The 70783-nt window shown below is 38.3% G+C and overlaps 6 protein-coding genes and 3 long non-coding RNA genes across 12 annotated transcripts in view; 4 read left to right on the top strand and 5 right to left on the bottom strand.

The window, feature by feature from the left end:
* Nucleotides 1–3891, bottom strand: part of LOC103402407 (thioredoxin X, chloroplastic-like) — a 7048-nt gene extending 3157 nt beyond the window's left edge. Inside the window, exon 1 of the mRNA XM_029094971.2 lies at nt 3376–3891. Within this exon, the coding sequence (XP_028950804.1) occupies nt 3376–3717 (342 nt within the window). The 5' untranslated portion in view covers nt 3718–3891. The remainder of the gene's footprint in view (nt 1–3375) is intronic.
* A 10013-nt stretch (nt 3892–13904) lies between these two features.
* LOC139192422 (uncharacterized) lies at nt 13905–15741 on the top strand. Its single transcript, XR_011576587.1, has 2 exons — nt 13905–14016; nt 15434–15741. It is a non-coding gene; the product is annotated as an uncharacterized lncRNA (long non-coding RNA).
* LOC114821767 (uncharacterized) lies at nt 15635–17596 on the bottom strand. 2 transcript variants are annotated; one of them, XR_003769551.2, is made up of 5 exons: nt 17169–17594; nt 16982–17050; nt 16793–16889; nt 16160–16222; nt 15635–15860 (listed from the first exon to the last, which is right to left on the bottom strand). It is a non-coding gene; the product is annotated as an uncharacterized lncRNA (long non-coding RNA). The 2 variants fall into 2 exon arrangements; XR_003769550.2 differs by lacking the exon at nt 15635–15860 and having other exon boundaries at nt 15961–16222; nt 17169–17596.
* A 6848-nt stretch (nt 17597–24444) lies between these two features.
* Nucleotides 24445–30921, top strand: LOC103402405 (probable magnesium transporter NIPA4). The gene is made up of 9 exons (XM_008341150.4): nt 24445–25057; nt 26815–26871; nt 27670–27760; nt 27833–27993; nt 28136–28263; nt 28390–28527; nt 29664–29756; nt 30235–30340; nt 30514–30921. Exons 1-9 carry the CDS (start codon nt 24883–24885, stop codon nt 30618–30620), a joined length of 1056 nt encoding a protein of 351 aa, XP_008339372.1. The 5' UTR covers nt 24445–24882; the 3' UTR covers nt 30621–30921.
* Nucleotides 30922–31995: 1074 nt separating this feature from the next.
* On the bottom strand, nt 31996–34632 carry LOC103402403 (uncharacterized). The gene is made up of 2 exons (XM_008341149.4): nt 34446–34632; nt 31996–32392 (listed from the first exon to the last, which is right to left on the bottom strand). The coding sequence occupies exons 1-2, from the start codon at nt 34532–34534 to the stop codon at nt 32287–32289; spliced, it is 195 nt and encodes a 64-aa protein (XP_008339371.1). The 5' UTR covers nt 34535–34632; the 3' UTR covers nt 31996–32286.
* Nucleotides 34633–37443: 2811 nt separating this feature from the next.
* On the bottom strand, nt 37444–40770 carry LOC103416390 (disease resistance protein RPV1-like). The gene is made up of 3 exons (XM_029093617.2): nt 40081–40770; nt 37854–38187; nt 37444–37762 (listed from the first exon to the last, which is right to left on the bottom strand). Exons 1-3 carry the CDS (start codon nt 40584–40586, stop codon nt 37619–37621), a joined length of 984 nt encoding a protein of 327 aa, XP_028949450.1. The 5' UTR covers nt 40587–40770; the 3' UTR covers nt 37444–37618.
* On the top strand, nt 37986–41085 carry LOC139192421 (uncharacterized). Its single transcript, XR_011576586.1, has 3 exons — nt 37986–38124; nt 40050–40122; nt 40272–41085. It is a non-coding gene; the product is annotated as an uncharacterized lncRNA (long non-coding RNA).
* Nucleotides 41086–49139: 8054 nt separating this feature from the next.
* Nucleotides 49140–56821, bottom strand: LOC108170411 (uncharacterized). 3 transcript variants are annotated; one of them, XR_011576585.1, is made up of 3 exons: nt 56180–56821; nt 54717–55175; nt 49140–49360 (listed from the first exon to the last, which is right to left on the bottom strand). XR_011576585.1 is itself a non-coding variant. In XM_070814523.1 (3 exons), the coding sequence occupies exons 1-3, from the start codon at nt 56254–56256 to the stop codon at nt 49238–49240; spliced, it is 567 nt and encodes a 188-aa protein (XP_070670624.1). In that variant the 5' UTR covers nt 56257–56821; the 3' UTR covers nt 49140–49237. The 3 variants fall into 3 exon arrangements, 2 of the variants coding, with proteins under 2 accessions (XP_070670624.1, XP_028949454.1); XM_070814523.1 differs by having other exon boundaries at nt 54809–55175; XM_029093621.2 differs by lacking the exon at nt 49140–49360 and adding an exon at nt 53660–54716 and having other exon boundaries at nt 54809–55175; nt 56180–56805.
* A 10084-nt stretch (nt 56822–66905) lies between these two features.
* Nucleotides 66906–68809, top strand: LOC139192012 (uncharacterized). The gene is made up of 2 exons (XM_070813065.1): nt 66906–67218; nt 68733–68809. Exons 1-2 carry the CDS (start codon nt 66906–66908, stop codon nt 68807–68809), a joined length of 390 nt encoding a protein of 129 aa, XP_070669166.1.
* The last annotated feature ends 1974 nt before the right edge of the window (nt 68810–70783 follow it).

The following is a 70783-nucleotide window of genomic DNA, read 5'->3' as shown; positions in this document are numbered from 1 at the left end:
GCGGAAATAGGATTTGAAGTATCAGAGGCAACTTTCTCAAGCTCCACCTGTTGGACATCTTTCACATTCTTCTCAGAGACTTTGTACATACTTTCTTCATCAAATGTCACATCTCTACTAATTACCAGTTTCTTCATCTCTGGACACCACAACCTGTAACCTTTGACACCACTACTAAAACCAAGAAAGATAGCCTTTTTGGCTCTAGGATCAAGTTTATTTTCAGTTACATGAAAATAAGCAGGTGAACCAAAAATACAAATATGATCATAATCAGAATAAGGTTTTCCAGTCCATACCTCCATTGGTGTCTTACCCTGAATAGCAGCTGAGGGTAACCGGTTGATGATATGACATGCATAATTAACTGCCTCTGCCCAAAATGACTTGCTTAAACCCGACTGAGACAACATACATCTAACCTTCTCAAGCAAGGTTCGATTCAATCTTTCTGCAACTCCATTTTGTTGTGGAGTTCCCCGAACACTAAAATGTCTCACAATTCCTTCTTCTTTGCAAACTTTAAAGAAATGGTCGGATGTGTATTCACCACCATTATCCGATCTCAAAATCTTAATCTTTCTCCCAGTCTTGTTCTCAACCATTTTCTTCCATCCCAAGAAAATGCTTAACACCTCACTCTTGTGCTTCATAGTGTAAACCCAAGACCTTCTTGAATAATCATCAACAAAGGTCACGAACCAATGTCTACCACTCAAAGAGAGAGTCTTTGTAGGACCCCAAACATCCGAATGCACATAATCAAGAATGCCCTTCGTCTGATGTACAGCAGTACCAAACTTCACTCTAGTTTGCTTCCCCAAGACACAATGCTCGCAGAAATCAAGCTTACAAGTCGTGGCACCTTTTAGAATACCTTTTTTCACAAGCCCTTGTAGAGCTTTCTCACCGGCATGGCCTAATCTCATATGCCACAGTCTAGTAGTATCTGAATCAGATGTGCCCATATTTTCAGAAACTACAGATGCTTCACCTGTCACAGTGCTTCCCTGCAATAAATACAAATGGCCACATCTAGGAGCTTTCATCACAACAAGTGCACCATAAGTAACTTTTAATGTCTGCCCATCTGAATGAAACCTGAAACCCTTGGATTCCAAAGTACCCAAAGAAATAAGATTTTTCTTCAAATTCGGTACATACCGAACACCTGTCAACTCTTTAACCATGCCATCATGCAACTTCAACCGAACTGTACCAATCCCTTTTGTTGTGCAAGGATTGTCATCTCCCATGAACACAACGCCATCATCAAACTCTTTCAAGCTTGAAAACCAATCCTTGTGAGGAGTCATATGATGAGTACAACCCGTATCCAACACCCACTTAGTAGCACAATCAAATGATGAGGAAGTGGTTAAAGCAAAATCAGAAAAATCTGTTTCAACCTCAGCAACATTAGCTTCAGAACTTTCTTTTCCTTTGGTCTTCAACTTAGGACAATCTTTCTTCCAATGGCCCTTATTATAACAAAAGGCACATTCATCCCTTTCTAAAGGTTTTCTACCTTTAGAGTTTCCTCTAGGTCGAGACTGTGATTTTTTCCTACTAGTAGAGGACCTCCTTTCCGATGATCTACCTCTAACAAATAAAGCTTCAGAGGTACTATCATGATTTTTATCTCTATGCCTCATTTCATAATTCATCAAGGCATTTGACACATCTTCAAATTTCACAGTTTATTTACCATGCATAATAGTGGTAACAAAATGCTCATAAGAGTCCGGCAATGAATTCAACAATATTAAGGCCTTATCTTCATCCTTAATATCCTCATCTAAATTTAACAAGTCGGCAATCAACTTATTAAAAGCATCAAGGTGTCTAATCATTTTTGTACCTTCTTTGTATTGGAAGCGGTAGAGCTTTTTCTTCAAGTGTAGCCGGTTCTCTGCACTCTTTGTCATATACTTGTCTTCCAATTTTTGCCACAACACACTTGCTAATGTCTCCCGCATCACAAAATACTTCTGAGTTTTTGCAAGGCACAACCGAATTGAAGAACAAGCCCACAAATTTAATTTTTCCCATTCCGGCTTTGACATAGTTTCCGGCTTCTCTCCCAACGCGGCAAGTAGATCTTGTTGAGCCAACACATCTTTGACCTCACATTGCCACATCCCGAAGTTGTTTGTGCCATCAAACTTTTCCACTTCGAACTTTGCATTTTGCACCGTAGTTCTTGCAAACCCGGAGCTGCTTCCAAAAGGATTTTCATCTTGCCCGTCTGACATCTTTGGTAACTAGACAGTACCCAAGAGCAACCAGTGCTCTGATACCAATTGTTGTGCTAAGATAGTACCAAACCCGTTGGAACCAACTCAAGCTAACCCACAGGAAATTTATCAAATGAAATGCAAGAACAAAATATTAAAGACACCAAGATTTTAACGAGGTTCCTCAACAGTCAGTGTAACTGGAGTACGTCCTCGGAGCAGTAGGAGCTCACCCAATAATCCACTATCAACCAAATGGGAGTTTACAAAGTGTTGACAATCTCACAACCCAAAAGCCCAATACACCCAATAGCTCTCACACACCAAAGAAACAAATAGAGAGGGAAATATAGTGAATAATTTCCTTTCTATACAAAGCTCAAAGCTAATACACAAATACAACTTTGATTGAGTGAGTACCAACAAAGAAAGAAAATCACCTTTCTTTCTTCTCTTCAAAATGGGGCTGCATCACCTCTGTTTTTGCTCTCATTTTCTGCTACGTTTTTTCCTCTCTTATGGCTTCATTACTACACTTCATCAAAAATAGCAATTATTTCTCTTTCAAAGAACTCATCCGTGACTTCCCATGGACCAAGACAACTTTAGACCAATTCCCTTTTCTTTTCCCCAAAACAAGGAAGAGACATAATTATTTTATCTTTTTTTTCTTTTTGATTTGTTTAATTAAAAGGTGGCCACTTGGCCACATACTCCAACAACTATTAGGGTCTTATTGGTCAAAGACTTACCAAAAGTGCTTTTAGCAGGGTTTGGCACAGAATAACTTTAAGTGCTTCTAGCAGTGTTTAGCATAGAATAACTATAACTGCTTCTAGATTCTAAAAGCACTCTCCGTGCTTTCTGGAGTCTTCACAAATCACTTCCAATTGCTTTTTCAGGAAGCACTTGGATTTTTAATGAAAGTTTGTTGTGCTTGTAGTAGAAAAAGCGCATACAAGCAGAAGTGTTTCCTCCGATAAGTTTCTGCTCACTCTTGACAGTGCAGAGGACCGACCTCTAGCCTCCCGTTTAAACATTATTTCAGACAGTAGTCAAGTTGTCAAACTTCAAGTTCAAGTCTAAATCCTAAAAAACTAATGGGAAATCGAAAGGCTCCCAGGGGAGAGAGAGGAACCTGAGCGAGCCATTCCATAGCAGGCGAGATTAAGCGGCAAGGGCCGCACCAACTGGCAACGAACTCGACAAGAACCGGACGGTCCGAGTTAAGAACCGAATCCCGGAACTGGGTCTCATTAATTTCCTGAATACCAGCACTCGAAGCAATTGAAAACTTGGGAACCGTACGAGAAGAAGAAGAAGAAGAAGAAGAATTGCCAAGGCCCGCTTGTCTTATTTGGCTTCTAGAACCGCAGGAGAATGAGGAGAAGAGCTTTGGAGCGGTGGGCGAAGAGTAAGAGCTTGAAGTAGCTGTACGGACCGGAGGAAGTACGAGCTTGGAGACGACGTTGGCTTCCATGTTTTTTCTCTTCAAATGAGGAGAAAGGAGGAGGGCAGAGAGGAAAGAAAGGAGTGGGTTTTGAGTGAAGGGGGAAAGCAGTGTTTGTATCGCACTTGGCGTGGGAGGTTATTGGCCACGAAACGATGACCAAATGCTGTCGTGCCATCCACCGTGCAAGTGGAAGGGAGGGGAGGCAGTTTATATGCTGGATTTTATCATCTACCTCCCATTTCACTTTCATATCTTTTCAATTTAAAAGGAGTTTTAGTTTTTAAGGCCTCTCTCCTTGGTGAGGACAATTTTAAATTTTGCTAGTCGGATCATGTGGTTGTCTAGTCACACATATAGAATTAACGCTCTTCAATCGGCTCTACTTTGTGACAAAAAGATCGCACATGACTACACGTTCTAAAAAACTTCTTGTTTGGTGGACATCAAACTAGCCACACACAAATTGTAATGAGTTGTTGTTGCTTCCATTTTTACAATTAAAAAGTGATATGGTTTAGAAATCAAACCAAACTTTCAGTTGTGGTTTTGGTTAAGGATGGGCGTGGTTCAGCTTGATTCGGTTTGACACCAAAAATATTATCAAACTAACTACCATTTAACATTTCAGTTTGGCTTTTGACCAATACCACTATTGAAACTAAACCAAACCAAATCATTGTTAATTAATTTGAGTTGGTTGGTTTAAGCCCCAGTCCAACACATCAATAAAAGAAAAGTCCAACATTTCAAAAGTTTTATTCTTTTAAACATCCACACATCCTTCACATTCCAACTTGATCAAAACGTTTTTCGAACTGAATTATTAAGTTTTTCGGAACTAATTAGAAAATTTATGAAATCAAATAAAACTATGTTTCAATTAAAAAAAAGGGTGTTTTAACGAAAAGCCCACGGTACTGTTCACTTTAACGAAAAACTACATTTTTACACTAAAAAGTCAAGCGTGGTACTAGTCACTTTACCCTTTATTTTGTCCTTATCATTAAAACTCAAAGTTTTCAAGTCATTTTCATTAGTTTTCCTTTAAAAAAAACACATCTCATACTACCAAACAATTTATTAGTTACAAGCTAACAATCACATAAGCATAAAATACATACAAATCTCCAACTGTTGTATCCATTAATCTTATATTGTTTTGAGACTTAAAATACATATACTTGAATGCATTGTCGGTTTAATTCGATTATATAATTTTTAAAAATATCAAAAGTAAATCGGTTCAGTTTGATTTTTGAATTGTTTGACTTCTTTTCGTCAAAATCAAACCAAACTGACTAATACGGTTCAGATCAATATGTTTGGACGGTTTGATGGCCATGCCAAGTATTGGTCCTCCACCGCTCGTTAAGAATGTTAAAGATTTATAAAATGATATGGTTTTGCACTAACTTATTTGGGAAGTGACTTGTGCAAAGCTTTTGTCTTCATATAACACTCATAATAATTACTTGGGGTGTGCTATCCACACACCATTTTTTACTTCTCACACATCCCTTGTTAATTTCCGTCCATTGATCTGCTTCAATTCATCCAATCCGACTGCCGAAAACCAAAAAGGTGTGAGAGAAGTAAAAAGAGATGTGTGGATATTACATCCCTAATTACTTTATGTCATTTGAATCGAATAAGTCAAAATGATTCATTCAAGTGGAAGACGAAAACAAACCACAACAAAAGGATTACATTAATAATAATAGGCCAAGACAAACAAAAAGAGGCAACTCCTTCCAGAATCCAGACCAGCCCAGCCCATCCCAGATAATGCTGGGTGGGCTCATCAAAATATCAGCAACCCAAATACAACAACAACAACAACAACAACAACAAAGCCTTTTCCCACTAAGTGGGGTCGGCTATATGAATCCTAGAACGCCATTGCGCTCGGTTTTGTGTCATGTCCTCCGTTAGATCCAAGTACTCTAAGTCTTTTCTTAGAGTCTCTTCCAAAGTTTTCCTAGGTCTTCCTCTACCCCTTTGGCCCTGAACCTCTGTCCCGTAGTCACATCTTCGAACCGGAGCGTCAGTCGGCCTTCTTTGCACATGTCCAAATCATCGGAGCCGATTTTCTCTCATCTTTCCTACAATTTCGGCTACTCCTACTTTACCTCGGATATCCTCATTCCCAATCTTATCATTTCTCGTGTGCCCACACATCCCACGAAGCATCCTCATCTCCGCTACACCCATTTTGTGTACGTGTTGATGCTTCACCGCCCAACATTCTGTGCCATACAACATCGCTGGCCTTATTGCCGTCCTATAAAATTTTCCCTTGAGCTTCAGTGGCCTACGACGGTCACACAACACGCCGGATGCACTCTTACACTTCATCCATCCAGCTCGTATTCTATGGTTGAGATCTCCATCTAATTCTCCGTTCTCTTGCAAGATAGATCCTAGGTAGCGAAAACGGTCGCTTTTTGTGATCTTCGCTAGATTGCTCCGGTCATTAGTGTGGATAAGTATATAAATGGATAGAGATAGGAAAGCAAACACAAGATGTACGTGGTTCACCCAGATTGGCTACGTCCACGGAATAGAAGAGTTCTCATTAATTGTGAAGGGTTTACACAAGTACATAGGTTCAAGCTCTCCTTTAGTGAGTACAAGTGAATGATTTAGTACAAATGACATTAGGAAATATTGTGGGAGAATGATCTCGTAATCACGAAACTTCTAAGTATCGGAGTGTGGTGTCGTCTTGACTTGCCTTATCTGTCTCATAGGTAGATGTGGCATCTTCTCTGGAAGTACTCTTCCTCCATCCAGGGGTGGTATCTTTAACTGGTGGAGATGCACAAGGTAATGTATCAATTTCACTTGAAGCTTACTTGTAGTCTCAGGCTTGGTCAAGCGCGATACAAACCATGTAGTAGGAGTCCCCCAAGTCGCCGAGCTAGGGGGTCTGCTGAAAGAGGTGACAGACAAGGTAAGCAATCAGAGCTCCGACTGATTGTTCACCTTCTCCCCATCTTGCAGCAGCATGAAGGATAAAGAGAAGAAAAATGAGAAGAGATGATATGAGATACTTTTGCTTTTGAAGAAGTAACTTTCCACAGGCTTATTCTTGAACTGAGCTGGAGGGTTTTCTGGTTTCCTCCAGAGTATAAGGCCGACTGAAGAATTTGAGGGTCAAAACAAGTCCATCAAATCTAGAGTACGTTCCACCCTGCTGATATGGGATACTTTTGCTTTTGACAGAGTAATGGGTGTATCGGCACGTGTGCTGTTACGCTTGTCTCCACATGCTTCCTTGTATCCTTCGCACTTGCCCTATCTGTTCCTCAAGCAGATGCGGAATCTTCCCTGGAAACATAAGATGTTGAAGATGAGTACTCGAGAGCAATGCCAGGTAAGTAATCAGGTAAGGGGTTCCAGGCAGTCAGTTCCTGGCTGGAAGCTTGATCCAAGTGCTGACTGATTGCTCTCTTTCTCCTTGTCTTGCAGGTAAAAACAAGGCCAAAGGAAAAGACAGGGAAAAAGCATGATATGGGATACTCTTGCTTTTAACCCTGATGATATGAGATATTCTTGCTCTAGTATAGCTTGTTTGCAGAGGTATTATCGGGGGGAAAGAAAGCTGAATATTTCGAAAGGCTTCGTTGGGAGTGCCCTCTCAGATATGATGAAAGGTTGAGCATTTTTGCAGGTCTGCCTGTCCGTTGGGGATGGAGGTCGACATATATAGGAGTCTCCCTAACAACAAGTAGTAATGCTATTCCTTTACCCTGCTTGGTCATAGCACGGTAGTGGGAGCTGCCAGTTTCACATGTTTTAACTCTGTCAGAGCACTTTGAAAAAGTGGTCTGTGGTATCTGGCTCTCGAGATTCGGAGAACGATGCCTTTTCGATTTTTGAGAAAGCAATCATGCTGGGGGTCTGGCTCTCGAGATTCGTAGAGCAGTGTCTCTTCGATTTTTGAGGAAGTAATCATGTTGGGAGTCTGGCTCTCGAGATTCGGAGGGCGGTGCCTCTTCGATTTTGGAGCAAGCAATCCTGTTGGGAGTGTTGTCTCGAATGTGAGTAAAGGTTGGGCATGTTTGCTAGTCTACCTTGCCACGAAGCACAAAGGTTGACACACAGAGACTTTCCAATTATCCAGCAATGGTACTGTTCCTTTACCCTCTCTTCGCTTTTGAGAAAGTAGTCATGTTGGGAGTCTGGCTCTCGAGATTCGGAGGACGGTGCCTCTTCGATTTTGGAGCAAGCAATCTTGTTGGGAGTGTTTTCTCGAAAGTGAGTAAAGGTTGGGCATGTTTGCTAGTCTACCTTGCCACGAAGCACAGAGGTTGACACACAGGGACTTTCCAATTATCCAGCAGTGGTACTGTTCCTTTACCCTTGTGGGTAATAATATGGTAGCTAGACCTTCAAAATTTATGTGTCTAAACTTTGTTAGTGCTGTTTCTTTGCTATTCTTTTACCTTTCTTGGTCAGAGCGATGTAGTGGGAGCTGCAAGCTTCACGTGCTCAACTTTGGCAGAGAACTTTGGCAAAGTTATCTGTGGTACCCATGAGCTATTGTTGCGTGTGGGAAGTGGGTGATTGAACAGTAAGATTCATGTGCTTTCTACTTCACCAGAAGTCTTCGACAGAATGCCCATAATTTCTGCAAAGCTGAGTGTGCGTGTGACAGGTGCTGACAAGGCTAGAAAAGTAGGTGCCTCTTCGATTTCTGAGATCGGCCCTCGTGGTCTCTGAGCAGCCCAGCTTTTGAGAAAGCGAGCGCCTCTTCGATTGATTCGGAGAACGATGCCTCATCGATTTTTGAGAAAGCAATCATGCTGGGGGTCTGGCTCTCGAGGATTCGGGGAGCAGTGTCTCTTCGATTTTTGAGAAAGTAATCACGTTGGGAGTCTGGCTCTCGAGATTCGGAGGGCGGTGCCTCTTCGATTTTGGAGCAAGCAATCTTGTTGGAAGTGTTTTCTCGAATGTGAGTAAAGGTTGGGCATGTTTGCTAGTCTACCTTGCCACGAAGCACAGAGGTTGACACACAGGGACTTTCCAATTATCCAGCAATGGTACTGTTCCTTTACCCTCTCTTCGATTTTTAAGAAAGTAGTCATGTTGGGAGTCTGGCTCTCGAGATTCGGAGGACGGTGCCTCTTCGATTTTGGAGCAAGCAATCTTATTGGGAGTGTTTTCTCGAATGTGAGTAAAGGTTGGGCATGTTTGCTAGTCTACCTTGCCACGAAGCACAGAGGTTGACACACAGGGACTTTCCAATTATCCAGCAATAGTACTGTTCCTTTACCCTTGTGGGTAATAATATGGTAGCTAGACCTTCAAAATTTATGGGTCTAAACTTTGTTAGTGCTGTTTCTTTGCTATTCTTTTACCCTTCTTGGTCAGAGCGATGTAGTGGGAGCTGCAAGCTTCACGTGCTCAACTTTGGCAGAGAACTTTGGCAAAGTTATCTGTGGTACCCATGAGCTATTGTTGCGTGTGGGAAGTGGGTGATTGAACAGTAAGATTCATGTGTTTTCTACTTCCCCAGAAGTCTTCGACAGAATGCCCATAATTTCTGCAAAGCTGAGTGTGCGTGTGACGGGTGCTGACAAGGCTGGAAAAGTAGGTGCCTCTTCGATTTCTGAGATCGGCCCTCGTGGTCTCTGGGGAGCCCAGCTTTTGAGAAAGCGAGCGCCTCTTCGATTTCTGAGATCGGCCTTCGTGGTCTTTGAGAAGCCCAACTTTTGAGAAAGCAAACGCCTCTTCGATTTCTGAGATCAACCCTCGTGATCTCTAAGCAGCCCAGCTTTTGAGAAAGCAAACGCCTCTTCGATTTCTGAGCAGGCGCCTCTTCGATTTCCGAAGCTCCGTCGAGTGCAGATTTTTATAGAGGCTGACATTAAGTTCCAAAGCACACTTGAATCTCCACCAGTAGAAGCTTCATTCTTGCACTTCTAAGATCTTGATTTGTCCGACCTCTTCTCTCTTCAACACCTTTGAAAATGTCTGGCCCCTCCGACCGTCGTTTTGACTTGAACCTTGTTGAAGAGGCAGCCCCGCCTTCTCCAGACAACATATGGCGCCCATCCTTCGTCTCCCCTACTGGTCCTCTTACCGTTGGGGATTCCGTGATGAAGAATGATATGACCGCTGCGGTGGTGGCCAGGAACCTTCTCACTCCCAAAGATAACAGACTACTTTCCAAACGGTCTGATGAGTTAGCTGTTAAGGATTCGTTGGCTCTCAGTGTTCAGTGTGCAGGTTCTGTGTCTAATATGGCCCAACGCCTATTTGCTCGAACCCGCCAAGTTGAATCCTTGGCGGCTGAAGTGATGAGTCTCAAACAGGAGATTAGAGGGCTCAAGCATGAGAATAAACAGTTGCACCGGCTCGCACATGACTATGCTACAAACATGAAGAGGAAGCTTGACCAGATGAAGGAAACTGATGGTCAGGTTTTACTTGATCATCAGAGATTTGTGGGTTTGTTCCAAAGGCATTTATTGCCTTCGTCTTCTGGGGCTGTACCGCGTAATGAAGCTCCGAATGATCAACCTCTGATGCCTCCTCCTTCTAGGGTTCTGTCCAGTACTGAGGCTCCAAATGATCCCCCTTCGGTGCCTTCTCTTTCTGGGGCTCTACCGACTGCTGAGACTTCTCCTAAGCAACCTTTGTGAAGGCTCCGTCTTGTGTGTTTATTTTGACTCATGTATATGTACATATTTGTAGCTGATCGGGGATATCAATAAATAAGCTTTCCTTCATTTCAACGTATTGTGTTAAATACACCAAAGCCTTCTTCGCTAAATTCTTTGAATTTTCTTTTGTTGAAGCTTGTATGTTGAAGCTTTCTGAGTGGAGCATGTAGGTTGGGGTAGTGTTCCCTTAATTTCCCGAGTGAGGAAAACTTCTCGATTGGAGACTTGGAAAATCCAAGTCACTGAGTGGGATCGGCTATATGAATCTTAGAACGCCATTGTGCTCGATCCTGTGTCATGTCCTCCGTTAGATCCAAGTACTCTAAGTCTTTTCTTAGAGTCTCTTCCAAAGTTTTCCTAGGTCTTCCTCTACCCCTTCGGCCCTGAACCTCTGTCCCATAGTCGCATCTTCTAATCGGAGCGTCAGTAGGCCTTCTTTGCACATGTCCAAACCACCGTAACCGATTTTCTCTCATCTTTCCTTCAATTTCGGCTACTCCTACTTTACCCCGGATATCCTCATTCCTAATCTGATCCTTTCTCGTGTGCCCACACATCCAACGAAGCATCCTCATCTCCGCTACACCCATTTTGTGTACGTGTTGATGTTTCACCGCCCAACATTCTGTGCCATACAGCATCGCCGGCCTTATTGCCGTCCTATAAAATTTTCCCTTGAGCTTCAATGGCATACGGCGGTCACACAACACACCGGATGCACTCTTCCACTTCATCCATCCAGCTTGTATTCTATGGTTGAGATCTCCATCTAATTCTCCGTTCTTTTGCAAGATAGATCCTAGGTAACGAAAACGGTCGCTTTTTGGTATTTCTTGATCTCCGATCCTCACCCCTAACTCGTTTTGGCCTCCATTTGCACTGAACTTGCACTCCATATATTCTGTCTTTGATCGGCTTAGGCGAAGACCTTTAGATTCCAACACTTCTCTCCAAAGGTTAAGCTTTGCATTTACCCCTTCCTGAGTTTCATCTATCAACACTATATCGTCTGCGAAAAGCATACACCAAGGAATATCATCTTGAATATGTCCTGTTAACTCATCCATTACCAACGCAAAAAGGTAAGGACTTAAGGATGAGCCTTGATGTAATCCTACAGTTATGGGGAAGCTTTCGGTTTGTCCTTCATGAGTTCTTACGGCAGTCTTTGCTCCTTCATACATATCCTTTATAGCTTGGATATATGCTACTCGTACTCCTTTCTTCTCTAAAATCCTCCAAAGAATGTCTCTTGGGACCCTATCATACGCTTTTTCCAAATCTATAAAGACCATGTGTAAATCCTTTTTCCCATCTCTATATCTTTCCATCAATCTTCGTAAGAGATAGATTGCCTCCATGGTTGAGCGCCCTGACATGAACCCGAATTGGTTGTCCGAAACCCGTGTCTCTTGCCTCAATCTATGCTCAATGACTCTCTCCCAGAGCTTCATTGTATGACTCATTAGCTTAATACCCCTATAGTTCATGCAATTTTGTACGTCGCCCTTGTTCTTGTAGATAGGCACCAAAGTGCTCGTTCGCCACTCATTTGGCATCTTCTTCGTTTTCAAAATCCTATTGAAAAGGTCAGTGAGCCATGTTATACCTGTCTTTCCCAAAAGTTTCCACACTTCGATTGGTATATTGTCTGGGCCTATTGCTTTTTTATGCTTCATCTTCTTCAAAGCTACAACCACTTCTTCCTTCCGGATTCGACGATAAAAAGAGTAGTTTCTACACTCTTCTGAGTTACTCAACTCCCCTAAAGAATCGCTCATTTCATGTCCTTCATTGAAAAGATTATGAAAATAACCTCTCCATCTGTCTTTAACCGCGTTCTCTGTAGCAAGAACCTTTCCATCCTCATCCTTGATGCACCTCACTTGGTTTAGATCCCTTGTCTTCTTTTCCCTTGCTCTAGATAGTTTATAGATATCCAACTCTCCTTCTTTGGTATCTAGTCGTTTATACATATCGTCGTAGGCCGCTAACTTAGCTTCTCTGACAGCTTTTTTCGCCTCTTGCTTCGCTTTTCTATACTTTTCACCATTTTCATCGGTCCTCTCCTTGTATAAGGCTTTACAACATTCCTTCTTAGCCTTCACCTTTGTTTGTACCTCCTCATTCCACCACCAAGATTCCTTTTGGTGTGGGGCAAAGCCCTTGGACTCTCCTAATACCTCTTTTGCTACTTTTCGGATACAACTAGCCATGGAATCCCACATTTGGCTAGCTTCCCCCTCTCTATCCCACACACATTGGGTGATTACCTTCTCTTTGAAAATGACTTGTTTTTCTTCTTTTAGATTCCACCATCTAGTCCTTGGGCACTTCCAAGTCTTGTTCTTTTGTCTTACTCTTTTGATATGTACATCCATCACCAACAAGCGATGTTGATTAGCCACGCTCTCTCCTGGTATAACTTTGCAATCCTTACAAGTTATACGATCCCCTTTCCTCATTAGAAGAAAATCTATTTGTGTTTTTGACGACCCACTCTTGTAGGTGATCACATGTTCTTCTCTCTTCTTAAAGAAGGTGTTGGCTAAGAAGAGATCATATGCCATTGCAAAATCCAAGATAGCTTCCCCATCCTCGTTTCTCTCCCCAAAACCATGGCCACCATGAAAACCTCCATAGTTGCCTGTCTCCCTGCCCACGTGTCCATTTAAATCTCCTCCTATAAATAACTTCTCCGTCTGAGCAATTCCTTGCACCAAGTCTCCAAGATCTTCCCAAAATTTCTCCTTCGAACTCGTATCCAACCCTACTTGAGGTGCGTACGCACTAATCACATTGATAAGTTCTTGTCCTATTACAATCTTGATTGCCATGATTCTATCTCCTACCCTCTTGACATCTACAACATCTTGTACCAAGGTCTTGTCCACGATGATGCCAACACCGTTTCTCGTTCTATTTGTGCCCGAATACCAAAGTTTAAACCCTGAGTTTTCTAGATCCTTTGCCTTACTACCAACCCACTTAGTTTCTTGTAGGCACATAATATTTATCCTTCTCCTCACCATAACTTCCACTATTTCCATAGATTTTCCCGTTAAGGTTCCTATATTCCACGTTCCTAAACGCATTTTGCTCTCTTGAACTCTACCCTTCTGTCCTAGTTTCTTCACCCTCCCCCGTCTAATAGGATCAAAGTACTTCTTTTGTGTGTCCCGGGTAAAATTGATAGGAGCATATGCTCCCAAACAACTTTGAGTGGAGTCGTTCGAAAAGAAGTTTCTATGGCCCCCTTGCTCATTTAACACTGCATCCGGGTGCCGATGGAGATGCAGCGACCCTTGCTCACTTATCACTGTGCTCAGGCCACACAGCGCGCCACTTACGGGTGACGCCCTAGCTTTAGCGCGATTTTGTTCTGGATTCATTTTCATAAGGATTCGACGTGATCATGGAGTGCCGGCTGTCGACTACCTGACGCCCTCCCCCTCCTCCTTTATCCGGGCTTGGGACCGGCCATGTAAGACATAGGCGGAGTTCAGCAACCCAAATACAACCGCCAAAAATAAAACTAAACAAATTAAAACAAAGGATAGGGGAAAGAGGCGAGACAGAGTCTTAAACCCTGGAGAGATGGAGATGGACAAGATGACAGACGACATGGCCTCTCCATCCAATTCTCAGAAAACTGGTATTTTTCTCCTCCTAACTGCTTGCTTTTCCAGACCCAGAAATTTTTTTCTTTCAATTTTCTTGGTTTTTTTTTATTTATTTTTTAATTTGGGTTATTATTTCATGATTTGCATATTCTTTTGATTGAGGATTGTCATGTGATTTTTTTCTGTTAAAATTTAGTAAGATTTTTTTGTTAGTGCGAAGGTAGATTTTTTTGTTAATGATGTGTTGTGATAAGCTCGAAAACTTCCCAAATGGGTTTGTAATCTTGCAATTCAAATCATTCTTTTAGTTTAGTTGTGCATTGCTTTTAACCTCAGCTAACTGCTGTTTTATAGAATTGGAATCAGTGTAAGTGTAATAAATCAAACTTTTAATGTTATTCATTTAACTGATGTTGATATGTTGTATATTTTCAGTTTCTGATGTTGATATGAAATCGACTACTCCGTCAAACCACATTTTTACACTAAAAAGTCAAACCTAGTACAATTCACTCAATTGCTCTATCTATTTCACACTTTAAATCCCTTTGTGTGGGTCTGAGTTTAGCATTGGTTGGAGCTCGGAGTTTTCTTTTTACAGCAGCATTCTCAATCTTGTTTGGGTGTTTTCGGCTATAAAAGCACTTGACATACGCAATATTAGGATCCCAGGCAAATTATGATTTAGGTCGAGACATTTGAAAAAGTGGACACTAAGAGTGGGAAAGTATTAGGGATATAATTTGCACTCTTTTTAGATTACCAAAGGAGAAGGGAAAGAAAAAGAAACTTGAACTCTCTCCCGCACTTCTGATTAGTTTGAACTTTGATCATGGGAAGGAACTTTCATGGTCAATTGTATTGCCAGTCAGCAGAAACCATGAAGACGGTGTAGTTTCACAGTTTCATTGGCTGTATTCTGTCCAGTCTAGCCGCATTTTCGTAACCTGTCCAGTCAAGGTTTTGTTATTTGGATTTGAACTATTTAGATAAATTGCTGTAGTCTCACGGTTTAAAGGATGGAATTTCAACGGAAGCTAAGTTCTCCAATCTCTTTGAGAAAATTTGACACCTTTTACATTGTCAGACATAAATTGTTCTTGATTCCATTGTTAGTAGCCCTCCTGCTTTCAAGGGATTAGAAAAGTTCCAAGTCTTATGAAGATTAGTGACAAATTGCAAGTATTACATTGTTTTACACTGTTATTAGGATGATTGAGGTTTGCTGCTTTAAAAGAATTATTATTTGTCGAATTGTTCTTTCTACCATTGAAGAATAAACTAGAATAACCTAATAAGAAGATAGCAGAGAAACGAAACCGAGGTTTGAACAAAGGAAGTCTTTTAAGAGTACTAGATTGTAGTGGTTTTGGCTGGCAGTGGTTATATTACTTTGGTGGATTTGGCAGTACTTCTTGAGGTGGCTTATCCGAGCTCGATTTCTTGCAGGCATGAAAAATATGTGACCCAGTACAGAGCAATTTTTGTTGAGAACTGCAAGATTGGAAGTGATCAAATAGTGCATCAAAAAGAAGCAAGACCTAGAAAGGGCAAAAGAGGGAGAGAATCTTCGGAGCATGAAGCAACTCCTACAGGTAACCAGACCGTCAAGCAAGTTTGCTGCTTAGTTTGCTCAACTGAGGTAGGTGTAATCAACGCAGATGAAGTTTATCATTTCTTCAATGTTCTTCCAAGCGAGTCTTGACCTGCCAAGTTTCATTAATCCTGTAATGTAAGCTTTGATCTTCTTTTCCGGTTACATTGGAGCTTAGAAGGGATTGAATGCTTGACCTATACCCATCTTAATGTGTTCCCCACCGCTCTCGAACTTGAGCTAACCCTGCGAGCTTATGCTGTGTATGTTTTCAACCAAACTCTGGATCCAAAGCGAATGTAAACGGTGCATGTGAACTACACGTAAAGCTGATCCTTGACCCATGACAATATAAAAATCTAAGAGACACCGTGCAACCATGTAATAATGAGCAGGTAAAATACAAGGATGTAATGCCACAAGTTTATGTTCACAAATATTATTTAACACATAATGTATGAAAAGGCTATTTGTGAAGCTAAACATGACATGTCACTTCGTAATAAATATATACGTAATTATTGGGAAAATCACATATACAATTATATACATGTATACGTAAAAACAAAAAATCCACTCACAGTTACTTGCGATGCTACATCCTTTCGAGCTAAGAAAGTCGAAGTCTTCAATAGTAATTACACCTAAGCATAATATTGAGTCCCATTAGTAAAACTCAACTAAAAAGATTTAATTTGGAAAAACGGACGGCGGATTCAGAATCAGCACATCGAAATATGCTAAAGATGGTCCTGGGCAAAATTTGAAAAAAAAAAAGTTCAACAAAAAGTCAACCGAGCTGTCCCGGTGGTCAACTATGTTAAAACTTCAGAATTTTCCAAAATGTATGTCAAAAATACTCTCGGAAAGTCGAAATTAGCCTATGAAAGTTTCCGAGAAAATTTCAAAAAAGTCAACTAACAATTACCAGTTAAACTCAACGGAACATTCTCTCCTAAGATGAAATATTCTTTTAAAGTTAACTAGAAGTTAACAGAATATTCCAATAAAATATTCCCTCCAATTTCAGAAATGAATCCGATTGGATCCGGGTTTGGTTTTTTATTTTTTATTTTTATTTTTTCATTTTTTTCTTCTTCTACGGCCAGATTTTCTGGGTAATATTTAACCAAAGATTTCTCATTCGTTTCTCAACCAAAATTGTCACATAATATATCAAAACGAAGCTAGGAAAGTATAGAACAAGACTATACCATTTGGAAGCCGAATGGTTGCTGTAGATGACCGGAAAAAAGCCTTAAAAGGGACTGGTCCGTCGGAAACTGGTAACACGCCGGAAAACTGGACAAACTTTAACCGTGCATAACTTTATTAATACTCAATTTCGTTGAGTGATTCAAAAACGAAAATTGTACTTCTTAATGAGACAAAGAAAATGGTACCTTTCTTAATGGCTAACTTGTCCTGATTTGATCGAAAAATGGCTCGAAAGCCACGAAGGTCGCCAGATTCTGGAAATTTTGGCCGGATTTTGTCAAAAATTTTAAAATTTCATATCTTCTTCATTTTTCAACCTTTTTTGACGTACTTTATATGGAAATGAAGCTTAGAAAGAGAACAAGTTTATACCTTTGGAAAGTCCAAAAATTGGACGGATATTGTCTGAAAATAGCTCAAAAGGCACGGCTCAAATTCCGACATCTCGAATCCGTGTGTTTTCACGTTGGCTTTGGTTCAAAATTAGAGAAGGGACCTCGGAGAGTTGTGTAGTAGCTTCTAGATCTTCCAAAACTTTGTAACTCGATCAGAAAATCGTCAGGAAAATTTGATTTGAGTCGGAGCTTCCAAGTTCGATGTTCGAAACTCAGTTGTTTTCGATTCTGTTTATATGGATGAACTCGTGAGGGCGTGAGGATTACGATGGTGGTAATTTTCAGTTCGATGTAATACGTTTTGGATGATGTGTTTGGTTGCAGAGAAGAAGAGAGGGTACGGTTTGTAGAGAGAGAGTGAGAAGATGAGAGAGAGAGGAAGAGGGATTTGTCTGATATGATTGAGGGAGAGACACGGGTTAACAGAATGATTGTGGAGCAAGATAAAGAAAATAATTGTTCAGTTAGTGTGGTAGGCACCGATTGGAAAAGAAAATATTGATTATGTTTTAATGGAGACGGCCTAACTCACATTAACCATTAACACGGTTCAATAATACTGCAACATTTGTACATAAGTGTACAATTTTACCCGTTATTAACGTACCTATTTATATATATTATTTATATTATCTATCTATCTATATTATTAAGAGAACCTTCATTGTCAACTTTTTGACACACGTCAATTTTGCCCCTCACTTTTGAATGCACAATGATGAAATGAGGAGGGCAAGATGGTAATTTTCTACCTTTTGACAAAATGATAATCATATTCTCATTTTTCCTATTTTACCCTTACTTTTGATACACAATATTTACATAAGAGGGCAAAATGGTAATTATGTAATATTAAAACAAATATGCCCTTATTAATAGATCCCATTATCATTGTCTCATACTCTTTTTAAAAATTTTAAAAACTAATCACACTCTTTAATAAAAAACAAAAAAGAAAATGAAATTGTTCACACACAAAGTGTGTGCTTATACCCTAGTTTTAATTAGGCACAACCTCTTCGTTACAAAACCCGATTCGAGTCTAATTTGCGCCCATGCGTCCGTAATAACGAGTACTATTTTAATTACGATAATATGAAAATAAATTAAAAATCGAATAACAACGTCCATGTTATACTCCACTTTACTAATAAGGGTATAATCGACATTTTACATAGGAAATTAGGGACGGGTCGTCACGCGTACTAAATATTGTTGTATGTTTAAAACCTAAATGTACTACAAACTAAATATTGTTGTAAGTCCAGCGGGGACAAAATGTCCCAGCCCTCAGTCCAAAAAACGTGTCGGGCCTCTGTCAATCAAGTCCAGCGGGTGAAATGAACTGGTACCCAGCCCGAGCTGGGCAATGGACCATCCCAAAATAGACTGAGCAAGAAGCCGGCCTATTGGCCTGGCGCGTGCGATTCACGCTGGTTTGGCGCGAGTGCCCGACACGGTTTCAGAGCCCGGGCCCGCGTGACAGGCGCACTGACTCCCCCCCCCGAGTTGGCGACGTGGCTTTCTTTCGGCCGTTGGATTTCCAACGGCTAGTTTTCTAGACCGTTGGATTTCCAACGGTAAAAAAAATTTAAATTTTACTTTTAACATAGACCGTCGGATCAAAGATCAACGGTCCACGTTTTTTTACAAAAAAGTAAATAAAAAAAAAGGCCCCAACGGTCAGAAATATGACCGTTGGCCACGTGGCAAGTCCCTGACTCTTGGATTTGAATATTTTTCAAATCTAACGGTCCAGATTAATTAACTATATTAAAATTCATTAAAAATTATTAAAAAATACAGAAAAATTATTAAAAAATATAGAAAATTTTAAAAAAATTACAGAAATATTTGAAAAATGTTATTTTTTTTCCTATAAATACCTAACCCTCATCTTCCACCTTTACACCACATTTCAATATTTTCTACACTTTCTATACTATCTACATTTCAATATTTTCTACACTTTAAGAGAAAAAAATGTCTTCGTGGAAGCTCATTGAAGATATTACGTTGTGTGAATGTTGGGTTCACACTACTCATGACCCGATTACGGGTAATGAGATGGATAAGCGAGAAATGTGGAGTAAAATTACGAAAGCGTTTTGCGATGTACATGGAGAAAACGACAGAACTAGTCAAGGTCTTCAAGGTCGTTGGAAAAAACTCAACGCATCATTTACTTGTTGGAAAAACGCCATCTCTCATGCTTCCGGTAACCTCCGTAGTGGGACAAGTTTAGCAGATCAGGTAACAATATTTTTATTTATTTATATGCATTCCACCCACATCAATATTTTGATTTATTTAATTTCGTATGTAATTTTTATGTTATTTCTTATGTAATTTTTATATGCATTCCACCCGCATCAAAATTTTAATTTCTTATGTAATTTTTATTTAATTTCTTATGTCATTTTTATGTAATTTATATGCATTCCACCCGTATCAATATTTTGAATTTATTTATTTGTGTTACACCCGCATTTTTTAACACTATGTTAACCCACTTTTTTATAGACACTACAAGCTCAGGCATTCTACAATTCAAAGAACGGGAACAAATCATTCACTAAATGGGAATGTTGGCAAATTGTCAAAGATTGCCCTAAATACAAAATTGTGGCAACTGGTCCAGAAGTTGTCATGCACAGTATGGGTCTACATAGTTCTCTAGAACCAGACATGACCGAACAAGAAGCCGACACATTTCAAGACACGGAAGGGACGCCTGAACAAGTGCCCGAGACCCAACCGACTCGTCAGTCCCTAAGGCCTCTAGGTAAAAAGGCGTCAAAGAAAAAAGGTAGTTCTTCAAAAAATGACTACACTAAATATATGGAGGAACTTGCTCGCCAAGGTGAACTAAACTTGGCACGAGAAAAGGCTAGAGATGAGGAAAAAGTTGTTGCTATGGCAGCAATATTAGCAGCTACTGAGACCCGTGATGCGGCGGCTGAGAGACAAAGAGAAGTAATTAATCGAGAGAACGAGCTGGTTAGAGAAGCACTTCATCGAGAAAATGAATTGCTTCGAGAAGAAAGGATGGCTCAAGCAGATTGTGACACTATGAGCAAGTCTCTAGTAGGACTGTCTCCGAATTCTAAATATTTTTGGACATCGGAAAAAAGAGATGTCATGCGTAGGAGGCGTGCAAGAGATGCGGAAACAAGTCAAGGGGGTTCTAGCTACACAAATCATGGCAACCAAGATCCTAGCACCACATATCCTAACTCGAGAGACTTTATTTAATTTCTTATGTATTTTTATGTATTTTATTTCTTTTTTCTAGTAGAACTTTATTTAATTTCTTATGTTTTTTCTTTTTTTAGGTTTGAACTTTATTTAATTTCTTATGTATTTTTATGTATTTTCTTTCTTTTTTCTTTTGAACTTTATTTAATTTCTTATGTTTTTTCTTTTTTTAGGTTTGAACTTTATTTAATTTCTTATGCAATTTTAATGTAATTATTTATTTATTTATTTATTTTTAAAATTTTATTTCTTTTGTACTTTATTTAAACACATGAAATAAGATTACATAAACTCACCAAATAAATTTAAAAACAAAACACATTACATAGAATTACATAAACTCACCAAATAAACTTAAAAACAAAACACACTACATAGAATTACTTAAACTTAAAAAAAAAATATAATTTATTCTTCAACCACAAGCCTCATTCTAATTATCTTCGCCTCCATGCAATCCCCATTGGTGCTCAATAAAGTCATTATGGCGGGTTACGTGCCAGTATGGCTCTTGCACATTAGTGTACCGCTGAACGATCAATTCATTGTAACGTCCATCGCGTTCCAACGGCTCATGTTGCACTGGATCTTCGGTCCGGTCATGAGCACAATAGATACGTGTTCTTGAGTTGTTCATCGGATCCGACTCATATTCATCGACGACATCATAATCATACTCATCTTCAACAATCATGTTGTGGAGAATAATACACGTCATCATGATGGATCGAAGAGCCTTGACATCAAACATTCTAGTTGCAGCCCTGACAATCGCCCAACGAGCTTGCAGGATACCAAAACAACGCTCGACATCCTTCCTACACCCTTCTTGACATTTTGCAAAGTGTTTTTCCTTTTCAGTCTGTGGATGTGGCACTGTTTTGACAAATGTTGACCACCTTGGGTAAATGCCATCTGCAAGGTAGTATGATCCCTCGTATTGGGTACCGTTAACCCAATATGTGCATCTCGGCGAGTTTCCTTGCAGCAGTTCGTCGAACACTGGGGATTGGGCAAGGACATTTAGGTCATTCTGAGCTCCTGGAACACCAAAAAAAGCATGCCAAATCCATGTATCAAATGAAGCCACCGCTTCCAAAATGATGCTTTTGGCTCATTTTCTGTCGCCATATGCTCCTTGCCACGCACTTGGACAGTTTTTCCAAGTCTATTGCATGCAGTCGATGCTTCCAATCATGCCAGGGAAGCCTCGCATCTCACCTTTCCTCAGAAGCCTTCGCATGTCCCTTGACGTGGGTGTCCGGAGGTACTCTTTGGTGTAGAGGGCTTCAATTGCAGAGCAAAACCGCATCAGGGACTCCAGAACAGTTGTTTTTCCCATCCTCACGATCTCATCCACTTGATCTGCAGATGCTCCATATGCAAGCATTCGCAAGGATGCCGTAATTTTTTGCTCGGGAATAAGACCTAGAACATGAAAAACATCCTATTTTTGCACAAAGTATGAATCATGGTTGCAAATATCACTCATGATTTTGTTGAACAAATGTCGTTGCATTCTAAAACGCCGTCTAAAAATATGATCAGGGAATATGCTATTGGGAATAAAATAATCTTCCAATAGATTTTTACCTCGTTTTTCCCTTTTTCTATCGAGGTTTGCAACACGTCCTGTTTTGGCTATCTGACCCACAACTTCCATGACACGGCGGGAATGTGAGGCTTTCTGCCTTCTATGGTGATCATCCTCATCCTCCTCCATGAAGAAAGCCTCATCTCCACCTCCACCTTCCTCGAGATTGGCCAATTATGCCTGTTGTGCCAACAACCTTTGTTGTTGCTCTTGCAACTGCTTATACACCCTTATTGAAGAAGACATTGTAATAAGAACTCAAGATTTGAAAACGATGAACAAGGATTATGAGCTAAAAAAAAGGATTGAGCTTGGTGTGAGGATGGATGTAGGGATGTAGGGTTTATATGGACAAAAAAAGAAAGGATGAGGTTCTGGACAATGCCACGTGGCACTACGTGATTGGTTGAAAATCTTATCGAAATCTTGGCTAAATTATTGTAAACCGGAAGTGACACGTGGCGTGTCAGGATTGGTCGAAAATATTATCGGAAATCTATCCACAAAATAGTACGTTCGGATAATGACACGTGGTATGACGTGATTGGTTGAAAATCTTATCGAAATCTTGGCTAAATTATTGTACCACGGATGTGACACGTGGCGTGTCGGGATTTGTTGAAAATATTATCGAAAATCTATTCACAAAATAGTACGTTCAGATAATGACACGTGGCGTGACGAGATTGGTTAAAAATCATATCCGAAATTAAAACTATTTTATTTTTTTTATTCTTTATTTTAAATGGGTTAAAAATCTTATCCGAAATAAACTTAAAAAAAAAAAACACACCAAATAAATGCGCTGGGTGCCAGTGCATTGTTTTAGGGGTGGAGAAGCCTTGGCCTATTATTGTTCACTCCAGTCTATTACTGTTCATTTGAGTGGATAAATGCGCTGGGTGCTGACGCAAAGTCCTTAGGGGTAGAGTTGCTCTTAGTGTGGTAGGCACCGATTGGAAAAGAAAATATTGATTATGTTTTAATGGAGGCGGCCTAACTCACATTAACCATTAACACGGTTCAATAATACTGCAACATTTGTACATCGGTGTACAATTTTACCCGTTATTAACGTACCTATTTATATATATTATTTATATTATCTATCTATCTATATTATTAAGAGAACCTTCATTGTCAACTTTTTGACACACGTCAATTTTGCCCCTCACTTTTGAATGCACAATGTTGAAATGAGGAGGGCAAGATGGTAATTTTCTACCTTTTGACAAAATGATAATCATATTCTCATTTTCCCTATTTTACCCTCACTTTTGATACACAATATTTACATAAGAGGGCAAAATGGTAATTATGTAGTATTAAAACAAATATGCCCTTATTAAGAGATCCCATTATCATTGTCTCATACTCTTTTTAAAAATTTTAAAAACTAATCACACTCCTTAATCAAAAACAAAAAAGAAAATGAAATTGTTCAAACACAAAGTGTGTGCTTATACCCTAGTTTTAATTAAGCACAACCTCTTCGTTACAAAACCCGATTCGAGTCTAATTCGCGCCCATGCGTCCGTAATAACGAGTACTATTTTAATTACGATAATATGAAAATAAATTAAAAATCGAATAACAACGTCCATGTTATACTCCACTTTACTAATAAGGGTATAATCGACATTTTACATAGGAAATTAGGGACGGGTCGTCACGCGTACTAAATATTGTTGTATGTTTAAAACCTAAATGTACTACAAACTAAAAATACTGTGTCAAAAACTAATTCTACCCAAAGTAATAAAAAAAAATTTTAAATCAAAGATTTATTTTTGAAAAAAAAAATAACTTTTGAATAAAAAAAATTTATATTACAAAAAAAAGATTAACAAGTAGTAACTGATATGTCACCAAAATAGAAAAGGAATTCCTCCAACAACTAAAGAGACAAATTTAAAAATAAATATATGACATTTTGGTGTATATAAAGCATAAATGACATGTAAGTAAATAACATTTGAAAATACTATGATAGTCTCTAAAAGATATATCAAATTCTAAGTGGAATGTCACGCAATCAAATTTGAAGGTATAACGAAACTTCAATCGATATGTCAATCAATCCATGACATCCTATGTGGATTGACATATGAGTCTTTTGGTGTCAAATTTGACATATGAAAAATATGATGTCAAATAATTTTAATTATTTTTTTTTATATTTTTTTGACATTGCTTCATCAATGATCAAATTAACATTTGACATTTATCTTTCAACATGTTCATTGAAAATGCTCTAACGTGGCTATCAAAGCGTCTTAAACAAATTCGGAAAAAAAAAACATATATTTAGTAAAAAAATTGTTGAAAAGAGGTAGGGATTCTAATTTGTATTTTTTTTTTGTTTGAAAATTTACACAATAAAGAAGAAAAGAAAGAAGATGGAGTACAACCATAATCAACCTTGGTCCGAGTGAAGTCGCTGCGATGGGTAAACCAGCTTTAAAAATATTAATTAAAACCCAAAACTTCGATTCCCGTTAACACACACGACACACCACCTCTCCCTCTCCTTCTCTCCTCTGCCTTCCGATCTACTCCAGCTGTATATTGGTTGAGTACCCACCGCCAACTCACCTGTGCCGACATTATCTTCAATCACTTCTCCATCTACATCTCTGTATTCTGTGAACGACGATCCAGCGAGCGAGCGTGGTTGCTTTCCCAACTCACTCCGAGTCCCGGCCGAGTCAAAAATCGGCCTCTCTTTTGGGGGCTATTTTTCACTTTTGCGACGGTAATGATACAGTCGAAGCGTGTGAGCTGAGAAGAAGAAGAAGGAGGTTGCTAGGGTTTTTGAATTTTGGGGGTTTTCTCGGCCATGGCGTCCGAGGGTCAGAGCCCCCCGATGAGCTGGAGAGACTCGTACAAGGGGATGTCCTCTGACAACATCAAGGGTTTGATTCTTGCTTTGTCTTCAAGTTTGTTTATCGGTGCTAGTTTCATTGTGAAGAAGAAGGGATTGAAAAAGGCTGGGGCTTCTGGCATCAGAGCAGGTTTGTAATTCTAAATGCTTATCTGGGTTCTTCACTTTTGATCATTCTGATGTGAGATTCTTGTCAATGGAGCAATTGGGTTTTTGAGGTTATGTTCAAATTGTTGCAATTTTCAAAATGTACTGCGAATTTATCGAAAATGGAATATGAGTTAGAATGTGAATCAGTCCAGATTGGTGGGCAAAGCTGTTCTATTTAGTTGATTGAAGTTGACTCTAAATTCTTGCTGATATGTGCTGTTTTGTTTTTAAAACCCCAATTTCACTCAATATTAATTGGGCAGCTTTGTAAACTTAAATCTCACTTTGTCAAGATATGATGCGATTCGTGTGTCTGTAAGTGTGCATTCATTTCTAACCATATGCAGGATTTGATAATATTGAATAATTGGATTTGATTCTAGACTTTGTTGTTTTAACTTTCTATCTCTTTCATGTAACGCGGAAATGGAAATGGGATGTATGAAGATTGATTCATAAAGTTGTTGATTTTAGAGATTTTTCTTCAGTTGTAAATTGCTTTTGTTCGACTGATTAGTGCAGTTCTGACCTACAGAATATTACTCCGTGTGAAAAAAAAAAAAAAAACTTAATTTAAACCAAGTCCTAAGTATCAGTTGACATTAACCGCATGTCACTGCAAATGTTTTTTTGCCAATGTATGATTGTCATATGTTAACTTATATTAGCTGTCACACGCATGGTGCGTTTCAGACACCTGAGATGAAAGAAGCTCAGAAGTGAAAGGTTCTACATTCAAGGGATAAGTTTGTGAAGTTTCTTATATTTTTTATTTTAATCAGTGACTATTTAGATTTCTTTATTTTCCATATGGCATTGACGTCCGTCCAAAGAGTTTCTCATTTCTGTGTCATAATTAGTCCTCTAGACTTCTTTGCAAGGTTTCTTATAGTTCCATCTATCAGTGTTACATCTTGTCTTTCATAATAATTGATAGTTCTTATTAACAGTTTTAATAAATTCATGTTTCTCAAAGAAAAGACGGCTTTCTTTCCAAGGTTGAAAACCCTGCCATAGATGCATTATATCAAGGCAGCTAATTATTTGTGGGTTTGGTTTCTTATGTGAAATTTATTTTATGCATTTATTTTATTATATCAAGGCAGCCTCTCCATAAAATGGGGGTAAGGCTAGCCGACATTCACCTCTCCCAGACCCTGCGTAAAGCGGGAGCCTTGTGCACTGGGTATGACCTTTTATTGATTTTGTTTTGCCAGATTAAGTATCACTTGAAATTAGATCATTCTGGTTTTACATTTTTTGTGTTACACATCTATGATTCAGTTGATTTGAATTGAAAATTTTAGATATTTTTCATCCTGAAACCATTGACCAAATCAAGTATTGCAATATGGTCTCTAAGTGATTGGTAGCAGTTTGATCTTGTGTAGAAGAATGTAATGATAGAACATTGTCTGGATATTGGACACTTTTAATTCAAGTCCAGTGATCATTAGTTTATGGGTTTTTCTTTTATTTATGGCATATTACTGATCATCTAATATTTTTCTTGTTAACTTCTGTGGTATTTTAATACATCACCTTACTTTTGTCATAAAAAAAACCAGTATCTCAACAACATATAGACAGCACTTGGTTTTGGAATACGCTAGATAATTTCAGCTTTTCTTTCATGCCTTTGGTTCTTTTCTATTCTTTTGTGCTTTATATGTTTCTGTATTCTGTTCTTGTGTGACAGTGGATAATAGGTATTGAATCATTTTATATGTTTGACAGGAGTCGGAGGATATTCTTACCTATACGAGCCACTTTGGTGGGTAGGCATGATAACGAGTGAGTTATATATTTCTCTTTTTCAGTTACGTGATCAATGAAAATCAATTATTTGTTTCTCTGGCAGACTATTCTTTCTATTTATGTTACTGAAAGGTACTGAAGGTGGTTATTTTGAATATTATAGGAAAACAAATGACATTTTCTGACCTGTGTGTACACTGAACATACAAACATATGGATCCTAGTGGACAAATGTTTGATACAGTAAAACTGGTACACTTGTAGACAAGCTTCAAACTTCAGGGAAAGAATGGGTGTTAGGGAAAATTTACTTTACAAGATCAAAATTCAGGAAAATTTACTTTACAAGATCAAAATTCAGGGAAAGCCTTTTGCACCGTTAGACATGAATAAGATGGCATACGTGTCATTGAAAATTACTTCACGATGTATAACTCTAAGGATACTTCTATTTTTGGCTAATCTTGGTGAACGAAATTCAAGCATTTCAGAGAGCCTTGACAGTAAAATCATTGCTTCCTCGTCAGAAACAATAGACTAAAGATGGATGCAAATTGTAGACTAATGTCCGCACACTCATTAACCTCATGTTTCAAAGCTTCAGGGTGGCTTAGCATGGTTTTCCATTTGTCTTGTTGCAATAAAGTTGTTTCTTTCTCAGAAAAAGTAAATAGGAATGACTGATCGTTCTCTGGTATCTACATGCTAATGTATACCTGATCATAGAAACAAGCATTTTATAGTCTAAGGAACCAAATAGTTATTTGTGTGTCTTATGGTCATGGCCTTATTTTTGAAAAGGAAGATTCTGACAGACAATTGCCATTTTGACAGTGATTGTTGGGGAAATTGCTAATTTTGCGGCTTATGCGTTTGCGCCAGCTATACTAGTAACTCCTCTTGGTGCTCTCAGCATAATTATCAGGCATGATAAAAATTCACACATCCATATGGTTGCTTCTTATTGTTTAGTGCTGATTGTAATATTGTCCTGCAGTGCTGTACTTGCACATATAATTTTACGTGAGAGGCTTCATATTTTTGGGGTTCTTGGTTGTGCTCTGTGTGTTGTGGGTTCTACAACAATTGTTTTACATGCTCCTCAAGAACGTATGATTGAATCTGTTACAGAAGTTTGGGATCTTGCCATGGAACCAGGTAATTGGTTCATTTTCTCCATCTAATTGTTCTTTTATTGTATTTTATTCTTAATTTCATGTTTTAGTCTATGGTTTATGCTCCTTTGGCTACATTACGAGGAAAAAGGATATTTTTCGATAATCATACTGGTTTGTTGTAGGTTTTCTCATGTATGCAGCTTTGGTCATAACTGCTGTGTTTATACTTATATTCCACTTTATCCCGCAATATGGCCAGACACACATAATGGTCTACATTGGAGTTTGTTCCCTCGTTGGCTCCTTATCGGTATGTATTGCCGTATATTTTCATTAATTTGAAGTCTGCTTGCCCTATCTATGTGATGTTGTCTTCTTTTCAAATGTGTTTTTTTTTTAAAAAAAAAAAAAAAACTCTAAAGGTGTCCTTTGACAGGTCATGAGTGTTAAAGCACTTGGAATTGCTTTGAAGTTGACATTATCGGGCATGAATCAACTAGTTTATCCCCAGACTTGGGTCTTCACTCTAGTTGTCATTTCTTGTGTGCTTACCCAAATGAATTATTTGAATAAGGTAAGTATTAGTCGTTTTTCTGTCCTTGCGTCGTTCTTTATTTTAATTTTTCGTTTGTTATTATTTTGATCTTTCAAATAAACACTCGGACTTGCTTTGAAGTTGATATTGTCGAGCAAAAACCAACTAGTTTATTCCTAAACTCAGGTCTACACTTTAGTTATCATTACTTTTGTGCATACCCAAATAAATTAGTTATAATTACCATCACTTCTTTGACCAAACCCAAGTCTTAGTCTTACAATAATGCTTTTAGTTGACTCTTTTTCTTCTCACGTAATAAAAATTTTAGGACAGAGAAAAATGGAAGAGAAAAAAACATAGTGATAATGCCAACAATCTGAAAAGGAACTAACGATTGTATTGAGGAAGGCCTGAGATTGGGAAAAAGTCCAATCATGAATTTTGTCCCTATCTTGGTTCTTCCGCATTTGCTTTCATTTATGTTCAAAGCCAGCATAGAGATGCAGTATGTCCCAGGTTTTCACCTACGATATGCGTATATGCTTTATTGTGGCAAACCTGCAATAGTTCACATTGTGTGGTTGTGGGTATTGTTTTCTTTGTAAGCAAGTGATTTTGTAATTTCATACTCAACAAGTATTGCTCCTTGATATCTGTTCCGTTTCTTTTGGATAGGAAACTGATGTTTCAATCCAACATTACAAAGTGAATTCACAGAATTGGTAAAATGACCAGCAAACTAGATAACTATCATAGATGGTAGGTAACCCAGCCCAAAAAATTTATACAAGAACGTAGGTATACCAAGAGAATAATAATTCGAACATTGGTTGGAGGAGAAACTGGATATTGGACGCTAAATTGCACGTAGACAATTAAAAATTTGGTGTTGATCATTTGACGTCTCCATTTAAGATGCCCTTAAATCTTTAGTAAAGCGGTTGATCATTCCTATTACCCATTATAGAAGCTAGTTGACTCATTTAATAAAGAGTTCTTAAGTTTTCACGTGTTACATATTTCCTCCTGAAATTGTAGTCACCTTCTGATTCCTTATTTTTTCTTTTTAGGTTTATGGAGAGGCTGGAATCTTTTTTACATGATTGCTTGATTATTATTGTTTTCTGATTGTTCTAATTATTATTTTGATAAGTGTTTTCCTTCCATCGCAGGCACTTGATACTTTCAACACAGCTGTGGTATCTCCTATATACTATGTTATGTTCACATCACTAACTATTCTGGCTAGCATTATCATGTTTAAGGTATGTTCTTCTTCACAGTTTGTATTGGTATGTTGCATCGTAATAGTTTTCTGATTATTTTGATTTAGAATCTGTCTGTCCATGAAACGCTTCAGTTACATAGAGGTGTACATTGCTGCTGTCCTCTCTATAATTAAAATTATAAGCTAGAACGCCAATTCTTTTTTTAGTCTGTGTGCGTGCTAAAGTCAGATTACACAGATAAATAATGGTCCATTTAATAATTGTCTTAGTTCTCAATTTTTTAAATTTATGTATTCTAATTGGTTTACTTTCTCACGTATTTTGGCTTCTTCGGTTTCCAATTCTCTCCCCCAATCTCTTTAATAAAAACAAAAACCTTATCAAATGAGCCCAAGTGGTTTCTGTGTTTTTGTTTCTTATAATCCGGTTCTCTTTTTCTTTCACCTGAGGTGCAATATTTCACACTGGTAAATTTCCATTTGCACCTTATCATGGTGTCTTATTGTGCTTTCAGGATTGGGACAGACAGAGTCCAACTCAGGTTGTGACAGAAATGTGTGGGTTTGTGACCATCCTTGGAGGAACTTTTCTTCTTCACAGAACGAAGGATATGGTTGATGGTATGCTTCCTTAAATATTTTTATCACGGATTATCATCAATCTTAGATTGTTAACAACGGACCTGTGGTTGGGTGTCTGGTATTTGTCTGCCTGGTTTTTGGACTGCATGAAAACAATTAAATTCTTTTTACGATTCTGAACCTTGGATGGGTTATTTTATCAAATTGTATAGGTTTGCCAACATCAATGTCCTCCGTGCGACTATCTAAGCATGCAGATGAAGATGGAATCGATGGTTCTGAAGGCATCCCTCTCAGACGGCAAGATAACTCCTTATAGCTCACATCTGCCGTCCCACAAGCTTGGTTGCTTATTTTCCGGGACCTTGCTAAGCGAAACTGTATTTTATGGAGCATCGTATCTAGGCCACCTATCGAATCATATATTTTTGCATAGTTTCAGAGATTGGTAAGAGTTTCCTCCTTTTTTGTTTCTCAGATTGGCTTTACAGTTACAGCCCACTTGAGAAAGACATTCGCCGGTTGTAATTTTACGCAAATTGGTTCTGCAGTATATCCTGGCTAACATTTGCCATTCATTGAATTTCTAAAGAAAAGCACAACCCCCTTTCCTTCTTGAACTTTGTGTTTATTGTCTTTGTACTACTTGTTACTGCGTCCCAGTAGATGTTGGATATCCTGGATGATAACCGTGTTCGCGGTTGTGTAGTGCCTTTATTGGGATTAGAGGTCACTGCGTGAACCTTTTGTTTTGGTTGGTCGAAACCGCGTGATCTTGCTCGGACAGCGCTTGTTTTTCAACTTGGATCACTGACCAAAAGAAAAGACAACAAAAAGCCAAGAGATACTTGCACCATCTCAAGAGGTCAACCATGGGTTTTTTTTTTTGGATTCATTTTAGGGCTTCTGAAAAACCCGTTGCAAGCACGGCCTGAAACAAGGCAGAAACGTAATGCTTGCATAACGAATTTGTAATGGGAATAGGATCCTCTTCGGATTCTCTTTGTGGGGATCTGGATGATCAATAAATCGTGTCCGTTCATCGTACATCGTACAGTCAGTTTTCATTAGATACTATTTATATTCAATTTAAAATTTAAAATTTAAAATGATTTATAACCGTACGATGTACAATAAATGATATTCGAAGAGGATCCTTGTCCTCTAATGGTATTGCTAAACGAAAACTTTCTGAGAAAAAGTGGAACACGGGAAATGAAAATACCGAGTTGCATTTCGTAGACAACTCCAACTTGCGACCTGCTTTTCGTGCATTAAGGTTTTGGGGTTGGATGTAAACTTATTAGGGTTTACTTCGTACGCCTAAACCCTAGAATTGCCTTCTCACACCACAGTTTTTTTCTTTTCAAAAAGCACATTTACCAAACGCCCTAGCAACTCAAAACTTTTAGAAAAAGCAGAAGCAGATTTAAATGAGCAACCCAAAGGAGTGCTAAATCACATACAAACAAATCCACATTTTGACAGAAGTAAAAAAGTTAGTCCGTGACAAATCAGAGAAGTGAAAACGTAGTTTTTGCATTCTTTTCGTGATGTGGCGAACCAAAACCACAAGTGTTCATGTCAATCGGTAACCTGTGGTCGCTTGAAACCGCAGAATTCCGAGTATAATTCATGATGTAAAAGTATACCATGTATAGTGTGTATGCACATTGGTAGTCCTGTATCAAGACTTTTCAATCCAAATCATACGCATGCGTATAAAACTATATGCACATTAGTATTTCTGAATCATGACATCAACATAGAACATTTCTAGCATCATTTATCGGGTGACATTATTGTGTAAATCATTTTGCTTTACCTCTCCCACCTTTTATTGCATTTAATGTACTGTAAGCTTTAGCATCTTGTAAGTCATAACCACATCAAGCATTTGGCCTCAGCGGTATCTTCCTGGAAGATGAAGATGATGCAGGGAGAGCTACACTTGATCAATTTGGGTGTGAATTCGACGGTGGTTGTCACTTGGGCTTTTGCTTCAAAAGACCAGAGACTGAAGCACAGTGTGTTGAGTTGTAAGTGCATTTCTCGCAGCACGCCTGCAGCTGTTCAATGACTTTCCAGCACCTGCCAAGTATAAGCACTAGTTACAAAGTAAACATTAACATGTATAAAAGAACATAGTGCATTAGAAGCATCATAAATGCATAACATTCGACGTTACGCTAGCACATCCCAGCTTCCAGAATGCAACTGCTACGAGGACAGCTTACATACTCCAAATGTGGAAAGTTCAGCTTGATAACTGGGAGGCCTTAAAACCATATACTCTTCTGTGTCGGTTCGACACTGAAATAGTGACACGTGTTGCATCAATTACAGAACTTTTGGCTATAAACAACCACAGGTGTTCACTTTCATGGATAAGGCATATAGGAGGAAATATGTATGAAGAACAAAAAAGGGCAGCTGGAAGAGAATGCTCTGAGTAAGGTCATGACTAGTGAATGTGACCTCAGATTATGCATCGTACCACACCCAGTTCCCATGACAACAATTCAAAAGTGGATTCAATATACCGGTCAGGTTCATCACCTAGCTATTACGATGCACATCATCATAGCCCAAATTCAAATTTATAGTAACATGGCAAGCCTCTGATAACAAAAGTACAATTGAAAGCTTGATCGGGAACTGGTAAATAAGCACCAGGAGCAATTCATTGAAAAATCCACAAACTGAAAATAACATTCAACCTCCTTGATCATCATCCAAAGTTTCACTTCAAAATAAGTAGATATAACTCGCAAGTCTTTGAAACTAATCAAAAGAAGTGGATGTAATTTGTGCTAAGTAGAGACACAAGATGGAATCATAGTAATCGATTTTATTACAAAGAATGGTTTTGTAAGGAGAGAAATAAAGACAGAGACAAATAATATACCTCCTATGCAACTGTTTCTAAAGACCACCTAAGATAGCTGAAAGTGCTAAGATCTTTTTTCATTACCTGTGTTTAAAAAGAAAAAAAAGACAGCAATTTCTGTTTTCGGTCATGTTTCCTTGTTTAACGAATCTCATATGTGTAAGCTAATGGAACAACAAGATGTGAGGCTAAGATAGGGACGCAACTCCTTGATTGTCATCCACAGTTTCACCTCAAAAGATATAATTCGCGACTTATAGTTTGATTTTAAATATAAAGAATGATTTTATGTGGAGAAAAATACAGAGACAAATATTATACCTCTTAAGCCACTGTTTCTAAGACGACCTAATATAGAGACAAATCAATTTCCTTTAATTAGTTTTGTGACAGAAAAAGATGGAAACTTCTTTTTTCGGTCATATTTCCTTGTTTCAAAAACCTAACTCAAACAATCTCATATCCATAAGCTAAGGAAACATACAAAATGTGAAGTTAAGATAGAACTCCTAATCACTATAGCTGGATTGTATATACAAGTATCAGTACAATTCCCCCTCGCCGGAGATCACAGATTTACCTTCACGGTGCTAAAAGAACGTATTGTCAAGAAAACCGCTTGTGGAAACCGTTAGGGTGCATTTTTAGGGAGGATTAGCTTGGGTAGCATAACTCACTAGATCAAGGCACATTGAAGGAAAAAATGGATCATAACTTCCAAATTTGTCCAAGTTAATCAGAAAGGAAAGTCATCCCTTCTAATCCTACCTTTTTGTGGGCATTCGAACGGACAACTTTCTGTCATGAGTAACCCATCCTCTACCTTCAACTTCGATATGCCTTGAATCTAGCAATTACCCTATACAACCCAATCACCCCAAACAAACACACCCTTACCGTCTTCTTATATAAATAGAAAAGCGCCAGATTTATATATTTTTTGAAAAGCTCAGGGAAGAGTAAAGCAAGCGGCCAATCACAATGGTAAATCCCTAACCAGCTACAAATCAAATCACAGTGGATTTTATATAAATTACAATACGATGGAGAAATAAACAAAAATTCTTCTTGAATGAAAAGATATTCGATTCGACCCATGAATTTTATAGCTTCACTCTTGGGAAAGAAAATGGAGACGGTAGAAATGTTCCTCCATTTTCTCGGCAACCAAACAATATTTTCTCGGAAACCAAACAAGTGATACATAATAATAAAGAGAAGAGGAGGAAAAGGAGGATGGACGGAAGGACGTACTTTTGAGGAAGGAAGTTGTTCTTGGAGAGGCATGCTTGAATGTTGCAGGCTTCTTTCTTGCACGGCTCTTTGCTTTCTTGCCGGGCCATCTCTCTCTCTTTAAAGCATTCGATCGTCGGAAATGGCAGCTCCTCCGGTTTCTAATATTTATAGAAGTCTCAGCGAGCGACCTTCCCAGGTGTGCCGCGTCTGTCATGAGCCGGCTTATTCTTTTTCTTGCAACTTTAACATAAAAAACACTCGGTCCTGTTTATTTTAATGAAAAATCATATTTTTACATTAAAAGATCAATTTTGGTACTATTTATTTTACTCTTTATTTTGTCCTTATCATTAAAACTCAAAGTTTTCAAATCTTTTTCATTAGTTTTTTTTTTCTTTGGGAACACTCGGTCGGACTCGGACCGATTCGATTTTGGCGATTTTTTTTGATGACCCTCTACTTCCACAGAATTTCTAACTTTACCTCCCATATTACGTCTCACTTTACTTTTTGTATTATTTATATCCCAAATTACTTTATTATATCAGCTAGGTTGAGAGATATATTACTTTCGTTGATGTGACAAGAACTCTTTGGTCTTTTTAGCGTTTAACGACAATTTTGAGAAATTGAGCTGATTAGACTATCTCTAACCTTTGAGCAAAAATCTAAAATTTTTAGTTCAGAAAATTTAGGTTTTAGCCCAAAAACAGTTTTTCTGCTCTAACATTTTGGTCTAAATTTTTTAGCCTGCAATTATTAAAGAATAAATTTAGGCTAATTTTTTCGTTTAAAGTAATTTTAAAAAAATTATGTACACTATCATAATTTAATTTTATGAATATTTTAACCTAAAAATATTTAAATTCTGATAAATATTGAAAAATCACTAAATTTGGGTGAATTTTGAGTTAAATAATTTTTTAAATTATTTTAGCCGTTGGATTTAAATTTGGGCTGTTAAATCTTTTTTTTACTGTTATATTTGATTATATTCGATCTCAGCCGTTGGATTCAATAAATCTTAGGAGACATGCCCATGTGGGTGGGGTCCCGCTGGTGGTGCCCACACCATTTTCTGGCTAAATCCTGGGGGGGGGGGGATTTGGTTTTTGTTTGGCTTTTAGCTTTTAGCCCACACATTTAGTATGAGTTGAGTTGGGTTGGGTTTTTGGGGGGGGGGGGAATAAAACCTAAAAAATAGCATTTAGCCCAGGGTTGGGTTTGGTCTTAGAGTTGTGATAAAGGGAGTTTACGGTAATTTTAGTAGCTGTTAGTTTTGGTGTGTTTTTCTTGCCAATGTGATTGTTGCTATTTTAGAGTCCCAAATATGAAAATGAGAGTCTATGCTGCATCAGCAAAACTAAAACTAAAGTATCCTCCTTTGATCAATTTCACGAATGAAACGAGTATATGAGATAAGGTAAGATATAACAGTGTGTAGAAGTAAAGTGAAATTTTGTAAAGGGTAAAGGGTCATTGAAAAAATTGAATCATTTTCAAATCCTTTTCACTTAAAAGCCACAAAGATGTGAGCCTAAATAACCAAAGCTAATGTAAAGCCATCTCCAATCGAAGGGTTTAGAGGGCTAGAGGGCCGAAAATAACCTGAAAATCGTCTCCAATCGAGGGCTAGGGCAGAGGGCTCGTGGGCCCCACACAATCTGAAAGGGCCAAAAGGCCAAAGAGCTGGCCCAATCCAATCAGCCAGCTAGCCCGCGACTGGCTAGAAATTCAAAAAATCATGTCGGATATAACCGACAGGAATGTATTTATATTAACCGACAAGAATGCTTAAACAAGAGTTTGAATCCAACGGCTACCTAACTAGCCATTGTATTCAATTTTTTTTATATATATATATATATAATGAATTTAAACCTTTTTTTTTCCTATAAATACCTAAGTCATTCCTACACCATTTCTCACATAATTTTCACCATTCCATACTATATCACTTCATTCTATTTTTTTTTCCTATAACTTCTATTTTACAAAATTTGTTTCATATTTTTTTTTTACAAAATTTTACATAATTTGTTTCACTTAGCGGTTGAATTTGAATTTAAGTTGTAGTTTTTAAATAATAAATTATGTTTGGCCCTATGGCCCGTTGACCCTCGGTTGGAGATGGTTTTTTGTGACATGGCTAAAAAAAGCCCTATGGCCCTCGGTTGGAGATGAAGGCAAATATGGCCATGTACTGTTCATTAAAATATTAATTTTTTGGAGGGCCAGAGGGTTAAAACGAGTTATCTGTCCAGCCCTCGGTTAAAGATGGCCTAAGGCCTTGAGCATAGGGTACTAACGATTTTGCTAATTATACATAATCATAATTTAAATCTCTAGCTCGCGTGAAAAGTCATTCCAACTGATAAAGAGGTCAAGAGCGTCATGACAATTTAACTCCTTGACCTTGTTGTTATGATAATCCTACTTACATAACCAAACCTATCATAAAGGTTGTGTCCGTTTCAATCGGTTCAGTTTTTTGTCAAAACAAAAATCGAACCAAAATTACTATTCATTTCAATTTTCTTAGGTTAGGTTTGATTTTGGTTCAATTTTTTTTTATTCGGTTTAGGTGTTTTTTTTTTATGAAATTGAAAAGTGTTTTTTTTTTCTTTTGATAAAACCTGAAAAGTAATTTTCAAATTGTAGTCTTTGCTGTGCTTTGCAACTCCAACTTTTGACCCAAATGTATTGAGATGGATTGGATTTTTTTTGAGATGGTGTGGATTTGATTCAAATTATCAAGCAAATAGTACATACCGGGGCATGCTTAAAAATACATAATTGTATTAGAATATATACATTACAAATTAAAATGGTATAAATTATAAAGTATTAAAACATACTAAAAACAAGAAAACAACTATATAATAAGTGTTCATCTAAATATTCAAAAATCTCTTCTATTTTAATAAAAAAAATAAATGCAAAATAAAAATTATCGTTTTTTCGCTACCTAGGCCTATTTAGCAGCCACCACTGCCATAACTATAACTGTAAAGAATTCAATAATTGTGTATGAATTCAATGATTTCTAATAATTCAATACAGAGGTCTTTATACATATACAATGATCAATTAAGATCCTACAATTTATGCCTCTATAAGTTGTTCCTTATTTTACACGTCTACATGAAAGAAAAGGAATCAGACCGATATCATATCACGTTAAATAAGCCTTACCAGGCTTTAATTTCCGCAACAACAACGATTATGAACATCAAAGCGGTTAAGAATCCCAAAACTATCAGCAACTTCTTCCTCCCGCTCTGCAACCACATTTTCCTCCTTATCTGAGTTTCCAGCTGCCTGCAATCTTGTGCCTGCATCGCCAAACCAATCAGTAACACAGCATACATAAGAAAGCGAATCATACAAATCTTCCAGCTAGGAAAGCAAGGGCGGAAGCAGCACCATTGAAGGACTGCGATCTCGATCTCGATCTCGGTCTCGGTCTCTCTCTCTATCCCGATCTCGGTCTTGATCAGAATTGGCGGTGGATGCGGGCGGTGCGGCGTCGGAGGAACGGCGTGTGGGGGAGAGACTGGAGAGGAAATGGCGCTGGTGGCGTTTTTGATCTTCGGTTTGTCCTTGAGGGCGTTGGACAGGAGGATCCGAAAAAACCGAACTGGATTGTTTGACACGTGACTCTATTCCAACTGGGTACTTTGCCACATTCAAATGGGTACTCTCTAAAACTCGGGCCGAAATCTCTTCAACAATTTTTTGAATAAATTTATATTCGTGCCTACAAGTTTAAAAGCATAAAAAGAACATTATTATAATTAAATTAGAAGAAATTCGTGGATGTTCCATGTAATCAATATTTCTAGTGCAGACAACTCTACTCAAGAAAAAGGAAGTCAAACATTTGGACTAAATGAATAATATTAGACCAGAAGAAAGAAATCATTGGATATTCCACATAATGGTAAGATACTAATCATAACAAAAAGGTAATAAAAAATAAAAAAATTCTTTTTTATGACAAAATTACCCATTCACTATTTTATATGCATTCATTTCGGCTAGATTTGAACTTTTCTGTTTGGGGGCATTTGTGTCCCATTCTTTGTTGTGAAGCACGTGACCCCAAATGGATTGTTGGCATTATATATTAAGTATAGATGAATGACGTTTAGCTATGTGTTGATAAATTTTATAGGCCGAACATGATTCACCATCAACATTACTGATATTGTCTTAATTTAATCTCTTACTACTCAATATTAGATTTTACCACAAAAATTCTCGCTAATATTAGGAGTGCAAATTCTCATATATTTGTTATATATTATTTTATCATATGATCGATGTGGGATCATATTTGTCACATCCTGGCCCGGGTCCACCACATCCCGGGCATGCTCTACCACTGTAGCATGATATTGTCCGCTTTGGGCTTACCATTCCCTCACGGTTTTGTTTTTGGGAACTCACAAGCAACTTCCCAGTGGATCACCCATTCTAGGAGTGCTATGGCCTATTTCTCGCTTAACTTCGGAGTTCTTACGGAACTCGAAGCCAATGAGCTCCCAAAAGACCTCGTACTAGATAGGGATGAGAATATACATTTAAGGATCACTCCCCTGGGCGATGTGGGATGTCACAATCCACCCCCCTTAGGGGCTCGACGTCCTCGTCGGCACATTTCCGACCAGGGATTGGCTCTGATACCATTTGTCACATCCCGGGCCTGTTCCATCACCGTAGCACGATATTGTCCGTTTTGGGCTTACCATTCCCTCACGGTTTTGTTTTTGGGAACTCACGAGCAACTTCCTAGTGGGTCACCCATCTTGGAAGTGCTCTGGCCTTTTTCTCGCTTAACTTCGGAGTTCCTACAGAACCCGAAGCCAGTGAGCTCCCAAAAAGCCTCGTGCTAGGTAGGGATGAAAATATACATTTAAGAAGCACTCCCCTGGGCGATGTGGGATGTCACAATATTCACCAATATGTGTTTGTTTCACATACTAATAATGAATAACTTAAACAAGTTTTCCTATAATATTGTTAGGGAATAATACCAAAATATTATGAAAAATTAAAATGCTAAGGATAATTTCTAAAAAGTGAGACTCTTTATGAACTTTTTGCTACAATGTTTTATAATGTTGGCAGGGGAACTAACACTAAACTATGAGGTGTGAGAGAGCTCACGGAGACTCTTTCTATGAGAGGGGTCTCCTTAGCATTTCTCAAATATTATATATTTATGTTAGTCTTTTTAACTAAAATAGTTACTAAAATTGTTATAACTCTTCACTTTAGTCATTGAAATTTAAAATCGATAGAAGTGGTTCTTGAGAGAGTCCACTGTCAATCACTTTGATCATTCTGTGAGAAATCTCAGTTAAACTGAAGAAACCACCAGTCCAAGTGGAGTGATTGATTTGACAAAAATACACTCAATTTAACAAAGATTTTTTTCACGGAATAACCAAAATGATTGATGATGAACAATCTCAAGATCCACTTCTATCGATTGTAAATCTTCAAGAACAGTAAAAGGTTATGCTCATCTCAGAAAAATCATTTTGGCTAAAAAGCCTTGATATTATGCTTATGAATTGAAGCAAATAATAAGCTTATTTTACATTTGAATGATAGGTTTGCAAGTACATAGAGATCAGAAAAATACCCGTCGGCCAGGAACGACCAGCCAGACAAATTTGCTGCTTTTGTAAGAGTTTTTCTCCATCTCAACACCTTGTCCATGTTATCCTTGAGTTTGCTTTCATGGTCAGCAAGTGCCTTACCGAAACTCTCTCTTTGGTTCCTCACATCCGATGGATCCACCTTGTAAAAAACTGGAATAACCATTTGCTGCAGTTGTTCTTTACAGTGAAAGATGTGAATGAGTTCATCTAAGCACCACTGTGAGGAAGCGTAGTTTTTGGAGAAGACAACAAGAGAAATCCTCGACTGCTCGATTGCTTTGAGAAGCGCCAACGATATTTCCTCTCCTCTTTTAAGCGCCTCATCGTCTATGAAGGTTTTGATTCCCTTCTGAACCAAATTGTAGTACAGATGACCTACAAAATTGTAGCGGGTATCCTCTCCTCTAAAATTAAGGAAGACATCATATGTCCATGAATGGGTGAAAGAAGAAGAGGAAGAGGCTCCTTCATTGGTCGTTGAATCCATGATCGTTCGATTACTAAAAATGATGAGAGGCTGAGAGATTAAATGTCAAAGACTGATCCATCTCTTGTGTTATGAACTTATGATAAGGTCTCTTTTCTCGACTTCACAATATGCGAAGTAGTTTCCTTGCCATCTTCCACGCTGACCTGAGGTCAAGGAAATTATAATCATGTGGCCATGATGCAGTGCCATCAATGTAGTTTGGTGGCTGGTTCAAATTCGATTGAATACTTCTTACTAACTTGATTTCTTGCACGCGGTGTTTTAATTAGGAATTGTGCTGTCATTTAGTAATAGTCATTTACTATGCTATAGTGGGCTAGGAACTTGTGATTGTGGTTATTATGGTTGCTGGCTAGGTTCTCTAAGTACTCAAAACATTAGAGACAGCAAAGGGGGATTTGAATTTTGAAGTTTACGTAAGCAGAGAGTATTCTCTAATTGTTCTTCTTTTAAAGTTGTATTCCCGATTTCAGTAAAGTCATTTCTCTATTAACAACCTCCATTAGGCCAATTCATTTTTTATTTGGCTAGTTTATAAAGACAAAAATTGACGTACTGATGTATTATGATCTAGAGATATTATTTTTCATTTTTAAGTGAGAAATCTCAAGTTCGATTTATAAATAGCGAATTTGATCCACATTATTATGCATTCAATTGTGTGGCTTAGCCTAATTTGATTTTTATCATAAGTCTTTACTGAACTATTATTTATAGTTGTTTTAATACAAACGAATTACTATTTTTAACTTACACTAGGACCGGAAAGGACCGGAAGGAAAAAAGTTCACACCCAAGACAAAATAGATAGTTGAAAATGAAGGCCCAACAGTCATATCATAATTAGGCGATACATACACACGGCATTGGCATGTTTTAGGAAAAATCCTGAATTCAAATTTAAAACTTTGACCATTCTTCCACATAAGCAGACTTTCCCGTTTAGTGGTGATTAGTCAGATGATACTTTCAGTTATTTTCTATTTGGGTTTTTATCACAAATGATTTATGAAATTGACCCTATCAATCATGATGTTCTCTGAAATTGAAAATCGATCAGTGTAGTCCCTGAATTTTAACCTCGCGAATCAATGTCGACCTTCCATTAGTGTTCCATCCAAATCAAAGTTAAAAAAGGATATGTGACAACTTTTTCATGGTAAATGACAATAATACCCTACTAATCTTATTCCTCCCTTCCCACTTTTTCACTTGTCCCACCCAAGGTCTCAAATGCTGATAATATTGGCAATATTTCGTCGATATTATCGATTTTTCACGTTACCGATATTTTAATAGGTATCCAACGGGTTTTCGTCAAAATATCGCGATATTATCGATAATATCGCGATATTTCCAAAACTATCGCGATATTTTGAAACTGTGCTAATCGAAGAAAAACGCCGGAGCTTCTACAGCTCCGGCCGACTGCAAAAGAACACCCTAGACTCCGATCTAGGTATCAAAATGAAATAGAAGACGAGATGAATGTTTTTATAAATTCCGTTTTCCGTGAAACGGTCGAAGGTGTTAAGAAAGTTCGTCGACACCCACGGCCTCGCCGGAGATGGGTGTGCCTATTCCTGAGCCGATTTCATCCCAAAAACCTTGCAAAAACACGATTTTGAACTTAAATTTCACATATAAGCTTCAATCTAGAACAAAAAGAGGCAAACCCGAAGCTTACCTAACTGGAGAAATTCAAGAAACTTGCCAGAGTTCCTGTATTCGCCGAGTTGCAGAGATGAGAAGGAGAGGGAGAAAGACAAGGTTGCTGATGATGATGGGTGTCTTCCTGAAGCAGGTGCGATGGTGTGCGTGTGTGTATGTGGGTCTCGGACCCTCGGTGCAGAGAGAAAGGAGAGAGAAGGCGCCAACGAGGGAGGAGCAGAAGGCGATGTGAGAGAAGGATCGAGAAACCTTGGGTCTTTGTGCGTGTGTGTGGGAGAAGGATCGAGAGACCTTGGGTCTCTGTGCATGTGTGTGGGAGAATGGAGAAAGGGGATAAGGGAGCTCAGAGAAGAGAGAAGGATCGAGAGGGAGGGACTGTGTGCGTGTGTTGTGTTGTGTGCGTGTGTGGTGGCGTGTCTCTGTGTGTGTGTGTGGTTGGGTTATTTGACTCACCTGACAACTTTTACAATCACTTTTTACAATTTCAGACCATGGACAAAAGTAATAGTGCTTTCATAATGAAACCGTGTGCCACTATGAGTCTATGATATTCTTTCACATTCAAAACCGTGTGCCACTGTCTATGATATTCTTTCACATTCTCAGAGGTGGAGTATCAGAGCCATTCAGAGCATTTTCGTTTCTTCTTCTTCCCTTACCCCTTTCAAAGCCATTCCAGATCCATTCCAGAGCTTGAACACAAAGGGTTCCATAGTTAAAGTAAGTTTACAAACTTATATTTATATTATTGTAATTTATACAACAACAAAAAAATTTGTGTGGACTCGTATGTTAATTTTTTTAAGTAATTAATACTTGCATGTTAATTTTTGTAAGTAATTAAGTAATGTTAACAATTACATGTTAATTTTTTTAAGTAATTAAGTAATGTTGTATAATTATTCCCTAGGATAATTTTAATATGTTTAATGTTATTATTATTTTATTAATATTAGGTTTTATTATCAAATTAGATTATTATTCATTAATATTAGGTTTTTTTTTATTATCAAATTGGATTATTATTCATTAAATTGGATTATTATCAAATTGGATTATTATTAAATTGGATTATTATCAAATTGGATTATTATTCATCACTATGTTTTATATTAGGATTATTTTTTTATCAAATTGGATTATTATTCATTAATTTAGGTTTTATTATTCCATATTATTTTTATAATTACTTAAATTTTTACAATCATTTTCATTTAATTCTTCTCTAGAATAACTTTATTATTTAGGTTCTCTTATATAACCGTCATCACTACTATATTTTTTGGCCAAAAAATAATTATCTAATTTTCATGAAAAATAAATATAGGTACGTTTAAGATGTCCAGTGGAGTTGCTAAACGTGATCCAGCTTGGGAACATGGAGACCCAATAGACGGAAACAAACATGGCACAATTTGCAAATATTGTGGTCGGGTAATGAAGAGTGGCGGAGTGACACGACTTAAGTACCATCTTAGTGGATTAGATCCAGCAAAAAATGTCCAACTATGCGATAATGTCCCCCCAGAAGTGAAGGCATTCATCAGCACATTATTAAAAAAATAAAAAACAGCAAAAGGAAAAGATAACACATGGAATGGAAAATATTCGAGCTGGGCTACGAGGAGAAGTCATTGGCCAAGCGGTTGGCAGTGATGATGATGACGATGAGGACGAATGTGATGATGGCATGAGACTTGAAGAACGACGCAGTTTGAAACAAGCATTACGTGCCTCCAAACAATCAACATGGGAAAGAGAACACCTTCATAAAATTCCTAATAGAGCACAAGGTTCAGGGACAAGTGGTGGTGTACAAATGATACGGGGAGGCAGTCTTAAAGAATCACAACTAACACCACCAATAGCCCCAAATTTATATAAGTCATCCAAAGCACGTCAAAAGAGTGTTTGGAGTTATTTCATTGGAGGTAATGTGAAGGAGGGAATGAGGCGTCTAATTAGCAAGTTCTTTATCTATGAAAATGTCCCTGCTAAGAAAGTATCATCACATCATTTCAAAAATATGGTAGTGGGATGTCAACAGGCCGGTGTTGAAGTACAACCTCCCACTCCCTATGAGATAAGAAACAAATATTTGGATATGAAGTATAAAGACATTGGCGAGTATGTTAACAAGTTGAGGTCAAAGTAGGAAACTAATGGTTGCACAATCATGTGTGACGGATGGACTAGCCCGACCAGATTGTCTATCATAAATTTCATGGTATACTCCAAGGGAAAGACATTTTTTTTAAGTCTGTTGATGCTTCAGACCATATAAAGAACTACAAGTATATTTACAAATTATTGAGGGATGTAATCATGGAGGTAAGAAAGCATAATGTTGTCCAAGTCGTGACCGACAACGGTTCTGCATTTGTCAAAGCTGAAAAAAAGTTAATGAAGCATCATAATGTGTTTTGGACATCATGTGCAACACATTTTATTGATCTCATGTTTGAGGCAATGGGGAAGAGAGAGAATGTTGCTACTGTGGTAAAAAGAGCTAGAACGATCACAAATTATATTTACAATCACGGTTGGTTGTTGGCAAAGATGCGTGAATTTTGCAAATGAGACATTATTCGTCTAGCTACCACTCGATTCACCACCAACTATATTGCATTAGACAACCTATTTAAGAAGAAAATAGGGTTGAAGCAACTATTCACTAGTGACGATTGGGATAACCACAATTTGAGCCGCTCAAATGTAGGTCGTATGGTGGAAAGTATAATGCTTGATCATGCTTTTTAGACTCAATCAGAACATGTGTGCCAAGTGTTTGAACCTCTTTACAAAGTTTTACGGATCGTTGACACAGAAGTGTATCCTACTGTAGGGGCAATATATGAGTTGATGTGTGTAGTGAAGGATGAATTGGAAAGAAAACATGGTGCAAGGTGGGTCATAAAGATAATTGAAGACCGATGGTATAAAACATTATACCACGATTTGCATGCAGCATGTATAAATTATGTCATAATTTGCAATTCATTTCTTTAGTTGCATAAGTATTATTTCTCTTATTAGAGTATGTGTTTCTTTGAACAATATATTATTTAAATCCTCGATACCAATACAAACCCGGTATTGGAGATGATGGTACCCTTATACGTGCTTTACATAATGTATACTCTAAATTAGACCCTGCATCACCAGCAGTTGACCAATTTGGAAATAAGGTACACAATTACTTAAATGATAATAATTACTTTGTTGGATTAAACTAATACGATTTATTGAATTCAGCTAACATGGTTTAAAGATGTAAGAAGAACTTTTGGAGAACCAACATCAGTTGCTGCTCGAACAAAAATGTCTCCTAGTGAGTGTAAACATATTTCACGATAAGTTTATAATAGAATTTGTTGGAGTTATTAGGCTTATCAACATTGTTTTTCATTGTAGCTGAATGGTGAATTATGTATGGGACCGATGCACCAACTGTGAGAAAGTTAGCAATCAAAGTATTATCACAAACAGCTTCCTCATCTGCTTGTGAAAGAAATTGGAGCACATTTGCACTCATACACACAAAGCAAAGAAATAGGTTGGCTCATAGTAGGTTGGAAAAATTAGTTTATTGCTACTACAACATGAAGCTTCAAATTCGAGATAAGGAAGCAAAAATAGATCATGTCGACCATGGTGACCCACTAGATGTGTTTGATATTATTGCTGAAGATGATGATACAGAGGGTAACCAACTTTATCATTGGATTAGACCTCTTCATTTAGATGATGATGAAGGCAACCCAGCTCTCAGAGTTGCTGAAGAAGCACGTAATGAAGGGATAAATGTAGAAAGAGTATTAGAGGAGGAGGTGGGATCTAGCAGCGCTGACTCTTTGGAAGAACTTTTGTGCCCAAGACCAAGAAACACTGGAAGTCCACATTCTTCCAACCCTACACAACCACAATATCGTGCTGATACTAATGATAGCTCTAGTACAAGATCAGGAGACTCACCTACCACCAGAGGTGGGAATGATGAAGGATATAGTGGAGCTGGAGGTAGTGGTGGTGGATATGGAAACTATGTTGGACCACCTCCCGGATTTATGAGCCCTTTCACTGGTGAGGCAAACTTCACGCATGCAACACATGATGAGGACTATGGCAGTAGGCGGGCATGACTAGGAATTGGTGCCATAGGGAATGACTATACTCGTAGAGAAAGAGGTAAGGGGATTTTGTCAAGTCAAGAAGATGACTCGTTATCTATAACTTCAAACTCTGTTGGAGTGGGAAGTAGTAACTATGGTTATACTCATAACCAACCATTTCCCTACCCTTCATATCCCATTCATGTTGGAATGGAATCGAGCGACTCATGGAAACAATCCGAGACTCAATCTTCAAATGATTTTGCTTATGAACAACGTCAACCAATCTCGGATCCATATGGGTGGCATGTTAACAATTACATGCAAAACTATTTTGGGGATTTATCATTTGATAACTACTCTTCACAATACACTCACTCTACACATAGAGATGATGAAGATAGTGAAAAATTTGAACCTCATAGGAACTCTATGTGGTACTAAGTCACTCATGTATTTTACCATGCAATGTATAAAGTGTAAAATATTGTACTAATTCATTATATATAAATGATTATGGTGTGTTTAAACTTCTTTCATTAATTACTACATATTTTCTACATTCACAATGTTTGCCAGCTCGTTATATAATCAACTTGATAATGTTAAATCCATCATGCAATGCATTTCCTTCCAATTTTTTGTGATAAACTAATAGATAATTGACTAAATAAACATCCTGCAAAGTTTCAATAAAAATTTTCAAGTTTTTCTTACAATTTCTGTGGTTTCCATATTATTTTTATCGATATCGATAATATCCTGATATTTCCGTGTTTTCGGACTACCGATATTTCCGATATCATCGATATTTAATACCTTGGTCCCACCTAATCCCTTACTTTTCTTCACTTTCTACAAATTCTTTTCTACTGTAAGACTTGGGGTTTGAAAAAATATTGGGGATTTTTTACATAAGATTCAATGAAACCTATTAGATTCGACTAAATTATAGGATTGTCAAGAATAATTCGAATTTGGTTGTTTGCGAGGGTGATTTAGGTTGATTGCGATGCAAAAATATATCGAAAAAATGGAAAGCCTCCACAATATGGTTAGTAAATCGAATCTCCTTTACTTTTAGTGGTCCCAATATGGCTTTTGTTCAGTTTGATAAGTGGGTGTTGTTTTCTTGTGAAATTTGTCGGTGGGTTGTTTTGTAATGTCAGTGTTTGAGGGTTTGAAGTGGGTTTAGACTTTTCTGCTATCCCAATGTATATGTTTGTCACTTTGTGTTAAATTCCTTCATTGTTTAATGGTTTTGGTTTGGTTGTTGTGGCTTTGACTTGGGTGTAGGGTTTGAATAGAAATGGGCTTTAGGGTTTGAATAGAAATGGGTTTTCTTTTTCGTGAACTAGTTTCTCCTGCTCCCCTCCCCATAGTTTCTCAAGACTCTACCCATCACCTCATTTGTTGCATCTTAAACACCTTGCTAGTCCTCCAATTAGGAACAACATGCTTTCTTTCATCACTAGCCACACCTAATAAATTAATCATGCAAACAATTTATGATAATAAAATTGAAGGAACTTAATTAATTTTATGGGGAATGACTAATTAGCATGTTCTTTGCATTCCTCTCAAGCTTAGAGTATCCATATCCTTTTTTCATAGATTTGACAATACCTGCTATCAATTTCCTTTTCCTAATTTATTAGCTTCTCTCTCTTTTAGGTTCAATAAAGTGATGATTTAACTTGAAAATATTCTAGTTGTAATGCTTTAATATTAGTTCAATATTAATATGTAAGTGTCTTCTCTGTCTTTACATGTAACTACCACATTTGATTAACTCTTGGCTGAAAATGTAGTTTTGAGAATTACTAAGAAAGAATTGATATACATGATTAATTATAGGAGAAGAACTTTTTGTTGCATAAATACAAGAAATGAAACATAGTAGATTTTGATGCATGTCACCTATTCATTATACAAGGAACCAAACCTATCATAAAGGGTGGGTCCGTTTCAATCGGTTCAGTTTTTTGTCAAAACGAAAATCAAACTGAAATTACTATTCATTCAATTTTCTTAGGTTAAGTTTGATTTTGGTTCAATTTTTTTGATTCGGGTTAGGTGTTTTTTTTTTTAATTGAAAAGTGATTTTTTATTTATTTATAAAACCTGAAAAGTAATTTTCAAATTGTAGTCTGCCGTGCTTTGCAACTCCAAGTTTTGACCCAAATGTATTGAGATGGATTGGAATTTTTTTGAGATGGTGTGGATTTGATTCAAATTATCAAGTAAATAGTACATAACGTGGCATACTTAAAAATACATAATTGTATTGGATACATACATTGCAAATTAAAATGACATAAATTATAAAATATTAGAACATACTGAAAACAAGAGAACAACCTTATAATAGATGTTCATATAAGACCATCTCCAAAGGAGATGTCAAATAAGATTAAAAGACATTTAGGTGTTATCCAATGGATATGCCATATATGATGTGACATGTGAGTCATTTGACGCCTTACTTTCTAGCTGTCTTTTTTTTACAACAAACAAAGAAGGAGTCAAATATATTGAATTGAATTTTTTAATACGTGGGTCTCATTAACAACCAATAAAATAAAACTACAATATTTTTTTATTATTTTTTAATAGTTAATGTAACTCTAGGCCCAAAAAAATAATAAAATAAATATTTGATACATTCATTGGGGAAAAAAAAAATAGCACTTGTATTCAATTTATCACATCAACCATCAAATAAAATTTTAACCTATTATATTTAACATATTTTTTGGAGATGCTCTAAGTATTCAAAAGTCTCTTCGATTTTATTGAAAAAATGAAATAAAAAATAAAAAAATATCGTTTTTTCGCCACCTCCATTGGCTAGGCGGACGCCTATCAAGCTGCCACCACTCCTATAACTATAACGATGATGACCATCAAAGCGGTTAAGAATCCCAAAACTATCAGATCCTTCTTCTTCCTCCTTATCTGACTTTCCAGCTGCCTGCAATCTTGTGCCTGCATCGCCAAACCAATCAGTAACACAGCATACATAAGAAAGCGAATCTTAACAAATCTTCCGGCTAAGAAAGCGAGGGCGGAAGCAGCACCATTAAACAGGGACGAAGCCAGAGATTTGTGTGAATGAGGGCATCATCAAATAATAAAGTCATAATTAAAAAGCTCAAGAATTTACTAAACACATACTTGTATATTAATCCAGAAAGTTTTTCATACAACAGTCCCTTACAATATCCCTCGACGCGTTTTCATGTTCTGAAAGCGTTGCATGACAACATCATTATCAATACCATCAAATATCTCTCTCTCTATAAAAATAATCATGTTATCATTCATCCATTGATCTCCCATCCGATTTCTCAATCGATTCTTCAGAATTTTCATGGCCGAAAATGCTCTTTCAACGGTTGCAGTAGCAACTGGATGTCAAAAACAAGTAAACCAGCGAATACACCTTGTGCTTTTTGCAGTGAACCATTTTCTTTGCAAGATCTCCAATGTCTTTTAAACCTGAAAACTCAATGCTAGATCGCATATCCACAATGTAAGTCTCAAGTTGAATCTTAAGTATCACCAGCTCATTCAAAGAGAAGTCTTTAGGATAAAACTGGGCAAGACGCAATAGCTTTTGGCTATCAAAAGCAGAGAAGGAGTCAGCTGGACATAAACATGCCAAACAAAGAAGTAACTCAGTGTTGGTCTCATTGAAACGATTATTTAGTTCTTGGAGCTGCCAATCCAAAACAACATAAAATATCCCAACACAATAATGATGCATATTTGTGACTGCTTGTGCTTTTCGTTGCCCTCGCCTTTGAGAAAGAAACATATCATCCATATTAGGCACATCAATATTATGTTTAAGACAAAATTTTGAGACTTCACTAAGTAAAGAATCCCAACCAGTTTTCCTCATTATCTCCAACCTTTGCTTACAAACTCCAACCAACTTCATGGCATTTACAATATCCTGATCCTTCCTTTACAATGCTTGTGACAATTCATTGGTTATTCCTAGTATATCTTTCATCAAGTGTAGATTAAACACAAAATCAAATGATTGCATGGAATCCAATAAATTATTCGCTTCACATCTTTGTTGAGAGCTTACTCCATCATCTGCTATTACTTCAAGTACATCAAGTATGGATGAAAACATAGTCATTATACTTACTAAAGTACCCAAATGTGAACCCCAACGTGTTTCTCCAGCACGTTTCAAAGTAGTTTCTTGATTTTTGCCTTTCCCACTTGTAAACTCACCACTGTTTAGTGCTTCAATAACTGCAATAGATTGCTTCTCTCGAAGAAGATCACAACGCTTCGATGAAGCTCCAACAACATTTACCAAAATAGTAACTATACTAAAAGAGACTCAATTTGGATGTTCTTCTTTGCCACAGCTACAAGAGCTAATTGAAGTTGATGTGCAAAGCAATGAATATAATAAGCACAACCATTTTCTTTCATAATTAGAGCTTTAAGACCATTGAACTCACCTTGCATATTGCTGGCCCCATCGTAACCTTGCCCACGCAACCTAGACATGCTCAATTTATGCCTAGAAAATACCTCATCAATGGTTTCCTTGAGTGAGAGAGCAGCGGTACTAGTAACATGCTCAATGCCAATAAGGCGCTCAATGACATGCCCATTCTTGTCCATATAACGCAATACAATAGCCATTTGTTCCTTTGTTGATACGTCGCGAGATTCATCAATCAAAATAGAAAACAACGAAGTGCCAATGTCTTTAATAATAGCCCTGATGGTCTCAGTTGCACAAGCATTTACAATGTCTTTTTGAATATCTGGTGATGTCAATTAGTGATTCTCCGGATCATTTTTCAAAGTAACGGCTTTCACATCCTTATTATGGTTGGCAAGAAACTGTAGAAGCTCAAGAAAGTTCCCATGATTGCTTGAATGTTCAGATTCATCATTACCACGAAATGCAAGTCTTTGTCTCAAAAGAAATCGACAACAATCGATTGATGCATTCAACCGAGCCCTATATTGAATCCGAGCTTCATCATGAGTTTTAGAGAAAAAAGATTGGATATGTTGCTTTTGACTCCTTAAAGCTTCAAAACTATTCCATGCTTGATTGTGTGCACTATTGACGCCTCCAATATAAGTTAGAAGTCTTTCTTTCTTCTTCCAGTTAGAAAATCCTTCGCCAACAAGGAAATCACCACCTGCTTGTTCTCCAATGTTTGGTTTAAAAAGGTAGCAACACAGACAAAAGGCAGCATCTTTTTCTACACTATATTCCAACCAAGTAGGAAAATCATCAAACCAAGCAGGGTTGAATCGTCTTTGCGTGTCTCCATATTTCTTGTAAGGAAAATTATGGGTTTTAGGTTGTTGAGGACCAGCTAGCACATACGCTCTTCGTACTTGATCTCGAATATTAGGATTGTAATCCAAAATTCGAATTCGCTTACCAGGATCTAATGGAAGATTTGATAAAATAAATTATGTACTATCTTGTCCTTGAGTATCATAATTTTTCTCAATAACTGGGGATGGCGGCACTAATATTTTTTTTTAAAAAACCTCTCCATGATGTTTCAGTCTGCAAAGTCAATCATATTGATACCAATAACAAATAAGGTTCATACGTAATTTGTAGAATTTATAGAATAAAAATCTCAATAAAATTCTTAGACTCTTAATCCTAGAGTATACTATATTAATATACTTAATAACTAATCCATATCCAACCAAGGCAACAATTCAATTAACCAATAACCAATATGGCAATACCAATAAACATACAAATTATTCAACAAATAAACATTTAATTCAACTAATCATATGAATAAATGTATACCCATATTCATAGAATTTGTAATTTCATAATTTCATTCATCAATAATCATAGAATTCATATCAATAACCAATAACCATATTAGTGCATTACCATATGATTCTATATTTCTATACCAATTAAACAAAAATTCATCTTAAATAATTAATTAGGGTTAGGGATTATAGATTTAGAAATTAAAAAAATTACCTAAATATATATATGTCGACTAGAGCGGCTGGCTGGTGAGTGGCTGGCTGCGCGTGGTTGGCTGGGAGCCTGGGAACAACACCTTTGTTGCTTCTGTTCTGTTCCGTTTCTGCTGCTGCCTGCTTGGAATTTGGGGAATTGGTGAAGAGCTGCTCTCTGATTGGCAAAGGAAACGGAAAGATGGAAATAATGGAATGGGGGTGGACCGGGTGGGGACAAGCAGTCCCCCACTATAACATACCTTTTATTTTTTTCAAACATATACGAAACGACGCCGTTTCGTTTACTATTTTTTTTATACCAGGACCAAAACGACGTCGTTTTGGCCTGGATTTAAAAAAAAAATAAAACCTAGCTCTGCTTTTGCAGAACCAGATCGGAGAGCAAAACCAGAAAAATATCAGTGGGGGCTCTGCCTCTGCTGCTGCAAAACCCGATCAGTTTGAGCAGCATGCCAGCATGATGAAAATTATCTTTCGCTGGGACATTTGTCAAACTATAAGCTTAATGTGAAAGCCGAAAGGTGGAGACAAGATAAATGTTGGTGCACGACGCTTTGTAGGACCAACGAACTGCTGATGATATTCATCTCAGGGTGAAGAAGATAGGGATTAATCTGGAAAAGGAAAAATTAATCAATGAATATGGGCTCGAATGTCAATCTATTCTATGCCATATAATGAGGATGGCAATCATAAGGCAGCACACAGTACTCGTCCTCTGAGAATCAATCCCGCAAAAGAGTCAGCATCAGAAAAATCTCAGTGGGGGCATCCGCCCCTAGGCCCATGGTAGCTCCGTCCTTGCCATTAAAGGAATGCGTTCTCGATCTCCGTCTCTCTCTCGGTCTCTCTCTCTCTCTCTCTATCCCAATCTCGGTCTTGATCAAAATTAGCGGTGGTTGCGGGCGGTGCGGCGTCGGAGGAACGGCGTGAGGGGGAGAGACTGGAGAGGAAATGGTGCTGGTGGCGCTTTTGATCTTCGGTTTACTTTCTAGCTGTCTTTTTTTTACAACAAACAAAGAAGGAATCAAATATATTTAATTGAATTTTTTAATACGTGGGTCTCATTAACAACCAATAAAATAAAACTACAATATTTTTTTATTATTTTTTAATAGTTAATGTAACTTTAGGCCCAATAAAATAATAAAATAAATATTTGATACATTCATTGGGTAAAAAAAAAAAGCACTTGTATTCAATTTATCACATCAACCATCAAATAAAATTTTAACCTATTATATTTAACATATTTTTTGGAGATGCTCTAAGTATTCAAAAGTCTCTTCGATTTTATTGAAAAAATGAAATAAAAAATAAAAAAATATCGTTTTTTCGCCACCTCCATTGGCTAGGCGGACGCCTATCAAGCTGCCACCACTCCTATAAGAGCAGTTCCACCGGGGAACCTTTAGGCCAGCACCCAGCCAAATTATTGGCCCGGCACCCAGCCAATCCATTCCAGCCGAGCAGATAGGCTGGCACCCAGCCCAAGCTGGTCTCTAGGCCGGCTCAGAATGTGCTGAGCTCTTGCCCGGCCTACATGATGCCAGGCGATACCGCCACATCTCCTTGAGCTGAATTCGAAGCTCTCTGCTTTCCTTCCACCACCACCCCAACTCGAGCTTCCATATCCAAAACTCTCCCTCTCGGTCTTGGGCTGTTGCTCGGAGCTGCAGCGATTGAATAGATCGGTGACGAAGTAGCTGACGTCATGGTCTGAATCGGAGGCGGCGTCGGAGAACCAGTCGCAATCGGAGGAGCTCCGGGGATCGAGAGGATCGACGGCGAAGGGTTTGCAGTTTTGGTTGGCGCACCAATGGGTGAGGGGATGGGGGAGGAGGGTTGGGTGGGATTGCGGGTCGTCGGGTTCGTTTGGTGGTTGCGGCTCGTGGGGTAGGGCCGAACTTGGCTAAAATCTCACATGGGTTTTGGTGGTTTGAAGAGAAGAAAAAGAAGAAGGGAAGAAAAAGTGGTGAAACTGTGCTTGACAGCACAGTTGGAAAATCACGGAAGAAAAAGAAGAATGGAGTCCAGAGAGTACTTTAATAAAAATTATTATTTTATAATAAAAATTAATAATATTTTAATAAAATTGACTAGGCTATTTAGTTTTAGGGGTGGAGATGCCTTGGCCTATTACTGTTCATTGGAGTCTGTTACTGTTCATTTGAGTGGATAAATGCGCTGGGTGTTGGCGCAAAGTCCACAGGGGTGGACTTGCTCTAACTATAACGATGATGACCATCAAAGCGGTTAAGAATCCCAAAACTATCAGATCCTTCTTCTTCCTCCTTATCCGACTTTCCAGCTGCCTGCAATCTTGTGCCTGCATCGCCAAACCAATCAGTAACACAGCATACATAAGAAAGCGAATCCTAACAAATCTTCCGGCTAAGAAAGCGAGGGCGGAAGCAACACCATTAAAGGAATGCGTTCTCGATCTCCGTCTCTCTCTCGGTCTCTCTCTCTATCCCAATCTCGGTCTTGATCAAAATTGGCGGTGGTTGCGGGCGGTGCGGCGTCGGAGGAACGGCGTGAGGGGGAGAGACTGGAGAGGAAATGGTGCTGGTGGCGCTTTTGATCTTCGGTTTGTCCTTGACGGAGTTGGAGGGCTAATTGCTCGCGATCGAGGACAGGAACAGATCCAAGATCCAAAAAAACCGTACTGGATTGTTTGACACGTGACTCTATTCCAAATGGGTACTTTGCCACGTTCAAATGGGTAATACCTAAAACTTGGACCGAAATCTCTTCAACAATTTTTTGAATAAATTTATATTCATGCCTACAAGTTTAAAAGCATAAAAAAGAACATTATTATAATTAAACTACAAGAAATTCGTGGATGTTCCATGTAATCAATATTTTAAGTGTAGACAGACAACTCTACTCAAGAAAAAGAAAGTCAAATATTTTTGAACTAAATGAATAATATTAGACCATACTAAAAAAAATATTTGGATATTCCACATAATAGTGAAATACTAATCATAAAAACTCTCATACTACTCAGTATTAGATTTTACTACAAAAATTCTTGCTAGTATTAGGAGTGCAAACTCTTATATATTTGTGGTATATTATGTTATCATATGGCCGATGTGGGATCATATTCTCCAATATGTGTTCACTTCACATACTAATAATGAATAACTTAAACAAGTTTTCCTATAAATTGTGAGGGAATAATATCAAAATATTATGAAAAAAATGCTAAGGATAATTTCTCAAAAGTGAGACTCTCCATGAACTTTTTGTCACAATATTTTAGAATGTTGGCAAGGGAACTAACACTAAACTATGAGATGTGAGAGAGTTCTATTTTGAGAGGGTCTCCTTAGCATTTCTCAAATATTATATATTTATGTTAGTCTTTTTAACTAAAATAGTTGCTAAAATTGTTATAACTCGTCATTTTCGTCAGTGAAATTTAAAATCGATAGAAGTGTCTCTTGAGAGTGTCCATCGTCAATCATTTTAGTCATTATATGAGAAATCTCAGCTAAATTGAAGAAACCACCAGTTCAAGTGGAGTGATTGATTTGACAAAAATACACTCAATTTAATAGAAATTTTTTTTTCACAGAATATCCAAAATGATTGACGATGAACAATCTCAAGAACCATTTCTATTGATTTTAAATCTTAAAGAAAAAAATAAAGAGTTATGCTCAGAAAAACCATTTTGGCTAAAAAGCCTTCAAATTATGCTTATGAATTGAAGCAAATAATACACTTATTTTACATTTGAATGATAGGTTTGCAAGTACATAGAGGTCAGAAAAATACCCGTCGGCCAGGAATGACCAGCCAGACAAATTTGCTGCTTTTGTAAGAGTTTCTCTCCATCTCAACACCTTGTCCATGTTATCTTTGAGTTTGCTTTCATGGTCAGCAAGTGCCTTACCGAAACTCTCTTTGGTTCCTCACATCCGATGGATCCACCTTGTAAAAAACTGGAAAAACCATCTGCTGCAGTTGCTTTTTACAGTGAAAGATGTGAACGAGTTCATCTAAGCACCACTCTGAGGAAGCGTAGTTTTCGGAGAAGACAACGAGAGAAATCCTCGAATCCTCAATTTCTTTGAGAAGCGCCAATGATATTTCCGCTCCTCTTTTAAGCGCCTCATCGTCCATGAAGGTTTTGATTCCCTTCTGAACCAAATTGTTGTACAGATGACCTACAAAATTTTAGCGGGTATCCTCTCCTCTAAAACTGAGGGAGACATCATATGTCCATGACTGGGTGTAAGAAGAAGACAAGGAGGAAGAGGCTCCTTCATTGGTCGTTGAATCCATGATCGTTCGATTACTAAAAAGGATGAGATGCTGAGAGAATAAATGTCAAAGACTGATCCATCTCTTGTGTTATGAACTTATGATAAGGCCTCTTTTCTTGACTTCACAATATGCGTGGCGGTTTCCTTGCCATCTTCCACGCTGACCTGGTCAAGGATATTATAATCACGTGGCCATTGAGAAATTTTATTTGGACTCAGCTATTTTATCTCTACACCCAACTAAAAAATTTTCTTTACTAAACTTTTAAGTTTGCCTTTAAATAAATACGAATAAGAAAATAAAAGAAAATAAACATTTGTGTTTTTATCTCTACACCCAATAACTCAAAAAAAGGGCACACATTTGCACTCCTCCATTATTTCCCGCTAAACACACCCTAAATGACAACAAAATATGCTCCTGAGTTCATCAACAAGTAAGTTGGCTAGAAATCCGTGTTGCATGAAACAAATTCCTGCAATATGAGAAAAAAGTTTCCATGTCAGTGTCTATTTAGAAGAGATAGCAACAAGGGTTTCTAGCAAGCTGACTTGTTAGTTTTAATAATTTATGCAAGTAGCCAACTCCTAAATAATGGTTCAAACAAGCAAATATATCAGCCAAAAACCTACATTGAAATTATAAATGAGGGTTGATGAGGGTTTCTAGTAAGTTGATTCGTTGATAAACTCGAGAAAATATTTTGTTGTTATTTGGGTGGGTTTTGCCAGAAATAATGGAGGAGTACACTGGTGTGCCATTTTTGGAGTTATGGGGTCTAGAGATAAAAACACCAATATTTCTTTTCTTTTCTTTTCTTATTCTTATTTATTTAAGGGTAAACTTGGAAGTTTGGTAGATAAAACTTGTTAGTTGGGTGTAGAGATAAGATATTTGGGTTCAAATAAAATTTCCCGTTCAGTTTAGATTTGGCTAGTTCATAAAGACAAAATTTGACGTAGTGAAATATTATGACCTAGTGGTATTTTTTTCACATTTAAATGAGAAGTCTCAAGTTCGATTCATAAATGGCGAGTTTGATCCACATTATTATGCATTCAATTGTGTGGCTTAGCCTAATTTGGTTTTTATCATAAGTCTTTACTGAACTATTATTTATGGTTGTTTTAATACAAGCGAATTACTTGCCACGACTGGGCCGCGTGCAGTTATGGAAGTGGAGGATAAAGTTACAAGTATTTTGGGTCAACCTTCTACTGAAGAGTCAATATCGAGCAAAAGAATGAGCTAAGTGGAAGACTAAATAATTTGCTTGAACAAGAGGAGCTATTTTGGAGACAAAGAGCAAAAGAAAATTGGGTCAAACTTGGCGATCGTAACACCAAATTTTCTACCAAAAAGCTGATTGAAGATAAAAGAGGAATTGGCCACATAGTCATGAGGATGATGGTGGGGTATGGCATGAAGACCGTAAGGGAATGGAAGATGTGGTGGTATCCTATTTTTTCACCTTATTTTCATCCGTGGTACTTTTTCTAATGCTAGGGAAACAAAATTTTGAAACAAAATTTACAAACTAAATGATGTGTCACCAATAAGAATGAGCACGTTTATCAAAGCTTAGGTAATAAACCAATTAACAACTTTCATGTCTTTTAGTTTCTAAAACTTTATCTACAAATTTAGTCTTCCTAGCATTACTTTGAGTGTTGGGAAGAATATCAGAATTTGGCAAGATAATTGGTTGTCGAGAGACTCCTACTTTTGAATTTTGAGTCCACCGTTGGTGTACTGGGATGTTGCAGTGACGGTGGATAATCTCTTCCTTGCCGACTCGTGACAATGGGCTCAGGAGGAAATGGAACTAATTGTCAGCCTTCCCATCAGTATGTGTTCGGTTGTGGATTGTCGAATTTGGCATTATGAACGCAATGGGAAGTTCTCAGACCGAAGTGCCTACCATGTGGCACGTAGAGTCATTCCCTCAGCCGGGGATGGCGCAAATGCTTCTTCTTATTCTTCATCTGATGCTATAAGCTATATTAGGTAAACAGAGTCTATAATCAAGCTAATTGTATTTACATCCTACAATTACTCTAGCCCAAGAGTTGACCAATCACCAAATGCTAGAATAGCTCACAATCAGATCATGAGATTATCTTTCCTTTAACACTCCCCCTCAAGTTGGAGTGTGGATGTCGATGACACCCAACTTGCCTAGATGCGAATGGAAAACAGGCACACGTAGTGGTTTAGTAAATAAGTCAGCGACTTGTTCCCCTGTTCGAACATAGGCAGTCTTGATTTCTCCTTTTTGGATTCGTTCACGGACAGTGTGACAATCGATCTCAATGTGCTTTGTACGCTCGTGGTACACAGGATTTGCAGCAATGTATAAGGCTGCTTGATTGTCACAAAATAACTTTGCTGGTTGGGGATGCTTAACATGTAAATCCTCCAACAGATACCGCAACCAGCTTAATTCACAAGTGGCTGTAGCCATCGATCGATTCTCTGCTTCTGCAGATGAACGAGCCACCGTGACTTGCTTCTTACTTTTCCAGGACACTAGTGATTTACCAAGAAAGATACAATAACCGGTCACTGATCGACGCGTAGTGGGACAACAAGCCCAATCTGCGTCACAATAACCAGTTAATTGTAAGTTGCTTTGTGAAGAAAACACCAAACCTTGTCCAGGAGCCTCTTTGAGATATCGAAGAAGTCGATATGCTGCATCAAGGTGGTGTCGTTGAGGATCTTGCATAAACTGGCTCAAGGTGTTGACGGTATATGCAATTTCTGGCCTCGTGATTGTTAGATAAATTAATTTTCCAACCAAGCGTCTATATCGAGCAGGTTCATGAAGTGAAGCACTACCTGTGGGTGTTAACACCAACTCAGGTTCCATGGGAACCTTCGCAGGCTTAGCACCAAGCAATCCAGCCTCCTCCAATATGTCTAGTGTATATTTTCTTTGGCAAATCGTGACTCCGGCTTTCGAACGCGCAACCTCAACTCCAAGAAAATATTTCAAGGGTCCGAGATCCTTAATTCGAAATCGACTGCTGAGAAATGCCTTCAGGTTGTTGATTTCAGCCTCATTGTTTCCTGTAATGACCATATCATCAACATATAACAGCACAATAGTGAGAGAATTGCCCTTGACTTGAGTGAACAAGGAGTAATCTGCCTTAGATTGACTAAAACCAATGTCACATATAGCTGTGGAGAATTCACGAAACCAACTTCTCGATGCCTGTTTGAGACCATATAAGGATTTGTGGAGTCGACACACGACATTCTCCCCCTGTCGACTAAAACCCGGAGGTGGCAGCATATATACCTCCTCCTGAAGTTCGCCATGTAAGAAGGCGTTTTGGACGTCCATTTGATGTAAAGGCCAGTGTCGAACAGCAGCCACAGTTAATAAGCAGCGCACAGTGATAAGTTTAGCTACCGGTGCGAAAGTCTCTTTGTAGTCAATGCCTTCGCGTTGGGTGAAGCCCTTGGCGACGAGCCGGGCCTTGTAATGCTCCAAGGTGCCATCGGAGTGGTACTTGAGTTTGAAAACCCATTTGCAGCCAATGGGACGTTGTCCAGGCGGAAGAGGGACAAAACTCCAAGTTTTGTTGTTCTCGAGAGCAATAATTTCAGCTTGCATTGCAGCAACCCATTGAGGATCTTGACAGGCCTGTTCATAAGTATTTGGCTCCACTAGATGGGAAATGTGAGAAACAAATTGTCGATATCCAGGAGATAAACATGAATAAGAGACGTACCGATGTAAAGGATACCGAGTGCTGGACATGGAGTGAGAGGGAGCCGGGGGCGTGAGCAAGACGGAATGATGAGCCACATAGTCTTTGAAATGAGCAGGTGGGTGCGTGGAGCGATTAGAGTGACGGAGAGGTGGTGGGGGGTGGGTCGGTGTGGGCACAGTGTCAGGAGGTAGGTCGGCAGCAGCAGGAACAGATAAGGGATCAGGATTTGCTGGAAGGCTAAGGGTAATGGGAATCGGGGCAGTGGGGGTAGCAGGTAAAGGGGTGGGATTTGTGGTGTCAGAGGGGCCAGGGTTTGCATGTGGGTTAGATGGGCCATTGGTTGCATGTGGGCCGTGGGATTCATGTGCATTGGGAATGATGGGTTCATTTGGGTAATGTGGTGAATAAAGGATTGGTAAAAGGTCGTACCCAGTGCACAAGGCTCCCGCTTTACGCAGGGTCTGGGAGAGGTGAATGTCGGCTAGCCTTACCCCCATTTATGGAGAGGCTGCTCCCAAGTCTCGAACCCCCATTGGTAAAATGGGAAAATCATTTTGGTCCGTGGGTGGTGAAGTGGTATAAGGGAAAATGTGTTCATGGAATGTAACGTCGCGGGACACGAAAAATTTATGGGTGGCTAGATCATATACTGTATAACCCTTGTGATGAAGAGGGTATCCAATGAAAACACAACGTATAGCACGAATGTCGAATTTGTGGGTGGGTGTGAGGTTGGTGGCGTAACAAAGGCATCCAAAAACTCGCAAGTGCTCATAAGAGGGTGGTTTGCCATGTAAAATCTCGTGGGGAGACTTGTGAGAGAGCAAGGGTGTAGGTAGGCGATTTATGAGATAACAAGCGGTTTGAATACTTTCCCCCCAAAATTTTAAAGGTAAGTTGGCCTGAAAACGGAGAGCACGACCTACATTTAAAAGATGCCTATGTTTACGTTCGACTACCCCGTTTTGTTGTGGTGTGTAAGGACAAGAATGTTGTAAAATAGTGCCACAAGAGTCTAGGTAAGAACGCATGGAAATGAATTCACCACCATTATCGGCACGAAGAGCCTTAATGTTGGTGTGGAACTGAGTCTTTACCCAAGAAAAAAATGATTTTAATAACATTTGTGTGTCTGACTTAAAATTCATAAGATGTACCCATGTGAAACGAGTGAAATCATCCACAATAGTAAGGAAATAGCGTGCCCCAGAATGTGTTTGTATTTTGTGAGGTCCCCAAATGTTGCAATGAATTAAATCAAATGGTGCAGTAGATTTAATAGTACTAGTAGAAAAAGGTAATCGAGTTTGTTTGGCTAAAGGACAAACTTCACAAAGGTGTTTGGAATCAAACATTATTTCAGTATTATTCTTAGCTAGCGAGAGTAAGGGTGCGGATGAGGGATGCCCGAGGCGCCGATGCCAAAGACTTGTGGTGTGAGTAATATGGTTGGCGAGGTGAGGATTTTGACTTGGTGTAAGGTAGTATAGCCCATCAAAATGCTTGCCCAGGCCAATCATCCTCTTCGTATCCATGTCCTGCACAACACAAAAATCAGGATAAAATGTCACTATACACCGCAAAGCTCTTGTCAACTTACTAACAGACAACAAATTGACGCGGAACTTTGGTACATAAAGAACTTTATCAAGGGATAAGTCATGCGACAATTTTATTGAGCCAATATTTTGTATTTCCGCTTGCCCCCCATTTGGTAAACCAACAAAGTCATGCTGAGTAGCAACGATGTTGTGAGTTGGTGGTGAATGAGATATATGGTCGGTAGCTCCGCTATCAACAATCCAATATAAAGTTGAGTGTGCATCCTTTTGTGCTATATTGCATGTGGGTGAGAAAATACCTTTCGCATCTGCGAGTGATTGACCATTACCGTTGCGGAGCATGGCAATTATCTGATTATATTCCTCGGTAGTGAAAGTTGGGCCGTTGGAAGTGGTTGGGTTGGTGGTCGCAGCAGGCTTGGTGATCTCGGCATTATGGGCTGCTGCTTTCCTGTTCTTAGGCTTCACATTTTTGCCATGCCACTTGTGGCCCACTGGAAACCCAATGATGTAATAGCATCTGTCCACCAAGTGCCCATCTCCATCACAGTAAGTGCACTTAAGTGATTTGCGTGAGAATGAACCTGCAGAAGGGCTAGGAAACCTGTCATTAGATGATGACGGCGCTGGAGGGCGCTGAACTTGCATTGCATGAGAACTCGTCCCCATTTCACGACGACTTACCACATCCATTTGTCGTTCGTGTTGGAGAATTAGGCCATGAACTCGGCGTGTATCCGGAAGTGGACTCATCATCAAAATCGAGCCTCGTACGACTGAGTAAGAGTCGTTCAATCCCATTAGGAATTGCATAACTCTTTCCTTCTCTTCTCGCTCAGCAAGCCCTTTCAAACCTTCACAAGTGCAGGTGAATGGGTCATGGTAGGATGCTAACTCGTCCCATAATGCTTTCATCTTGGTGTAATAGGCAGAGACAGTGAGCTGCCCTTGGCGGTTCTCGACAATTTCTTGTCGAATTTGATAGATTCTTGAGTCGCTGCTTTGTGAGAATCTGTCCCTCAGATCGTTCCAAACTGCAACTGCGGTTTCAGTGTACATGATGCTGCCTGCTATGTCTGAGTGGACTGAGTTTACAATCCACAGTGTGACCATGTCGTTAGATCTCTTCCAGGCTGCATGTTTCGCGTCTGAGGATGCTGGAGCCTTAATGGTTCCATCGATAAATCCGATCTTGTTCTTTGCGCTAAGACCCATGCGCATAGCACGGCTCCATTGTCCGTAATTGTTTCCGTCAAGTGTTTTGGAAACTAGGATCAGTCCCGGATGATCCGAGTGGTGTAAGGTATACGGGTTTGAGAACTCCATGGAATTCTCGGCTGATTTGATTTCAGGTTTGGTTGGTTCTGCCATTGTGGTGGCTATGGTGTTTGAGGAAAGCTTATTGTGGCGGAAGCGTAATAGAGTCACCAAGATCGGTGCTCTGATACCAAGATAAATTGTGGAATTGTATATTTCATTGATATGAATATTGAGATACATGGAGATCGATTTATACAGAAGCTATAAGCTATATTAGGTAAACAGAGTCTATAATCAAGCTAATTGTATTTACATCCTACAATTACTCTAGCCCAAGAGTTGACCAATCACCAAATGCTAGAATAGCTCACAATCAGATCATGAGATTATCTTTCCTTTAACAACCGTTGGTGTACTGGGATGTTGCAGTGACGGTGGATAATCTCTTCCTTGCCGACTCGTGACAATGGGCTCAGGAGGAAATGGAACTAATTGTCAGCCTTCCCATCAGTATGTGTTCGGTTGTGGATTGTCGAATTTGGCATTATGAACGCAATGGGAAGTTCTCAGACCGAAGTGCCTACCATGTGGCACGTAGAGTCATTCCCTCAGCCGGGGATGGCGCAAATGCTTCTTCTTATTCTTCATCTGATGATGGAAGGGAAAAGTCATAGAAGAAATTATGGAAGGCATGTGTTTCCGGGAACGTCAAGATTCGTGTTTGGACTCTCTTCCCACAAAATCGAACCTTACAAAGAGCCGAGTGGCTGTGGATAATTTATGTGGTTTTTGTGGTTCAAGCGGCGAATCGACAGAACATGTACTAAGGGATTGCAACATGGCGAAGGCGGTTTGGTTTGGTGGTTTGGGACTCAGGCTTGAGAATAGCAACACTCAACAACTTATACAATGGTTTTTACAAATTGCTATGCACTTTCCATCCTCGGTTTTTTACTTTTGTTTGATGACCTTATGGATGCTGCGGAAGAATATAAATGATGCGCTTTGGAATGGATCCTTTTTGTCGTCGCAGGAGGTGGTGTTTCGAGCAGAGCGTTGACTGCAAGAGTATCAAAAATGGCATAATCTATTGCGAGGAAGTCAAACCGTACCCCCCAGAAGTGGAGAAAACCTTATGTAGATTGGGTTAAATGTAACTTTGATGGGGCGTGGATTCAACAAGGTTTACGAGGTGGCTTTGGTGTTGTTCTTCCGGATCACATGGGGGAGTTCATCGTTGCTGCTGCTGGTACCATTGGAAGGACAAGCTCTGCTTTCCATGCTGATCAGCTCTTTGCTGCCAGTAAAGCTGTTTTATTGGCCCAAGCTTATTGCCCAGTTGGTAAGAGTGTAGTATTCAAAGGAGACTCAATTATGGTATTGGCTGCCATGAAGGGTCAGGATGAAGATTGTTCACCTTTTGGTCCTATTATCAACGACCTTTGCTATTTACTCAAAACCTTGCCTCAACCGTTGTTAAACCACGTTCAGCGGGAACGTAACTTGGCAACGTATCGCCTTGCTTGAGTGGGAATTGGTAGTAATCAACAGTTTATGTGGTTTTAAGAACCCCCTAATTTGCTTAGGGATATTTTGTTCGAAGATGTTTCGTAACTTGCCTATGTATTGTCATTTGAGGATAGGTTTTCTTGTTGTGCGGGACACTTTTTTCCCTTCAACCGGATTAAAAGTTCCGGCAAAGTTTTATCGAGGCCCAGAGTAAACAATATCTTCAGTTTATACGTTTTCTGATTTGCTCAATAAATATCGTACTTTTATTCAAAAAAAAAAATACAAGCAAATTACTAATTTTAACTTAATTACACTAGCACCCGGAGGGACGTGGAAGGGAAAAAATTTTAACCCACGACAAAATAGATAGTTGAAAATGAAGGCCCGTCGTAATTAGGCGATACACAAATAAGGCATTGACATGTTTTAGGAAAAATCCTGAATTCAAATTTAAAACTTTGACCATTCTTCCACATAAGCAGACTTTCCATTTTATTGGTGATTAGTCAGATGATAGTTTCAGTTATTTTCTATATTTTTCTTATCTATTTCACCTTTCTCAACAATTATGCATAACCAATTACTAGCCGGTGGTTCAGTGATAAATGGAGAATTACGAGACTTTTTTAAAACTAAAAACTGGAAATCTCGGGTTTGAAACTCAAAGACTTGTGGCAAAGAAGAGGAGAATTTTCTCCAGAAAAAAGCTGAAATGTATCTGTGAGTTTTTCTAGTCCCAAAAATTCTTTTAATATAAAATTACATGCATTTTGTAATTTTGTCATCACCTAAAATAAACAGATGTGTGCACAGAAACCACTGTCAAAACTCAAATCAAAATACAATTTTTAAGGATCAAAGCAGCCACAATGGCAACCATTGAAGGACTGCGACAGTGATCGAAGCCAATACTACCAAATCTTCCACCTGAGTAAGCGAGGGCGGAAGCAGCACGATTAAGGACTGCGATCTCGATCTCTGTCTCTATCTCTATCCCGATCTCGGTCTCGGTCTCGGTCTCGGTCAGAATTGGTGGTGGTTGCGGGTGGTGCGGCGTCAGAGGAACGACACGGGTGGGAGAGACTGGAGAGGGGAAGGTGCTGGTGGCCCTTTTGATCCTCGGTTTGTTCTTGATGGCGTTGGATGGCGAGCAACTCCACCCATGGAGCCCTCCCCCTGGCAATCCACTAGTGAATCCACCATTTTGAACAGTAACTGCCTTTAATGAATAGTAACTACCATAAATGAACAGTAATTGCCATTTGCATCTTCACCTTTGGAGCCCTCCCCCTGGCAATAGGCAATAAAATATTAGTTTTTTTGTTTGTTTAAATAATACAAAATAAAATTATTTGTAATTTCGGATAAGATTTTTTAAATCGTTCTCGTTGCGTCACGTGTCATTTTATAAAAAAAACAATTATTTAGCGATGGATTTCGATAAGATTTTTATCCAATGTCATCGTGTCACGTGTCGTTATCTTTTGAGAATCTTTGACGATAGATTTCGATCAGATTTTAACTCGTTCAAAATTGCGCAACATGTCATTATCCGAAAATATAATTATTGGAGATCGATTTCGATAAGATTTTTATCTAATACGATCGTGCCACGTGTCATTATCTTTTCAGAATCTTTGAGGATAGATTTCGATCAGATTTTTAACGAATGACGGCATGCCACGTGGCCTTATCTACAATCCGATCCTTTCTGAATCGTCCATATAATCCACCATCCATCCTCACAAATCTCACACCAATTTTCTCAACATCTCTATCTCATTATTCATAGTTTCTGCTTCTTCTTCTCCATCCATCATTACAATGTCTTCTTCTTCATCAAGGATGATGTGGGAAATCGATCAGCAAGAGGAAGAATTGTTTAACCAATCTGAAGGAATGTTCAACCTTCAGATAGCCGAAAATGAGATGGAAGAGGATGAGGAACGTAGAAGGAGAGATGACGAAACAAGAATGACCAGAGCCTCACATTCCCGTCGAGTCATCCAGACTGTTGCTCATATATGCAGGCCCAACCGTTCAAGAAACCTTGATAGAAGCAGGCAACGACGGGGTGAAGAGCTGTTGGACGATTACTTTGTCCATAACAGTGCATTTCCTGATACGTACTTCAGACGCCATTTTAGAATGGAACGACATTTGTTCAACAAAATCATGACTGATGTTTGCAACCATGATTCTTACTTTGTGCAAAAGAAGGATGCTTGTGGTGTTATGGGTCTCCTGCCTGAGCAAAAAATCACTGCTGCGTTGTGGATGCTTGCGTATGGAGCATCTGCAGACCAAGTGGATGAGATAACGAGGATGGGGAAATCAACCATTCTTGAGGCCCTGATGAGGTTTTGCGGAGCAGTCGAATCTTTGTACACCGCAGAGTACCTCCGAAAACCTACTCGCTGGGACTTGCAAAGGCTTCTGAAGAAGGGCGAGATGCGAGGTTTTCCTGGGATGATAGGAAGCATCGATTGTATGCACTGGACGTGGAAAAACTGTCCAAGTGCATGGCAAGGCGCATATGGGGAAAGAAAAGGATCAAAATCTATCATTTTGGAGGCAGTGGCATCTTTTGATACATGGATATGGCACGCCTTTTTCGGGGTTCCGGGGGCTCAAAATGATCTCAACGTCCTTGCCCAATCCCCAGTGTTCAACGACGTCCTGCAAGGAAAGGCACCAAAAGTCACGTACGTCGTCAACGAACGTAGGTACGAAGGGGCATACTACCTAGCTGACGACATTTACCCACGGTGGGAAACATTTGTCAAAACAGTGCCACGTCCACGAAGTGCAAAGGAAAAACACTTTGCAAGCTGTCAAGAGGGGTGCAGGAAAGATGTGGAGCATTGTTTTGGTATCCTTCAAGCTCGTTGGGCGATCGTCAGGGGTGCTGCCAGAATGTTCGATGTAGAGTCACTTCGATCCATCATGATGACGTGCGTCATTCTTCACAACATGATTGTGGAAGATGAGTTCGATTATGATGCGGTTGATGAATATGAGCCAGAGCCAGACACGATGAACAATTCAAGAACACGGATATATTGTGCGCATGATGCCACTGAAGAACCCGTGCAACACGACCCATTAGAAAGGGATGGACGTTACAATGAAAAGGTCATTCAACGATATACTGCACTTCAAAGGTCATCTATGCACATTGATCGGCAAATTGACTTGATAGAGCACCAGTGGGCATTGAAACAAGCTGAAAATACTTAAGTTTATTTAGTATGTTTGTTTGTATTTGGTGTGTTTATGTAATTTTATTTGGTGTGTTTTTTGTAGTGAGTTTTTTATTATTTCGTATGTTTATGTAATTTTATTTGGTGTGAATTATTTGGTATGTTTATGTAATTTTATTTGGTGTGTTTTTTGTAGTGAGTTTTTTATTATTTCGTATGTTTATGTAATTTTATTTGGTGTGTTTATGTAATTCCAATTGGTGAGTTTTTTAGTTTTATTTGGTGTGTTTTATAATTTCATTATACGTGAACAATTTGATGAATAAAGATTCTGTTATTAGGATAAATATATTACGAAATTAAATATATGTACTCTCACTTTTAATAAAGTACTAACTTCAATAAAATAGAAACAACATAAATAATAAATTACATAAGTACCCTATTCCGATTACAAAAGTACCCTATTCCGATTACATGGAAACAACATAAATAATAAATTACAACCCAAAGTGATTGGAAAACTATGGGCTCCGATTACAAAAGTACCCTATTCCTCACCACTTAACTAATCTGTGGTGCTAGGATCATCTTGTCTTGTTGTGCTAAGACCATCTTGTCTTGATCTCGCTTCTCTTGCACGCCTGCCAAAAATATTTAGAATTTGGAGACATCCCTTCTAAACGCATGTTCATAATGTCACGATCTCGTTGTGCAATTCTTTCTTCTCTAAGCAACTCCCTTTCTTGCCTAAGTAGCTCTTTTTCCCTCTGTTTAGCTTGAAATGCTTGTTGAATAGCTGCAGCTTTTACCTCATCTCTAGCCTTATCAGCCTCATATTTCGCCAATTCCCGCGCCAATGTCAATTCACCTTGACGAGCAAGTTCTTGCATAAACTTTCCATAATCATTCTTGGAAGCACTCCCTTTCCTCTTTGAAGCCTTCTTACCTTGATGCCTAATTGGATAACGGGTCGACCCCGACGCTTGTTCTGGAATGGGCGTTTCAGGCACTTCTTCTCCATCTTCTTCATCAACATGGGAGCCATGATCGGGTGTAGAGTGTGGAGGGGTGTTGTGTACAAAGGTGCTGTGTAGAGGGATGTTGTTCATGCATACTTCTGGACCAACAGGCACAACTTTGAATTTAGGACAATCTTTAACAATATTCCAACATTCCCATCGGGTGAATGATTTGTTTCTTGATTTGATTTTGGCAGCATACCATGCTTGTGCTTGAAGTTGCTACAAATAATAATATTGAAATTATTAGGTAACAAATAAATAATACAAACAAATAATAATAATAAAATTATTAGGTAACAAATAAATAATACAAACAAATAATAATAATGAAATTAGGCCACAAATAAATAATAAAAACAAATAATAATAATGAAATTAGGTCACAAATAAATAATTCAAACAAATAATAATAATGAAATTAGGTCACAAATAAATAATGCAAACAAATAATTATAATAATGAAATTAGGTAACAAATAAATAATACAAATAAATAATAATAATGAAATTATTAGGTAACAAATAAATAATACAAACAAATAATAATAATGAAATTATTAGGTAACAAATAAATAATACAAACAAATAATAATATTGAAATTAGGTCACAAATAAATAATGCAAACAAATAATAATAATAATGAAATTAGGTAACAAATAAATAATACAAACAAATAATTATAATCAAATTAGGTAACAAAATAATAATACAAACAAATAATTATAATATATTCTTACCTCATCCGCATAATTTGCCCCACTTCGAACATTACTACTAGCTTGTGTCAATGCATCTCTCCATGTACTAAAGGAATGGCTAAGTATTTTCTAACGACTGGACATCGATTCTTTGGTTCTTTTCCCACTCATTTGCTCAAGATATTTGGTATGAATTAAACTCCACATTTCTCGCAACTGCATCTCATTACCCGTAAGGGAATTATGAGTAACTTCAACCCAGCTAGTGCACAACGCAACATCTTCAAGAAGCGACCAATTCGTACCTGCATCAATAGTCATTTTGTGGAAAAAAATTGGATTGAAACTTTGAGAGAAAGATAGGAATTTGATTGAAAGTAGTTGAGAAAATATGAAATTGTGGTGTAAGGTAGATGGAGAAGAAGTGGTATTTATAGAAAAGTAAAAACAATTTTTTACAATTTTTTTTCAGATTTTTTACAATTTTTTTTCGGATTTTTTCCATTTTTTTTAATTTTTATTCAAATAATTAATCTCTGCCGTTGGATTTAAAAAAATTTGAATTCCAACACTCCAGATTGTGCCACGTGTCACAACGGTAACTTTTCTTAATTTTAAAACTATTTTTTCTTTATTTATAAAGCATATTAATATCGACCGTTGATCTCAGATCGAACGGTTGATATTAAATTAGATTTTTTTTTTTTACCGTTGAGATTCAACGGTCCAAATGAAGGAGTCGTTGAGATCGAACGGACCGTGGGAAGCCACGTGTCTTCCCAACGGTAACTTTTCTGTCTGAAAAGTCGGCTGACTTTTCTGAAAACTGGTCGGGCGACGCGCCCCCACTCGCGAGTGGGGTGCACGCGCCTGACAGAAAAAAATAAAAAATGGGCATGGAGCTCGGGCTCCGGGGCTGTCACAAATTGACAGGCCCCTGCTCGGGCCTTCTCCACGAGCTCGGGCCCTTCAAGGCTGGACGTGATTGACAGGCCCTCGGGCCCTTTCTTCTCCCCTGTCCCCCGGCCTATATGCAAGGCTGGAACTGCTCTAATTGCTGGCAAGTGAGGACAGGAGCATATCGAAAATCGAAACAAACCGAACCGGATTGATTGACACGATACTCT

Source organism: Malus domestica, chromosome 15 (genome assembly GCF_042453785.1).
Source record: "Malus domestica chromosome 15, GDT2T_hap1".
NCBI classification, from domain to species: Eukaryota; Viridiplantae; Streptophyta; class Magnoliopsida; order Rosales; family Rosaceae; genus Malus; species Malus domestica.
This window is presented reverse-complemented; position numbering and strand designations above follow the sequence as displayed.

Excerpts from the sequence above, each read along its gene's own strand:
- LOC103402405 (XM_008341150.4), top strand. The coding sequence starts at position 24,883 with ATGGCGTCCGAGGGTCAGAGCCCCCCGATGAGCTGGAGAGACTCGTAC. Across the intron at positions 26,872-27,669 it reads GTGGGTAGGCATGATAACGA|TGATTGTTGGGGAAATTGCT; the intron begins GTGAGTTATATA and ends CCATTTTGACAG. Across the intron at positions 30,341-30,513 it reads AACGAAGGATATGGTTGATG|GTTTGCCAACATCAATGTCC; the intron begins GTATGCTTCCTT and ends CAAATTGTATAG.
- LOC103402403 (XM_008341149.4), bottom strand. The coding sequence starts at position 34,534 with ATGGCCCGGCAAGAAAGCAAAGAGCCGTGCAAGAAAGAAGCCTGCAAC. Across the intron at positions 32,393-34,445 it reads AACAACTTCCTTCCTCAAAA|GTGCTGGAAAGTCATTGAAC; the intron begins GTACGTCCTTCC and ends TATACTTGGCAG.
- LOC103416390 (XM_029093617.2), bottom strand. The coding sequence starts at position 40,586 with ATGGATTCAACGACCAATGAAGGAGCCTCTTCCTCTTCTTCTTTCACC. Across the intron at positions 38,188-40,080 it reads TGGTCGTTCCTGGCCGACGG|GCACGAATATAAATTTATTC; the intron begins GTATTTTTCTGA and ends TTAAACTTGTAG. Across the intron at positions 37,763-37,853 it reads GAGATCGCAGTCCTTCAATG|GCACAAGATTGCAGGCAGCT; the intron begins GTGCTGCTTCCG and ends TTGGCGATGCAG.
- LOC108170411 (XM_029093621.2), bottom strand. The coding sequence starts at position 56,256 with ATGGACAAGGTGTTGAGATGGAGAGAAACTCTTACAAAAGCAGCAAAT. Across the intron at positions 55,176-56,179 it reads TGGTCATTCCTGGCCGACGG|GCATGAATATAAATTTATTC; the intron begins GTATTTTTCTGA and ends TTAAACTTGTAG. Across the intron at positions 54,717-54,808 it reads GAGAACGCATTCCTTTAATG|GCACAAGATTGCAGGCAGCT; the intron begins GTGTTGCTTCCG and ends TTGGCGATGCAG.
- LOC139192012 (XM_070813065.1), top strand. The coding sequence starts at position 66,906 with ATGACTGATGTTTGCAACCATGATTCTTACTTTGTGCAAAAGAAGGAT. Across the intron at positions 67,219-68,732 it reads GATGATAGGAAGCATCGATT|CTGCAGCTTTTACCTCATCT; the intron begins GTATGCACTGGA and ends CTTGTTGAATAG.